We start from the raw sequence: 72,089 nt of genomic DNA on the forward strand, positions 1-72,089 counted from the left end.
ATGGAAGTTCAACAGATGTATTCGAGGATGAAAAAAGGAAAATATCACGCATCTTCCATCTGATCGTTTACCATTTTCAATTTTTAATTACTTTCTTCCCTTTTATACACCGTTGCATGAAAAGTTAGTCTAGTATGCAGTTGCATGCGCATTTTATTCTCACTTATATGTCTCTTTGTAAGAGTATCCTTTTCTACATAAACTGAATCCATAAAAAGATTCAGATTAGGCGCCTACATGGTGTGACGAAACGTCTCGTGGACAGGTGATGGCCCAGAATGTAATATCTTTGATCTCCTCACCTTTTTGCCTTAACCAAAATGTAACTAACTTTTATTACCAACCTCCTTAGCTAGTTTACGTCCTCCTTCCATTCATCTTCCTTGTTAGTGTTACTTTCTTCTTCTCCAACTGAATTTATGCATGCAATCAATAACCGAATCGCCTACCTTTTCTTAGTTTCCATTTCTACCAAAAATTCAGCAGATAATTCTGACGCCGAAAGATCTTACATCTCTCTCTATCTCTCTCTTCCTGTCTCTCTCTCTATCTATGTCTCTCTCAGCTCAAGCTCTCACCATTTGCTATAAAAACCCCTAAACCCCACACCATTCAACATATCAGTTCTTGCTTCTTTTAACATAAACAAGGAAAAGATGCCTAAGTTTTCTAGTTTTTCAGAAGGAACCGTATTCTTTTTCTTCTTCTTCATTCTTGTAATTTGCCAAGTTTCTGAAGCTGCTAGAATAGTCCCTAGTCATCGTGGTCATCACATTTCTGGTTTTGTTACAACAAAAGATACTCAGTTTTTGCTCAATGGGTCTCCGTTTCTGTTTAATGGTTTCAATTCATATTGGATGATGCACGTAGCTGCTGAACCAACTGAACGATACGAAATTTCAAACGTGTTTCGTGATGCTTCTGCCGCTGGCTTAACCGTATGTTGAACATGGGCTTTTAGTGACGGTAGCAATCAAGCTCTTAATCTCCAAATATCACCTGGTGTGTACGATGAACGTGTCTTTCAGGCACTTGATTTCGTCATTGCGGAAGCACGCAAATATGGAATTCGTTTAATTATGAGTCTCGTTAACAATTACAATGACTATGGAGGAAGACCTCACACTACAAGAAAAGGGGTATATTGCAACACCTCACTTCTGTGGCAAGAACCCATGTTTCATGTAGCAAAAACCTATTGCCACATAAAATTTTTTTGCCAAGCCTGTGGCAACAGCCTGGGTGGCAAGAAATTATTGCCACGCCTTAAATACATTGTAGCAATAGCTGGTTTTTTTGCCACGCCAAATAGTGAGGCAATAATATGCGGCAAAAAAGTAATTTTTATTTAATTATTATTGTTTTTACTATTTATTTATTTGAAAAATCTGTTGCCACATCAAACTGGTGCGGCAATAACGTGAGGTAAAAAGAAAATTATTTTTAAATTTTTTAATTATATTTCTTTTAAAACATTTTCGCCACACCGCATGAGTGCATCAAAAAAACACTTGCCTGCCGCAAAAACGTGTTTAGGGATTACTGTAATCATGTACAATTTGTACACAGTAAACAAATTTCTACGGAAGTATTTTTAACTAAAAATTGAAACAAAGAAATCAAAATATATAATTAAGAAAAAATGTATGTTACAAAGTAGGGTGGTAAATCAAACTTTACCATAAGAAAAAATAAACAGATTAATTTACACAATTTTTGACCTTTAACATTAATTAGAAGTAAAGAAACTTTATACTTCAAACTAGACATAATCCATGCTAAATCCATCCCAGCTGTCTATTCCACTGCCCCGTTTCTGCTAAGCAAAAAAACAAACACCACCAAGGAAAAAGAAATCAAGAGATGGCAGAATATCATCAAGTCTAATGGAAGCTTGAGTTGTATGAGAAATATCATACAAACATGCAGATAAACATCATACTAACATACCGATAATTTTAACGTGTTAGTTAAGAGATTGTTCGGATACTATGAATTCAAGATCAAGAAAGAGATACGATCAGTTTGCGATCTCTACAGCTGCTCCTCAGGTCTAACGAGTTATTCCTCCTATCTGTAAGGCTGCTCCAAAGGTCTGTAAGGTTGCTGCTAAGGTGCAATAGTTACTGCCCATGTACGCAAGGTTGTTTCCCATTTCGTTCCCTCATCCGCCTAACATAACCTTCCTCTCGCTCTTTCGTTTGTCTTTTAAAATTTTCGTTTCTATCAGAACTGGAGCATGTAGATACTACGTTTACAAAGATTTCATCACTGATAGGTTGTAGGTTACCATCCTCATCCAACCCAGATGGTTCCCTCATTTGGACCTACATGTATCATAAAACTTTTAGGTTAAAGGATCTGATCTCCTAAGAGTAAAATGTTCATAAACTTTTCTACTGTATTTAATCACATGGGCTTTAACAAACACATCACTGTCAGTTGGATGATCAAGAAGTGATATTTAGCAGGAACGGAGCCAAGACATTTACTTTATGGGGTCAAATGCATTTCCTTTCCAACATTTATTATTTATTTTTCTGATCCATAATTATATTACAACTTAAAGTAATAAGAAAGCTTATTATCTAGTATAAATTCTTACAGTTTTCGTGATCAACAAAGCATCCTTTAAAGGCCATGACAACAATCTTGGCGAATGATTTGTGGTTACTGATGCCAATATCTCAATCATCTATGTCAGAATAGCTTAAGGAATCCGTGTTTCGTACTCAATGACTGAATCTATGAATCACCCTGAAATAACAAATCAAATATATATACAGACTACATACAACCATTTGTTGTTAGTATAGCATTTGTTAGCGGAGATGATGTGTATTCATTTATATTGCCACCGTATTATTTTGAAGGCGACGATAGATAAACCCTAACCCATATTATATACTTACATTGCAAATTTCTAATACAACTACTCCATAAATCTCAATGCATAACCTCCAGCCATGTACCCACTGAAAAATTAAGATTAAACACCTATTAATCTTAAGAGATTAATAGTTTATCAGTTTAGCAATCAAATCTGATAACAATATCAACCCTAAGATCAAATACTAAACCTTGAATAACTTCAAAGTTCCAAACTAAAAAGTGATTGTAAAGACAACTTAAAGTACCGTGAATTGCATTTAAAGCTAGTTCTGAATCATATAGTAATAAAAGGTGCAACCAGTATTCACCGTATAAAACACTATTCTTATAAGAAACAAATATCTCAGGAATGCAAACAAGGCACTAGATTTGTGTTACCACTAGCTAATGACAAGATTCATACATGGATGACAAAGCTATCATACAACGTAAACAATTTACTCTCAATCTTTTCATAAATCGGAGAAATCTCCCGACAGAATCAAAATATGATTTTAGTGCTACACTAACATGCATACACCATAAAATATCAAACTTAGCACAACCAAAAGAAATTTAAATTGATTCATCTAAACACAACCAAGTCAAACGAAGTTTCTGAAACTTTCTAACCATTGCTTAAAACATAACCAGAGTACAACATATTCTCAATGGGATGTGGAACAAGATACAAAACCATAATAGAAAAAACAATTCTCAAGAACGCTACAGAAAAAAAGTGATACCGAATTATCTTGCAATAATTTCTGGAGCTCATCATGATAATTATGAAAATTGAAATCCCCTTTCGAACTAAACATGATCATGATGATTACGGAAACAGAAATCTACTCAGTGGATGATCAGTAAACCACACCAAAACAGAATAAAGAAAACCCTATAAGAATAAAATAGGGATTTGAAACCTACTCTTCTTCAAATTGCATCATCGGAAAGAAGCCCTAAAAAAATCAACATAAAACCCAAATTAAAATTAAGAACCATCTTGAAATTGAAATTTCAGAGAGAGGTGAGAAATTAACCTGCTGTAAGTCTCTACAGAGTGTCGAAAACAAAAACCCCCATATCAACCGGAGGTGTTATGTAGATCTCCATGGAGAGATAGCAATGCTAAGTGAGAAATAGTAAATTAAGGCTTTCAGAGTGACGAGATTTTGTTTAACTGAGAACAAGCCAAGAAGGTGATGAAGATTTCAGAGAGATGTTGAGAAAATGGAGTAGTTTATAGGGTTTCGAGAGATTTTGTTTTTGAGAGATGGAAAACTGAAAAAAAATTAATCGAGAAGATGCGAAAAGTTTGGGGGTGTGGGCGAATAATATGGAAATTAGTTTTTCACAAAACTCCATTATAGAGGGAAATCAAGCGAATATTACAAAGGTAAATTTGGTTTTCTCGAAAATAAAAAGAAAAAGAATTTAATAAATAATTTTAGCTTCACGTATATGACGGAAAAGGGGAGTTTATAATAATTATATTTTTCCGTATTTTTATAGTTGTTGCAACACCTATGTGGAAAAAACTTGAACTATTGCGACATCGTCAAACAATACGAGGCAACAACTTATCATTTGCCTCGTCTATTCTTAAAGGTGGCAAAACATATGACTTTATAATGCAGTGAGGCTAAAACCTCTCTATTTCCACATTATTTATTGATGTGTAGCAAAATAGTGTGGCAATAGACCCCTTTTCTTGTAGTGTCAGTATGCGCAGTGGGCTAAAAGTGCTGGTGTACAGATTTCTAGCGATGATGATTTCTATACAAATCCTGTTTTGAAGGACTACTATAAGAACCATGTCAAGGTAAAGCATGCCCATGCATATATGTTTTCAAACGTGGGAGTTCACAAATAATTAATATACACATAATATTTGTAGACGTATTATTAACGTATGAAATTTCTTTGTCTACAGAAAGTTTTAACACGGTTTAACACCATAACTAAAGTCGCTTATAAGGATGACCCAACTATTATGGCATGGGAGCTCATGAACGAACCTCGTTGCCAATCTGATACATCCGGCAAAACAGTACCGGGATGGGTTCAAGAGATGGCTACATATACAAAATCTATCGACAACAAACACTTGCTCGAGATCGGAATGGAAGGATTCTATGGAGATACAATGCCAGAGAAGAAGCAAAATAATCCTGGTTACCAAGTTGGAACAGATTTCATTTCGAACAATCTTATCAAAGAGATCGACTTTGCTACCATACATGCATATCCTGATATTTGGTGAGTTTCATATGTAAGCTCTAATAGTTGCGGGCTAAAAACCCCTACAACTGGTAAAACTAGGAACCATTGTTACTATATGGTAAAACAAATATTAACCTTTTCTTTGCTGCAATCCAAATCCGCAGGTTATCCGGCCAAAACGACTATGCACAATTAGGCTTTGTGCAGAAGTGGATGTCGAGTCATTGGACAGATTCAAGGACGATACTAAGAAAGCCATTGGTTTTTTCCGAATTTGGCAAATCGAGTAAAAATCCAGGATACACGCTAAGCGCAAGAAACGTGTACATGAACGCAGTTTACAATAGCATTTATAACTTTGCGCGAAGTGGAGGAACCATAGGAGGTGGTTTAGTATGGCAAATAGTAGCTGAAGGAATGGAATCATTTTATGATGGCTATGAGATCGTTTTATCACAAAATCCTTCCACGGCTGGACTGATTTCAGGGCAATCTCATAAAATGAGAGCACTTAGTCATACGTTAAGCGGAAAACATTAAACAGGATATGGGCGACATGGATGATGGAACGTCGACTCCGCAAAGCCAACCAAGGCATTTTAAACTTGGAAATTCTTGTAGCGATAGATTTACAATAAATTAAGCAATAGGCTTTTATTAATAAAAGAGAGTTTTGAGTAGGAATTTGAAACTCAACTAGTTAAATGTAATTCATTCACCTTACTTTCAGTTTCAGTAATAATGGAAAAATTATGAATTTATTGATTGATATACCTTCTTCATTTTTTTTTGAACAAGACTTAATTAAACCAGACACAGTTGTGGCGCCAGATCCAGAAAACACCATTCCAGTCTAAGCTATGTATGAGCATCAGTTAATGGCCAAACTTAAGCGACAGTTAATATTTTTGACTCATCAGAGCATCATTCCTTTTACCAAGTGGCAGTTCTGTGCTAAAATATTAGAATATATTATTAACAGACCGCCTAAAAACCGTTAAATAAACCGCCCTCTTACATGACCTCTCTCCAGAATCTGCACCCTATAAATCTCTAGGGATGGGGCCACCCTTGTGTGCGGAAGCGGTTTGTTGAGGCGGTCCGTCCATAACTACTTTGAATCAATACATAAAAGAGACGCTGCGGACCTACCCCGGTCAAGAAAACTCAAATACTTACCTAAATAGTAACGAACTGTTTCAATCCTTGCAAAAAAATCTAACTGTTTCAGTTATCAACTGTCAACAGATTTTGTGATTTTGTCTTTTCAGCTTTATTTGAAATTAAAATTTGAAGCAAATAAAAAGAGAACTTAAGGTAGGTGATAAGCATATGGTCTACGTCATTTAGTATATACTCACATGAAATGAAATGTTGATAAACAAAGACGTTGGCACGTTGCTTTCATCATTGATTTTGGATATCTCTGTCCAGGACTCACTAGAAGGCCTCTTGTTATAAGAAATTTAATGTGGGAATGTTATAAACACACCTATTATTCATGGATCCTTCGTAAATACCCTTATCCATTCCCCTTCCCTTCTAGAAGGAAACAATTTTTTTTAATAATTTCATTAATATCCGTTAAATTTCAAAGAACAAAATTATTTCATTTTTCATTTGAGATCAGAAATTCTCCTTCTCTACTTTTCTCTCATCCACTTTCACCCATCCCCACTACCACCATCAGCATCATTTTTCCGCCGTCGCAACCACTACCAACATCACAACATCTCCGACACCACCATCACCATCTCCACCGCCACCACTGTCGATAACATTTCACATCTTTAGGAATGAAAGAGTGAAACAGATCTTCATCAGAAATCGTTTTCAGATTCAAAAACCATCAACAGTGTAGCATCATAATCATCATCTTCTTGGTTTGTCGCTGATTTTAGATATCGAATTCAGTTTCAGTAGATCGAGAGATCTGATTTTAAGTTACATTTTCTGGTAATTTCGTATTCGAGATTGGTTGTGTTAAGTATAGTCCCACATCGCCTAAATCCCGAGATTTATAAAGTATATAAGCCTTGGGCAACCTTGTAAGCCGGTTTTTGAGGTTAGTTAGGCCATGGAATTTAACATGCTTAGCAGAAGAATTCGAAGGATTCAAAAGCAAAGACTGGTGATAACTATCTAAAGTCACTGCTGGTGCTGTTGTAGAAGGAGAAAGGTGTTGCTGTAGCTAGACCTGGTGTCGAAACAGGTGGTGGTCACATGGAAAGGAAACTAGTATATTTTTTAGAGATGATGGGGATCAAAATATAGTTACGGGACTGTTTATAGATTATTTCAGACGGGGTCGAGGAGCAAACAGAACAGGTATATATGTCCACCAACTCAACCTTGATATATTTATAATACGTTTCAGTAGATAATTAACTAGTTAAACTTGTAAAATAAAGAAGTGTACATGATGCTAATCAACAATTCATTTAGTTGCTTGCATACTCAGAATAGAAATAACCATTAGTGGAGGTTTTGATTAAATCATAAAATAAAGAAGTGTACATGGTGCTAATCAACAATGCATTTGGTTGCTTGCATAGTCAGAATAGAAAGAACCGTTAGTGGAGGTTTTGATTAAATCATTGATTTCTTAAACATTGTTAACTAGTAGTTAAATTACACTATTACTTACTTTTCGTCAAGTACTGTGTATATTTATCTGAACACACTGGTTGTTTCCATAAGATGTTTTTTTTTTAATTTACTTGACATCATCGAATTATCATTGATTTTGATTTGTTGTATACTGCTGATTCATATAGATCTAAATTGGTATTTTGGAAACTGGTACTTGACTTACCTTAAAATTCTTGTACGTTGGTCTTACTTAAACTAATCAGAATGTGAACAAGCGATAATGAAGAGTTAAATTTGCTGAATATTCGTTCTGGGTTTGTTCTTTTGTTTGGTTCATCAGCGTTTGCTACATGGAAAGATAATTTCAGTAGTTAAGTAACAACATTTCAGTATCTTCTTTGTTTAAAATCTGTTAGTTCATAGGTTTTGAAGTTGTTCTCATTCCTTTTCCATACTTCCACTATCTAGAAGCCGAAATTAAAATGCCATTCAGTTAGTGTATCTTGCTGGATTTTTAGTTGTTCTCGTTCCTTTTCCTTTTCGCTACTTTCACTATCTAAGCTTCAGATTTTTGGAAACCACCTCATCAAGTTGCCTCCAACTTTGGAAACAACTTGACCAAGTTGTTTCCACTGGTGGGGACAATTTGTGCTAGTTGCTTCCTTTTTCTGGAAATAACTTGTATATGTTGGATTTGAATTGAATTTAGGTTTTGGATTCTCTTTCGTATGCTTGTAGGTAGTTAATGTGTATGCCATTCTTATCATCTTTGATAAGGATTGTGTTGGTTTTTACTACTATTGTTATGCTGGGATGCTTTAGTATGTAACAATGGAAAATTCCATCTGCCATGATTTTTATAAAATTCAAATTATATGTGATGTTGTTCTGTTGGCACTTGGATCTATGTGTGGATTAATCAGTTTTGTACTGGCGATTGCAGATCATGAAAGCTCCGAGTTACCTCATTGTAGAAATGATCTCTTGCATCTAAAGTGCAGGTAAGTTGAACAAATTTTGTTTTACCTTTCAGGCTGTAAAGTTTGAACAAGAAGTATTTGCATATGTCCGAACTATCACCTCCTGAATCAGTTGTGCTAAAAAAAGCCAGATGTATATCATGTTTCTGTGCTTGTGAATAACCTTGGTAGTATACACCATGTTGATGGTTTTAAAGACCTTTTGAATGATTCGACTGATATGTCCCAGAATTAAGATCAGTGTGGTGGTATTTGAATTATATTGATTCTCCCTTTATGTTAATTTATGGATTTCTGGTTAGGTTGTTGATCCTTAAAATATGAAATTTATATTGCTATTATAGACTGAACCTGATTTTTTTTTCTTTTCTTGTTACAAATGTTTTTGTCTTGTTTATATTGCTAAAAGACCACGAGTCTTTTCTTGTTAAGCATATTTTTGTCTTGTTTATGTTCTTAAAAGATCTCAAGACGAATCTTTGGTGTAATGGTAACATGACTGACTCCCCCATCAGAAGATGTGTGTTCGAATCACACTAGATTCACTCATTTTGTTTATACTTTTTGTTGGAGACAACTTGTGCTAGTTATTTCCATATTTGGAGACAACTTGAAGAAGTTGGTTCTAAATTTGGAGACAACTTGGGCTAGTTGGCTTCAGTTTTTTAGCAACTTGTCCCTATATAGATTTTTGTTGTAGACAACTTGTGCTATTTGCCGCTATATTTGGAGACAACTTGAGCTAGTTGCTTCTAGATTTGGAGACAACTTGGGATAGTTGTTTTCACTCTTGAAGACAACTTGTGCTAGTTGACTCGGATTCGGAGACAACTTTGTGCTAGTTGCCTTCACTTTTGAAGACAACTTGATCTAGTTTCCTTAGATTCGGAGACAACCATCAGTGAGAAAGATTTCTATCAAAACTAGGAAGGTGAGGGATGGCTAGTTATGTTGAATTGATACATTTGCGGTTCTTGATATGTCTGCTATGTAGTTACTAGTTAGTAATCTTGTTGTTTTCTTAAGTTCAGATTCTTCAAAAAATGGGGGTGATGGACATTTTGTTACTGGTGTTATAAATTTGTCTCTCCACCGAAGCATGTTGCTGGTGTCTGTAAGTTAGTAGTTAATGATCCACTCATATAAATGTGCGGATATATTTCTACACAAAAATATGTTACAAATTTGATCTTTCAAACAAGATTATTGTCTGTAATGGTATGAAAATCAAATGACGCAAAGGTTTCAGATACAATTGCTAGCATAGACAAGTGAAATTTTAGGAAAATTTTGTGCTATCTTGAGGGGTACTTCTGGTTGTTTTTGCCCAGCTTTGTATCTGCTTAAATGTGCACTTGTCTCAACAAGATGCATTTTGGAGGCGATGGATGTCTAACACTAGTGACATCCTTTTTTTTTTCTTCAAATTATATGTACATATTTATCTCTAGCTAATGATTAATTTACGGTGCAATGGTTTTTTTTCTTTTTGAAGACAACTTGTGCTAGTTTCCTTCATATTTGGATACAACTACTGCTAGTTGCCTCCATATTTGGAAACAACTTTCGCTAGTTGCTTTAACTATACTTCCCACGAGGGGGCGTATACCCCGAGTTAATTGTGTTCCTGCCGAAGTTTAACTAGAATCAACTTGATTAATAGTGTTTTTGATTCAGATTCATTATGTTTTTGATCTCGAGTTGTGTAGCTGACTAATTGCCACCAGTTTTGTAGCTTTTGCTTTGCCTACTTCATTCGTCGATTGAGAGTTTATGTTTTCGTTTTTAATTGTTGAGGTTTTTTGCAGGCTAAAATGGTTGTTCAAGAGAAACGTTTACTGTTGAATGCTTTTTCAAAGGAAAATGATGTAATTGGAAGTTCGCAAAAAGAGGAGGTGTTGTAGACTTACACTTCTCAATCGTTTAATGCCTGAATGCCCCATTGGCTCATCATGCACCAATATTTCGAAGGAAGCCAAGGGCTTCAAACTTCTACAGGCTTATATTCCTATGAAGTTTTCCATTTTCCAGTTTATGCGAATTTGTTTTACTTTTCTGAACTTGTTTTATGTTTTGTGAACTTGTTTTGCAAGTGTTTATTTTGTGAACTTCTTTTTTGTTCAACTTGCAAATGTTCTAAAAATTTTGTTGTTTTTGTAAAAGTAAAACTGTTTTCATATTTCTGCTCCAGACTCTACTTGTGTTTTTTGCAGGTATGCTTGTCAACAAGTTCTTAAGAACTTGTTCTAGTTGGATTTGGATGTGCTAGTTGATCCATATTTTGGAAAAAAACTTATGCTAGTTGATCCCAGATTGGAGCCACCTTGTAAAAGTTGATTCTGAAATGAGATACTACAGGGTTCCTGGGTTCCAAAGTTCAAAGTTGGGAACGTATCCAAGTAGCTTCCACTACCTGGGTTTGAAATTTCGGAACAACTTATCCTAGTTGCTTTCACTGATATAGGAACAACTTATACTCGTCGCTTCCACTAATATAGTTAGTATTATAATTTGATTATTGAAACAAAATGCTCTAATCTTTTTTTATTAATATTAGAATCGAAGATTCGTCTATAATGCATACTACATCAATGAAATCCCTTTGGTGATATCCACATAAATATTCACAATTATTCGATTTGCCTTAAAAAGTTGGTTCTTTTCTAGGAAAACCAATAATAAAAGTTATAAGCTAAGAAAAGTTCAGAGACGAGAATCTGTTGCACTGAAATATTATCGGAAATGTTAAATTTGTAGCTTTCGACCACTGAATCTGTTGCACTCACGTCAGCATCAGGCATGTGCTCAGGTCTAACATCTCATCTCAGTATGAAAAGCACTTTGAGGTATGTATGATCCACTATCTTTCAAGACTAGCCATCAAAGGTTCCAGCACTTCCACCTAAAACATCACAGATTATACATCAGTTTTTACTTTGTCACTACTGCTACAATCCAACCAGATTCACATCTGTTTTTTTTCTGAAGCTTTCCGCATTTATCAGTTGCATCAAGAGATTTTGGATAACCTTTTTCTCAATGTGCAATAGATCATCCGGTCCGGAATACGCTAGTTCTCTGCACTTTTTAACAAATTACAGATGAAAAGAATTCATTAAAAACCTAGCAAACATTTTTCAAGCAAGTAATGGAAGCAACTTATGTTAGTTATTCCCAGATTTTTGAAACAACTTATGCTAGTTGATCCTTAATTTGGAGCCAAGTTGTACAAGTTGCTTCCAAAATTTCGGAACAACTTGTCCAAGTTGCCTCCACTACTGGAGACAACTTATGCCAGTTGCAACAGTATCTGAAGACAACTTGAACAAGTTGCTTCCAGAAATAGAATTGGCAGCTACTAGCTCCAGTTGTCTCCATGTATATGAGCAACTAGCTCAAGTTATCTCCATATATGGGATCAACTGTATACAAGTTTTCTGCATTTATACGAGTCAACCTGGACGAAAAGGGTCTCAATTAAGACTTTATGTAGCTTGTCTTATTTTTCCGGATGGTCACTTTTGGTTAATATTTCTAGTTCATATAAATGTCCACATATAAAGGCAACTTAATAGTGCTTTTCAGAACATGGTTGTAATTACTCTATGAAGATTTATAAGAAGATCAATAAAGAGAATATAAAAAACAAGCAACACTTCATAGCATGATTGCATTTTTCTAAAACAGAGGCATGTTGTAATTCTCAACCCACATCAATGTACTCGGTAATAAACAAGTCTAACACCAATCTAGAGAATGATTAAAACAAAGTATTTGTAAGACAACTTTATAACGTACTCAGTAATAAACTTTATAATGTACTCAGTAAAAAAAAACAAGTAACACTTCATAGCATGATTGCATTTTTCTAAAACAGAGGCATGTTGTAATTCTCAACCCACATCAATGTACTCAGTAACAAGTCTAACACCAATCTATATGAATCTTCTCTATTATAATCATCAACTTCTTTCATTGTAACTACTACTGCTAAAACCCTAGCAAAACCCCAATGAGAAATGATATGGAAGATGAATTTATAAGTTAAACCAGTGACATTTTAACTTTTGAAGAGATCAAGTCAATACAAATTTTTATTCAAATCATACCTCACCACAAAATCTTATTCAATTTGAAACAAGACTTTAGATTTGAAACAAGGTCTGATCCCAGATCGCCAAATCACCGAATCTTGATTCAGTTTCCTCTTCAATTTCAGATCCAATCAATCCTCTACCTACACCAACAAAACTGAACAAATCAATTCGAATCGTTGAATTTCTTAGTTTAAAATTCAGCTATAACTTAATTTCAAAAAGCTAAATCGATGAATTAAGCACTACCAGTTAAGGAAGACTTGAAACAAAAACAAATCAAACAAAATTTTAATACAAATCTAGCAGCAAACCCTAACAAAATCAAAATGAACTGAAATACAAACTAATTGAAACAAGTTAATCGATGTTTACCTGTTAAACACGAAAATTACAGTTAAACAACAAACTGATTTCGACCACAAACCCTAATTTCTGGTTTCTTTACAGAGTTCGATATTCTGAGTCTTGTGGTGGTAAAATGAAGCTGTAATAGTAGAGAATAAGTTCGTTTTAGGTTTCATATTTGATGATTTTGATCGATTTTCTTCAGTTTTTAATGATCTGGTTTTGGTTTTTTTGACAGTTCGTCTCGAGAGAGGTGGAGAGAGACAAGAAGAGAAAAGAAAATGTCGGATATTAATGGTTTGGGAACGGTTGCTCCATTAAAGTAGGGATAATTTGGTAAAGTATTAATTCGGGTATGGGATTTTAGAAGCCTGGGGGTATATATTAAGTTGAAAAGGGCATTTTGCAAAGGGTAGAGTTCTAGGGGCATATAGATAATGTTCCCAAATTTCATTGTTTATTACATCAGATGCACCGACTTTGCTGCTGTCTTGATCAACCTCTCGGCCGTTTCTCGCTTTCTTTCAACTTTCATGTTCGAGAGTTTAATTTAAAAACCTATTATAGGGGCTCCAAGATTTTGGTTTTGAGGACTCACAAAATGATAAAAAATGGGGTCACCAAATAACAGTACCAAAACCCCTTATCCCAATGATTAATTAATGTTAATGATTAGGTAAATTAAGTTAAGTAAGATTAGTGATAAGATTAGTAATAAGATTAGACTAATTAGTTAACTAATATTTGAAAACCAAAAGCAAAGATTGCGGTTTTTTTTTTTTTTTTTGAAAATTGATGTTACGGTTAGATTTCCTTCCCGTATACGGTTGGGGGTTCATGTTTTCCCAACCGTATACAAACTCAGAGTAACTTACGGTTGGGAGTTCATATTTTCCTAACCGTATAAATATTATATGGTGAGGAAATCAAACCGTAAATCAATTACACGGTTCGAAAAATCAATGTTTCCCAACCGTATTCAGTTCTGAAACTAAATTTTCAATCTCTAATTTAATCAAATCTAACCTATTCATGGGACCAAAATCAATAAAAAAAGATTGGGTTTCCAATTCTTCCCCAATTAAAGTTATTGTTGGCTTAGAGTCCATGATTATTCGTTGTTAAAATTACAAAAAAAAGAAAAAAAGAATAAGAGGATAAGAAAGACGAGTTTTTTTTTTTTGTTTTTTTTTTATTTCTGTTGATCGGTTTTAGGGTTTAGTATTTTAGGTTTAATAATTATTTAGATTTTTAGAGGGTATTTTTATGTTTTTGATAACAAAATAGATCTCCCCTCATCCATATTTAGGATAGTTGAATTTATAAGAACCCTCAAAACCAAATCCTTCCAATCCTATAATAGGTTTCATAATTTATCATCACAAATGATGCATAGACGGAGATTTCTGGACCAACCCAACATCGACGTACACATTAAAGTGGCCCCAAACAAAATGTGAGGATCTGTTTTGTATTTGTCCAACACTTTCGATTTGGTTAGACTCGTTCATTTAGCATTAGCTTGACTGGAGCTGACTTGTTGGCTGCTGCAAAGCCTTGAGAATTACGTCCGCTCTTCCATAACCATCAAATGATTGATTTGCAAGAAAGGAAAGGATTACGATCCAGAAAATACAGAAACGTGACATAAAATTGCCATAAGCCATACTGCTCGGTTCTCCATGGATTTCAATCCATAAGGAATCTAGTTTTATGGACACACTATACAATTTCCTAAAATCTCCTATATTCTTTTAGCATATTCCATTTCCCCATTCATAAATCTAGGATTTAAATAGTTTGCCCAAATGGATTAGGAGTTTGGGAGAATGCTTTGTCCTGCCAGTAGATGAGTCGGTATAGTTTCAGCAAATACTTTGTCTTGCTAGTAGATGAGTCGGAATAATTTCAGCAATATTCCTCTGGAAGGACAAAAATGCTTGACGGAAATTTGATATTATAGATCCATTTCCGTCACAAGGTGGACATCCTGATGGCTGAGGTTGTAGACCACATTAAACCATCTGCTTAGGTCATGTTGTTACGTGCCACCTACTGACTAATTTGTTTTTCGATTTTTGGATGCATTGGGTGATTCACCGTATAGATATTCAAGTCGGCCTATATGGCCCTTACGTAGTTGACCCGGTCAGAGTATCTTGGGGGATTATGTCGATCCACCGTTTGTAATAATATTTCAAGAATAAGAGCGGGCTAGACTCACTGACAGTTTTCTCGAGTGTGTAGTAAAACTTCTTTAATATATATTTTCAATAATAAAATTTTATCCAACTCTAAATACTAAAATATACTCCTTCTTTTTTTCTTTTTGTAATTTAAAGTCCATTTCAAAACAATTAATTTAGAGAGTTAGTAACCCTTACATCTTGTATACTAGAGTTTTCTAATATAGAGTTAAGGTTTTTATCTCGTACATTAAGATTTATCTACTTCCAAGTTTGGTAAAGTACAAGCAAGTGGACTATTGTCCCAATTGATAAGCTTAACAAAAGATTTTGCTTCCTTGGCCAAAGTATCTGCCACATGGTTTGCAAGTCCAGGTACATAAAAGAAACCCAATTTTTTTTGTATTTGTTGAAGTTACATTTTGCTCATCTATCAAAGTCTGATTCTGCCATTCAATTTGAGAGGGTTCCCATTTAAGTAATCAATGAGATTTTTGCAATCTCCTTCCACACTGAAATTGGTTCATCATTTCTCTAATGCTCATTTAGCACCTTGGCAAATTCCTAGGGCTTCCGCTTCTTCAGGGGTAGCTGCTGAGAGAGGGCCTGCTCAGTGTAAATTATAACACACTCCAAAAATTCTCCTTAAACATTAATAGGTCCCAAATATTATATAAAAAATAATTACATTAGAAAAATAAAAAATAGTTTTTGTATGTATCAAATGTTTTCGGAATATAATTCAATATTGTTTTTTTTTTTTTTTTTTGAAGTTCAAATCAAATTGTATTTCATTCTTTCTTATATGTAATATAATATCAATGTTTTTACAATTTCCAAAAATTTATTATCTAAAAAGTTTCATCAAACTAGTAAATGCTTGTAGAAACCACAATTGTTTAAAATAAAAAAATTAAGAATTATTCTTTAAATAACATATTACTAATGTATCTTTAAATGCAACATTATTAAATTATCGATTATGTAATATCTATTTAAAATAATAGGATTAGGATGGTCCCAAGTTTATTATTTTATAAAAAAACTTATGGTAATATCACGAGAGGGGATTCAATAGGACCCAGGCCGCCTATAGCGTCGGGGATGGGCGCAATAAAAATGAGCTTTTTTCATCTCTTTCATCAATGGGTGTAGGGATGGCAACAAGGTGGGTATGGGCCGGGGACCTTGAATCCCATCCCCTACCCCGTTCCTAAAACCAAAACCCATCCACTACCCGTTAACATAAGAATTGAGGCAAGGATAGGGGACGGGTTTCCTATGAGTTACCCATAGTTTACGAAAAAATATTTATAATTCCGTCATAATCCATAAAAGTGCTATCGTGCATATCCACAGTAAAGCCAAAAATGCAAAAAGAAATCATATCGACAATAAAACTATCAAGTACAAAGCTTTTTTTTTCTTCTCAGTCTTGGTTATAATCCAATATGATTGATTATATAGGTGGACTAAAAGAAAATATAGTTAACATTTTAAGATCGATCATCTATAGTATAATTTGTACGAGTGAGTCACATAAATACTTTGTGTGCATCGAATCGTTCGTAAATTTCTATGAACATGGAACAAAATAATAGATAGAATCTATGATAATACTTTTTAATAAAATTCAGAACTCTATATATGAAAGGTACGGGGCAGGTATGGGGTGGGGACAGTCCCCACCCCATCCCCGCATAACTAATTTCGGGGATTACTCGTACCCGACCTCATCCCCGTTTGTACGTAGAGAACCCTACCCAATAAGAACGGATACCCATAGAGATGGGTTTGGGTGGGGAGAATTGACATCCCTAAGGCTTAGTCTTATTGGGTGCTAGTCTAGCAGCTAGATTAGAAGTCACGACCCTAAGTCTTATGGGAGTGCTAATCTAGCAGCTAGATTAGAAGTCCACGTCAGCCCAGCGATGAACCATTCAGCGCCCAACGATAAATGGTTTAGCGCTTTAAATCTCAACCGTCAGATCAAAAAATAAATCTCTCAGCGCTGAACCATTCCGCTAAAAGGTAGTTTTCCCAGCGCTGAATCATTCAGCGAAAATATCTAGCATGCTAGTTCACATGCTAGCAACTGGCAGGAGATAAAAGTTGTGTTAACTTTTTTGCCACACTTTTTTTTTGAATTGCAACACTTAAGTGCTAATCTAGCCCCTCCAATCTAGCCCATAAAACTAAGGCTGAATGGGTGAGAAAAACTATCAGCAAGTTTAGCATTTTCCTTTAAGAATATCATAGTTTAATTTTCGGTCGAGCCTTACTAGACTTACTGTCAGAAAAGAATCGGTTTTTTTTTTTCTTTTACCATCCATGAAGGCATAAGGATATAACATCTATATTATAAGTTTGCAACTCGTTAAAATTACACTGTAGCGTATATATATCTTACTAATCTTACTAATACAAAGAAAAGAGGTAATTGTTTGGTGAAGTTTTTCGTATGGCAAAAATGCCCCTCCGAAGTTTTGAGTTTTCTTCTTAAACTTATGTCAAAATGAAATATACAGAGGTTAGATCTGTAAAATAGAGACATAATGAATCCGAGTTCGAATCCCGCTGTCTCCGTTTCGCTTCGGTTTTTTTTTACCTTTCCTCTCTTTCTTTTCGTATCTTTAGAATCTCTCTCTTTGTTATCTTCAGAGGAGAGCAACTGATATCGTATCCTCAGAAATATTATTCATCTTCTCCGTTCTTCTCAATTAACCTAACGCCTCACTGAAACAAAAACAAATCAACCCGAAGAATCTCTCGCCAATCATCCATGAAAAAGGTGGGATCAGATGAACAAGAAACAACGACGAAACTTTGAAGAAATTTCTCAAGTAAGTGTCAGACATGATCTAGGGCCAATTTGTGGCTGAAAATTTCTTTTGAATGTTTAATTTCAAATTATATGGTTAGTTTAGGGCCAATTTGTCGCCAAAAGTTTCTTTTAATTGTGTAATTTCAAATTCTAGGGTTTGTTTAGGGCCAATTTTTAGCACAAGATTGCTTTTTATAGTATAATTTCAATTCAACTTCTAGGGTTACACTATCAAAAGAAACTTTCAGAAGAAAATTTTTATATGTGCAGAAGAAAACTTTTATCTCAACATTGCTTTTGATAATATGTAAGATGTGCAGCTCGGGCCATTTTTAATGGATTTATTTCCTTCAGTACTTGGAATTAATAGATATAATTTTTTCAACTCATAGAGCCTGATGTATTTATGTACTTAAAAGAAGAAAAGTAGAAGCTCCAACTTGGAACTGCGAAGTTTGAGGTTAGGTCATCTTTAATTTCTTTCCCCTGGCAATATTGCATAGTAACTGAAAATGTGCTAAACCTTTGGATCCCCATTTAGTTTGAAACAACTAAAGAATGAATGACACTTTAGTTTCATCTGAATGGTATAGTTTACAGTAAATTCATATGAGTGTTATAGTTTCATAGTGAAAATTTGGTTGTGGTAATGACAATTTTGCTACTGATGATGTTGAGCATCGCAAGTAGCTTAATATTGAGCTGTGAAGTCTCCATTAACACTGGGTTTGTTGTTAGCACACACTTGCCGGTATTGTTTGTTACATACCCCCATTGCATGCATATATAAGATGACATTTGAGCAAATATGACTATTTAAATGTCAGATGTCATGGTTACTTTTCTGCCTGACATCATTTATCATATCCTACCGGGGGTGTTTTGCTGTAGAATGATTAATAATATTGGTTGCTTATGTTCTATGTTATAAAATTATTTATATTTACTCCCTGAACAGTTTCAGATCATGTTCAAGTTAACTCTAATTCGACTCTGATACTCTGACTCTCGGTGCACTCTCAATGCGACTTTGTAAATTGCGTAAATGCCTAGAAAAATATTTCTTCTTTAATTTTAGTTTGTGAATTCATTTTTGATTCGGCCTAACTAATTTAGTTTACTTTTTGTTTTGATTTATAGATGGATTCATTACAGGGTAAAGCTTCAGTTCTCATCCACGTCAAAGTCCAAAAAATTTCGGCCCTTTAACTTAGGTTTTTTGTTCATGCCCGACACCAGAACCTTTGGGAGCACAAAAGCGAATAGGTAAGCATTCAATTTCTCCTTTGTGTGATTGCATATATCCATGCTTCAATTAGTAGAAATGTCAACCGGTGTTTCGGTTTTCTTTTAACTTTGTTCGGATTTCAAATCGTCCGCTGATCCTTTGGCATGGCTAAATTATGAACGCAACGTTAACTGGAGATGTGCGTTACGAACATAAACTGTCTAACTGCATAATTACGATTTCGTTAATTTATTAATGGACCATGACTCGAACTGCCATCGAGGGTTAATTGTTAAATCTTAGCAAAAAAAAATTTAAAAACACTTGACACCTGTTTTGGGACCGTAGGAATGTACAACCGATCGATATAACAACTGTGGTGATGATTTGTTTGTTTTCCCATTTGTTTTGATCATGTGAGTTATTTACTAATTCTATGTTTGCTGGCAAATTATTTGGCCTTCTTATTCAGTGCAATTTAAGTCATTATAGATTCTAATTCCGAATAAATGTTCAGTTTTAATCTTAATCTTAATGCTCACATTATCTTCTTTTCTTATAAATTTGAGCTGGTAGTACAACAGCATCATAGCTCAGTTTTGAGTACCTTGGAAAGTTGTGAGCAGTGAACTCGATAAGCTTTCTAGGCTGAATGAGAAGAGTAGCAGTGAGTTGATATCAATGCAAAAGGCAAATGGGTTTGTTGCTACTGCATTGCACAACTGAAACATGACTAAAAGATGAAAGAAGGTGGTACAAGACCTGCAGATTGTTATGGAAGCTGTGTGACACAATCTCGGAAGTAAAAGGTGATATTACGATGAAAACAGTTGATACCAGAACTAACCATGTCCAGTGGAAAGATGTCTCTGCTTCTATATTAAGTATTGCCAATTTGTATATACATATACTACGTCCTTTTGAGTAGGTACATTTTTTACCCAATTTTATAAAGTCCACTCTGAATACATTCCCGCCCTTTGTAAACCTTGGCTATAATAAATGAATGGAACTATGTAATCAGCACAATAAAAATTTTGGTATGAGGTTCACCTATACTTTATGTGATCGACAATAAAGGTTTTGCTAAAATGTTTGTTATATGGCTCGTGGATCGACTTTTATTTAGGAAGAGCAGGGAGAGCGGCAGGCGCATCGCGCATGCGTGTCATACTAGTATACTATAAGGAAAAGCTGAATTTGGCATTCTCAAACGACAATTGGCATATTTAATCATACTTCATTTGACAAGGAGATTCTTTTGTATTTCTTCTTATAAATAATCTGATACGCGGATCACACATGAGAATTAGCTTTGCACCATGCTAGTTCTTCTGGTAGCTTAGCATAGAGATCACCTCGGAAGACCCCAAGCATTGTAGTTGGATGGTAGTATCAGGATACTATAAACACCATTTGGTTGCAAAGGCACAAGTTATTTGGTACGATTAAACAATTCAAGTAGTGATCAGCACGTGTAAGCATGTCTGACAACGTTACTTTTCCTGCTAAAGGCGTTGTTGCATTTAAACGAGTCCATTTATGTGCACCCTAGCTTAACCCAGGTGCACATTCCTCCCATCATGATTGGCTCCTCTTTAAATGGAGATACTAACAGATTATAATTTAGTGAATATGAATCAAGAACTTCATCTACTAAACAACCGAACAGTTTGTGGATAGTTTCTCAAGGGTTAAAGAGGAGCCAATCATGATGGAAGGAATGTACACCCTTGGTTATGCAGGGGCGCACATAGATGGACTCCATTTAAACTTATACTTTGTTATATCGGAAACTTAAATTCATCGTGTAAGGTGTTTAACCACCATCTAAGCAACATTTTAAAAATATATAGGTTTTCTTCAATTTACCTTCAAATTATAACTATTATTTTTGGAAAAACATAAATATATTGAAAATTTAAAATTTAATATATTGTTTATGCTCATTGTGAGGATTCCATCACACTTTTAAATTCACAATATATTACACGGTGGATGATATTTTTCTTGATAAAATTCAAATGCTAGCGTATTTGAAGCTGATATTTTGGGATATGCCTTCTTACAAAGCTTTACATACTCATAAAAAATGAGCGCGTTCCGAAATACTAAACCTCACTATCTATCAGTCTTAATTTTAACGGTTGAAAGTTCGCTAATTTTCGACGATTGCTTTTCAAAGTAGCAGATGATGGAGTTAGACTTTTCAGAATGTGTTCATTTTTTATGTGTATGTAGAGATTTGTAACACAACATATTCCCAAATTATTAACTTCAATTACCATACCATTTGTATTTTGTTAAAAAAATTAGGGTCCAAAATGTGAGATAGTGTGAAAATAAAAGTGTGAGGGGATTCTTCTTCCTCTAATTTGAAAGATACAAAGTTTTAAAATATTTATCTTTATTTTTATGAGAAGAATGTTATTTTCATAAATAAATGATTTCAAATGTATTATTATTTCAGTTCGTAAAAAATTCGTTTTTTAGTTCGGAATCCCTAATTTAAACACTTCGGTCTTTATTAAGCTTTATTAGTCAAATGATTCCAAATCCGTCAAGCATTTCAATCCCACTGCTGTTTGATGAACAAATTCCAATGGATTAACCGAAAAAATGGATAAGGGTTTTGATTTTGAGCTTAAAATTGCGTTGGGGGATGTTATGCAAGAATTCGGTTCGTTTCGGACATTTTTAAAAACTAGAAAGCCAAATAGGAGGGAATGTGTCTATCTAAATACCGTGGCACTGTTATTTTTATTGTTTTTATGGGATATGGTGGCACTGTGTTGGACAATGAAGATTCTTTTTTGTTTTTTTTGATCAGTCAAGATTTAACGTTGGTTCATTTCTAATTTCATTTAAATTCCGTGAACAATTAGAAGTCCCTAAATTACGTTCATACCGGGTAGACACTTTATTTATTTATTGTCAAATACAGAGTATGATGCATACGTGTAGTGTGCATGTACATGCAACACAAATCATTGAGTCAACAACAGAGCAAAACAAAAGCTTCGTCTCACATAATAGAGATGTCGGCCGGCAGAATCAATAACCTTAAGGGGGAAAAGGTCGGTAAAAGATTAGGGACTGGAAACCAAGCATTAAAGACAAAACTTCAACTATGCAATGACCTTTTAGTATGACAATGCTGGAATAATAAATTAGTTAAATGGTTAGATTCACCATCACAAGGAAGTTCCGGAGGCATTCTATGCTTATGGAATTCTTCAAAAATTCAGGTTTTGGATTTTTTGATTGGGGCATATCCAATTACTCTCCCGTGTAAAAATATCTCTGACTCTTTTGAATGGATGTTTACTGGTGTGTATGCACCTTGTGCTTCTAACACTGAAGATGTTAAGTTATTTTGGAGAGAAATTGAGGAAGTTAGATGCTTTTGGAGTTATCCATGGGTTATAGGAGGAGATTTTAATGAAATAAGATTCACTCGTGAAAGATCTTATGGAGGAGAAGTTACTTCTGGCATGAAAAAATTCAATAGATTTATTTCTAGACTGTGAGTACCAATATTCCGCGGAGCACGTGTCACGATCTTAGTGGTCGCATACAAGATAACTGTGTAACCCTCGCTATACAGAGAAACCTGAGTAGCATAGGATACCTTTGCAGATCTACTTTATCTCATCCCAATAAGGGATACCTCGACGGTCAAGATGGGAAAAGTAAAGTCTAGTCTAGGGAGGGGCAGATGGCGAAGGGACAGAGTTAGATGGCGCATCTAATCAGCATTAAATTCACAAATCTCGTATTTACACGCATAACCAAAGCACGTAAAGAGAAATGACGTGGCGGAATATAACTGGCAAAGGTTAGCGGTGAACGAAGGTACAATCTGTACTAAGGCTGGGAAGTTCCCGAGGGAACGTAGGTCAGCTGAGGTGGCAGAGTCCGACTGGAGAAAGCATGCGGTGAACAAAGGTACCATTTGTACTGAAGGTATATCAGGGAATGATGGATCCAAGGATAGAAAAGATATAACTGGAGCAGAAGGGGCTATAAATACCAAACCTCACCAACAAATCAAGGGCATTCAATACCTAGGAGAAAAAGATCGAGTCTTAAGCTTATTCCTCTTTAATGTTTAGAACTTAAGTATTTACTTCAACATGAGTTCTCTCTATTACTTTGAGAAGCATTTAAGATCTTTGTAACCACCACAACTTAATACAAACAAATCACTCATTACCCCGTGGACGTAGACAAAAGTTGAACCACGTTATATCTTGTGTCTCATGATAACTTAAAAATATTTACGCTACATTATTATTCTTTGTTATTATCGTGATCTTAAATATCATTTATTACTTAGTATCATAAGTTCAACAGATGTATCATTACTACATAGTATCTGATCCTCTGAGCTGTTTACATTACGTAGACTATGGAAAAATTAGTAGTCACAGTTTGACGCTAGAAGGTTTTGCTCACAAGCTTGAGTTTTTATATTCCGTCATTTATTTCAACTTACGCATCTTCTTTAACAAAGAGATCTGAGTTCAACAGCGACGAATCTCACTCTCTAGTGATTTGTTCATCCATTGTTTTCGCAAGTTCTTGGAGTTCATAGCCTCTAAAGACTCGCAATCTTACATATATACAAAAATTTCTCCAACAAAACGTCAAAACTTTTGTTTTGTACGAAAAAACCTTTTCCGACAAAGTATCCTTCAGATCTGAGTACCTCTGAGCACTGAGGAATCTCGGCGAGGATTTAAGGAAGCAAAAATATTTTCAAGCATTTAATACCCCATCTTTCAAAAAGATATGGCACCTTTTTCAATTATTTTCAACGTTTAAGGTTGTTGTTTTTCCAAGGGTATCATAAGAAATTTAATACCTGTCTTTCCAGACGTCATTTCAGTCATTTTTCTGAAAAAGCTGCTCAGTCGTCTTCCGTGTCAGAGCATTAAGTGCTACTTTTGACGAAGGCACCCAAGTAGCAAATTTTGTCGTTTTTTCTGTATCCGCATGATAACAAAAGCCGAAGGCATGCAGAAACCAAATGATGTACCAACAAGCTCACGACCAACAGTCACGAGAGGAATATCTCAAAAGCCATCTCAAGCGAACCAAAGAACAGAAGCATAGTACGGGCAAAGTGAAATAGCAAGAAGAACAGTCGCTAACAAGCCACCTATTTCTGTTGAAGGGATGGGGCAAACATCCGGCGCACATCCACTTTACGGTATGCCGTTGCCGGAGCATCTTAATGCAACAAAGATACTTGCGGCTAACGTAGGGTTACCCAAAACCTCAGATCCTACGGGACGGGGGTTGGGAAACCTAACTTCGATCAAGATAAATCCTGACGCTCTGATCATAGAAGAGGGAGTGGATAACTCTGAGGATCCGTCCGACATCACTCCTCAGGGTGGTGGAATCCATAATGAAGACCAAATAGTAGCACAAGTAGCATCTTTGCTACCCCGTAACAAGGAGCATGAGGATGCAATCCACGTGATGTCCCAAGAGAACCAGAACCTGAAATATATGTTGGATGTACCGATCGAGGGTTCCCAAACTCACCCTCCGTTAAAGAGGCGTGAGAACGGAGCTATCTCAGGAAGACGAAGGGTGGATCTTACCCACCAAAGTCTAACCCACCAGGGGGATCCAGGAGAACGCAACATGATTCAAACGAAATGGATCCAACTTACAAGCCCTCTCAGTCTTACTATGATGATACATTCTTAAGAAATGGCCACAATGTGAACATGGTCATAGAGCAAATGGAGAAAATGCGAAAGGAGATACAAGGATTGAAAACCTGTCATGCAGGAGCAAAGCTAGAAGAGGTGCTTCAGGAAGCGACAACATCTCCGTTGTCTTTCCGCATTTTGAGGGAGCCTATCCCCGCGAAATGTCCAATACCTACGTTTCAGGCATACAATGGAACTCTGATCCTGCAGCTCACCTACAGTATTACACTCGTGTCCTTGACCATTGGGAAAGAGATGAGGTAGTACTGTGTAGGTACTTTCCTGTAAGCTTAACAGGATCAGTATTATCTTGGCATGACAACTTACCAGCAAACTCAATTGACTCTTTCGAGCAATTGTCTACGGTATTCTTGGAGACTTACATGTACAACAAGTCAACAAAGGAAGGGTTATATAGGCTATTTTCTTTAGCTATCGAACCCCGGGAGACATTAGTGCAATACACAGATAGGTGGCAAAAGACATGCCAAGAAATCGGGAAAGTCAATCCAGAAATTAGCATTAATTGTTAGAAGTATGGACTTGACAGAACCTCAGCCATCTTCGTGGAGCTTCACAACCGAGCCCTTGATTCCGAAGGAGAGCTTAGGGTTGTCCAAGATCGCTACATCATACTTGAAAAATCCAGAAGGGCAACCTCAGGGCACAAGCAAAGACGACAACAGCTCCGCAACAAACCAACTCTCTGGGACCAATTCCGGAGATACCTAAGAGGAAAAATGAAGCCGGGGGCAGAACTAGCTCTCGAGACAAAAGATCCAAATACGGAGATGGCAAAGGAAGAGGAAGAGGAAGGGAAGAGTTTGTAGATAAAGTCTACACAAAGCTAAACACCACATTCTAAGCAAGGAAGGAGCGAAGCCGGGTTTTCCGTACCCTAACACTAGGGAAATCAACCAGATAAAAAAAAGGAGGCTAAGGAATATTGTGAGTACCACCAGTACTACGGGCATACAACTGATACATGCTATCACCTAAGGAACACGATCCAGAGATTCATAGAAGAAGGCAAGTTCATGGAGTACATGCAGATACAACCAGCGGATACTGAGGTAGCCCCCAAGAAAAGGGTAGAACTACCTCTGGACGGAAAATACATGAACATGATTACCTTCTCCAACGGAGGTCAGGAGGAGCTACTCGAAGACATCCTCGAGTTAGCTCGAAACAAAAGAAAGCTAGAAGCCCACGATGTATTCAAGCTAAGCGGACCACCTACTAGCACTTGGGAAGAATGGATGGCTACGCCATTAACATTCTCAACAAAGATGTCAACCAAGAAGTTGAGATGCACAACGATCCACTTGTGATCACTCTTCCTATACACGGATGGAACATCACGAAGGTCCTCATTGATGGGGGCAACTCATTGAATGTATTATTCTATGAACCTTACCTACTGTTGATGGTGGTTTTTAGCTTAGGGTTAAAATCGTAAAACCTTACATCTGACATGACGTCACTATGATCACTAGCGCATTTATTGAATCATTCAACATGCCTACATAAGAATTACCAGGATACCTTTTTTTTATACATGTGTCATGTTCCACGGCAGAACCCTTAGTATTGAACGACATCATCTTTGTACATACCAAACCTTAATTCTCACACCACCTTGCCAATGGAAAACCATGCTAGCCACGTCTCCGCGCCAAGGCATGCCAACCATTCCAGACGCACCACATGTTCCAATGGTATGCCGTGTCAGCCACATCTCCATGCCAAGGCATGCCAACCATGCCAGCTGCACCACCGTGCCAATGGCGAACCATGCCAGCCTCACCACCGTGCCAATGGAAAACCATGCCAGCCACGTCTCCGCACCAAGGCATGCCAACCATGCCAGCCGCACCATATATGCCAATGGCATGCCGTGCCAGCCACATCTCCGCGGCAAGGCATGCCAACCATGCCAGCCCCACCACATATGCCAATGGCATGCCGTGCCAGACACATCTCTGCGCCAAGGAATGCCAACCATGCCAGCCACATCTCCGTGCCAAGGCATGCCAACTATGTCAGCCGCACCACATTTGCCAATGGCATGTCGTGCAACCTTTCCACGCCAAGGCATGCCAACCATACCACATGTGCTAATGGCATGCCGTGCAACCTTTCCACGCCAAGGCATGCCAACCATGCCACATGTGCCAATGGCATGCTGTGCCAGCCGTATCTCCGTGCCGAGGCATGTCGACCATGCCAACCGTCCCAACATGCCATGCACGACACTGGATGCCAAACCGAAGGGTTGCAATAATCAACGGCCGCCCTTCCTTCTGAGATACAAATCTCAGCCACACAAGTTCGCCACCTAACGCATGGCAACTTGCGGCACAAAGCCAAACATCACGGTTTATGTAAACCTTAATTTTGGAAGCGCCTAATACATGCCAAATCCATGCACGACGCTGGCTGCCAAAACGAAGGGTTGCAATAATCGACGGTTGCCCTTCCTTCTGAGATGCAAATCTCAGCCACACAAGTTCGCCACCTAACGCATGGCGACTTTCGGCCCAAAGCCAAACATCACGGTTTATGTAAACCTTAATTTTGGCCGCACCTAACACATGCCAAAGCCATGCACGACGCTGGCTGCCAAAACGAAGGGTTGCAATAATTAACGGCTGCCCTTCCTTCTGAGATGCAAATCTCAGCCGCACAAGTTCGCCACCTAACGTATGGAAACTTGCGGCCCAAATCCAAACATCACGGTTTATGTAAACCCTAATTTTGGCCGCGCCTAACACATGCCAAAGCCATGCACGACGCTGGCTGCCAAAACGGAGGGTTGCAACAATCAACGATTTCCCTTCCTTCTGAGATGCAAATATCAGCCACACAAGTTCGTCACCTAACGCATGGCAACTTAAGGCCCAAAGCCAAACATCACGGTTCATGCAAACCCTAATTTTGGCAGCGCCTAACACATGCCAAAGCCATGCACGACGCTGGCTGCCAAAACGGAGGGTTGCAACAATCAACGGCCACCCTTACATCTGAGATGCAGATCTCAACCGTCCAAGTTCGCCACCCAAGGTATGCTAGCCATGCCGCACCACATGTGCCAATGACATGCCGTGCAACTTCTACGCGCCAAGACATGCCAATCATGCCACATATGCCAATGGCATGCCGTGCCAGCCACATCTCCACGCCAAGGCATGCCAACCATGCCACATGTGCCAATGGCATGTTGTGCCATCCACATCTCCGCGACAAGGCATGCGCACCATGCCAACCGCACCACTGTGCCGAAACCATGCCAGCCTTTCCTTCACGACGTTGGCTGCCAAAACGAAGGGTTGTAACAATGAACGACCACCTTTCCATCTAAGATGCAGATCTTATCCGTCCAAGGTTACCATCTAACTCATGGCCACCTTTGTTCCGACGCCAAGCCCAAATTTTGGTCGCGCCCAAACAATGCCAAAACCCTAGTTTTTTGGCAGCGCCTAAACTATGCCAAAATCCTAGCTTGTCCATGCCTAACCATGTTAAAGACATGCCGGCCACGCTTTCATGTCGCTGTCTACCAAACGAAGGGTTGCAATAATCAATGGCTATCCTTCCTCTGAAGATGCAAAATCTCGACCGTCGAAGGTCACCACCGAGCCGGCATTTCTCCCAAGCTCAACTTGGAAAACAACAGCAACATGCTACATGTTTTCCACAAAAACACTCGAGACATCAACACATGTCACAAATTAGGGGATGCTCATTGGGGTATTGGTTTATCGGTTTACAGCGTGCGGCGTACACTACGCCCTTTACAAGACAGTGTCATAAGGATGAGGCGGTTAGTAAATATAGGGAGTAATGGTGAAACACTTTCCTTCATCATGGGACATCAATTCCAGGCGTTACCGGTTACCACCTCCTCCCATTTACTCATCCGTTTCCATTTCTTACGAGACCAGAGTACGTTTCACTTCGACTTGTATACATAGGTCTTACCTATTTCCACCGAACGAAAAGTTTTGGTAAGGAACATACAACACTCAGAAATCACTTGTTAGCTTTCACATCTGTTAGCTTTCCACTTTCTGATACAAGTCATCAAACAACTACTCTTCCAGAATCAACTATTCTGGTCTCAACACTCTCTTCGCTTCCCTCCCAAAATCAACCATTCTCCTTCACTTTGTGACCGAAGCAAGTCTGGAACGACCATTTCTTGGTTTAGGCTGGATTTTTACATATTGATATCTCGAATCTAAAGTACTCCCGTGCAGTACATTGTTTAGGGTTTAGACTTGTTTCTCACCCACTCACGCGAAATTACCGAAATCAGCAGAAAACGTTTTCACCCTCAAACACCTACGTATGGGTTTGACAGCTGAGCAAATGGATTCATCCACTTGCACAATATATGGTTTCAACGGAGCAGTCTCTAGACCAAAAGGAGAAATTGTCTTACAGGTGCGCGCCGGACCCTTAGTAACCAATACAAGGTTCTGCGTTATGGAAGCACCTTCGCTATATAACGTAATCATGGGTAGGCTATGGGTCCATCGACTACGAGGAACAACTTCAACATATCACCAGTACCTTCGATTCCCTACACCTATAGGTGAAATGGAAATAAAAGGTGACCATCAAGACGCAAGGCTATGCAATCTGGCAGATGTCAGGCTCAACGAAGAAAGAGATGCTGCCCAACAACACGAAAGAAAAATACGAAAGGCGAACACCAAGGAAGTGAAGGACGGAGCCTTCTTAGTACCCGAAGCCACCTCAGTTCCGGAGGCAAGCACCTCCGCCACTCCCGGGGCAAACGTCTCTGCCATATGACAATTACAGAAATGCACTCCTCTACGACGTCAGAAGCAAACCTTCTCCCCAGTGGAACCAACAAAAAAAATCAACATCGGCAACCAAAGATGATCAACATCGGAAATTTTCTATAAGAAGATGAGGAGATGCAACTACAAAGGCTACTACGGGACTACGCAAATGTCTTTGCATGGTCGATGGAAGACATGCCAGGAATTGATCCGAATTTGGTCTCCCACCATCTTCGGCTCAAACCAGAAATGTCACCATTCAAGCAACATATCCTCAAGGTGGCAGATATCTACCAAGACGCGGTAGAAAAGGAGTTGCAAAAGCTACTAGCAGCAGGATTCATACGAGAAGTCAAGTATCCCACATGGATATCCAATATGGTAATCGTACCTAAGAAGAATGGAGGTGTACGAATCTGCATCGATTTTAGCAATCTTAATAAAGCCTTCCCCAAGGACGGCTACCCGCTTCCAAACATTGACCAACCGGTCAATGCAACCGAAGATCACCAGAGGCTATCCTTCATGGATGGATACTCCGGTTACAACCTGATGTGATTTCAAGTTGTTTTGTAGTAAGATGGTTCGTTGAGACTTGTGAAATCAATAGACTTTAGACTTAATTTTAAAGCAAAGAAAATAAGAAAATAAATGTGGATATGTTGTGAAAATTATGGAGAGGCTGGAGCTAGGATTTCACCATTCATCAATACTTATGTGGTTCCAAATTAATTTATATCATACAATTTAAACAATTGATTCGATTCTAAAGTATTGCCAAAAACAGGTTCCCAAAATATCAAATTTTAGTCGCAAGTATAACGCATCAAGAGTCTAAAAACTAAGCATGCATCATCAAGAGAAAATACATTTGATTAATAAGAATCATTGATTTATTTTTTATCAATGCAATTAATCATATAAAAATATTGCATAAATTTATTAAATTAATATTACCACATAATTCTTGAGAGAATGGCTTCCTCCGTCGCCCCAAGGATTGGGTTTAGCTCATCATTAGGAAAACACGCTCAAAATTCATTTTTTATTGCTCAAAGGTGGTGTACAAATGGTGAAATGGGAGAAACAATGATAACCGGGTTTGCAACAGTTATAAGTGTTACAAACTGAAAAGAACGATACAGAGGATGTGTCACTGTTACTGTAGCTCTAAGACTGTCGCTGAGCAGTCGCAAATACTGTAGCAAAAACGACTGCTTCTGGGGTCTATGTTCTTCATGTTCTTCAATGGCAGCAGCAGGAGGTTTCTCTGGTGATCGTGTTTCACCTCTGTGATGTTCCAAATCCTTCCCAAACTCTCTGTAACCCCTCTAAGATGCCAGAACACGCTTTATATACACAACAACTTCAAAATATCTCGTAATAATGTCTCCAAATTCTCTTACAACAAAGCCATTACTCGGGAATATATTATTTCTAAAGTTATGGTTTTCAATCCTTCTTTACGTCCTTCACGCGTCTATTGCAACTCAGAGTTCTCCATACATGTGCAGTACACGAATTAGAGTCCCAGCAGCACACGAAATTCATAGCAAATCCCGTGAAAACTCTCCCACGAACGTGTTGCTCTGTTTGCTTCAAACCCACGATACAGCCAACTCTAATCGAAACCATCGATCATACCATCCATGTTTGGTCCAAACATGCCCAAAGCAACTAAACCCAGTGATTGATTCTCGCTCAAACTCTTCGGAATTCAAAACAGAGCTTTCTGTTTGAAGATAAACCCGAGATTCTGTTTTTCTTCAACTCCACCAGTATAGCCAATTCTGGTCGAAACCATTGATCATACCATTCCTGTTAAGCTTAAACAGGCCTTCCCAAGAAGTTTCAGTCATTGAGTCTCCATGAATCCACTCCAAAAGTCGAACCCTAATTCTGCAAGTTACTGCCGCAAATTTCCCGCCAAATTTATTTTTGAAATGTTGAAGATGAAGTGCCCCTATCCTTTTCTGGGGTGCGAATAACAGATGGGTGCTGAGGAAAAATTTGGGTGCTGAGAATGAATTTGGGCTACGCATAACCTTGGGTTCCCCTTAGCCAAATCTGGGGTCCGTATAGCAAATTTCCTCCGGGGGTCCAAATAGCACTTTTTGAGCAACTTTTTCCACACAAGTGTATTTCTCCCAAAACACCTACACAAACATAAAAACACCATAATAAGTACAAAATCAAGCACTAGCAATAGAGATACTGAGGACAATTCAGACACAAAAATGTGTCTATCAAATACCCACAAACTTATTATTTGCTATTCCTCGAGAAAATCTAATATAAAATGACTACAGTTAGCACGTGCAGCAAGCCGTTAAACCGCTAGGTGGCCCTAGCAGAGGAGTGTTGTCTCCGTAGGGTTTACCAGAGGTGTACCCACAATACCTTTACCCATACCTTAGCTATCTACGGAGAACCTTGGAAGGAACTAAAGAATCTCCTTGGTTGGCATACAATCATTGACTATAGGAGGAAGTACCCTGATGCGAAATTCCAATTGTTGTACACGAGTTTGCACTCAGCATACTATGATTCATATATAAGTGACATAGCTCTACTCAGATAGTTTCTAAACATCATAACCGGAGTCAACCAATCATATGGAAAGATTAAGAAGATGGATAAAGAGAAAAATAGATGGTTAAAGTGAACGGTGTTTCCCATATCTGTCTGAAGGCCTCTGCCAAGATGATCCTATCCTAATGGACTGAGATCCGGTCTGACTAATATCAACACAGCTGGAAAATACAAGGGAACCAGTGGTTGATAAACCTAACTCTAGGTCAACATAACTGGCATATACAAGGGCACCAGTGGTCGACTTTATTGAATTTATTTCAGTTGGTCTAATGGTCTGGTCTCAATTTTTTTTTTTTTTTTTTTTTTTAGGTATCTCAATCACCCTATTTCACCCTAGCAATGGTAACAACTTGAGTCGTGTACCCCACCAAATCACTTAAAAAATAAAAACAGAAGGGATTAGCTAGTCTGTGGATGATATGGGGTAGCTACCTTATGTGTAATACCATATTTCTTCATCAAAAACCTAAAAGGTCCATTACAAAAGTGCGTCCCTCCATCACTAATTATAGCTCGCGGTGTACCAAAACGTGTAAGTATATTATTTTTCAAGAACTCAATCACAACCCTATGGTCATTTGTTTTACACGCAACCTCCTCAATCCACTTAGAGACATAATCTACAGCGACAAGGATGTAAAGGTTACCAAAATAATTAGGAAACAGACCCATAAAGTCAATACCCCACACATCAAAGACCTCAACAACTAAAATAGGGTTCAAGGGCATCATGTTCCTACGGTAAATGGTTCATAATTTCTGGAAACGCTCACAAGTAACACAGTGACTATGGGAGTCTTTAAACAACGAAGGCCATTAGAATCCACACTGCAATATCTTAGCAACAGTCTTCTTAGCACTAAAGTGACCCCACAAGCATGATCATGACAAAAGGAAATAATACTGGACTGGTCACTCTCAGGTATACATCTCCTAAAATCTGGTCTGGACAATACTTAAACAAATAAGGATCATCCCAAAAGAAGTGCTTCACCTCGGCTAAAAACCTAGAACGATCTTGTTTACCCCAATGTTGGGGAATTCGACCAATAACAAGATAATTCACTATATTCGCATACCAAGGTGCTTGGGTAACAAAGAACAGTTGTTCATCAGGAAAACTATCCCTAACAGGAAGAGAATCATTAAGGGTATCCACAACAAGCCTATACAAGTGATCTGCTACTACATTTTCTGCACCTTTTTTATCTCTAATGTCTAAGGAAAATTTCTGCAACAATAGGATCCATCTAATTAATCTAGGTTTAGTATCCTTCTTGGAAAGAAGATACTTCAAAGCAGCATGATCAGTAAAGATTATGACCTTAGAACCTAAGAGGTGGGATCTAAACTTGTTTAAGGCAAACACAATAGCTAATAGTTTCTTCTCCATAGTGGTATAGTTCAACTGTGCATCATTCAGAGTTTTGCTAGCATAGTAAATCACATGAAGTAACTTATTTTCTCGCTGACCTAGCACAACACCAATAGCATAATCTGAAGCATCACACATGATCTCAAAGGGTAGGTTCCAGTTGGGTGCCTGGACTATGCGGACGGTAGTGAGTAAATTCTTAAGCTTCTCAAATGCCTCTAACCAAGCATCATCAAAGACAAACTTAACGTCTTTTGCAAGAAAATTGCAAAGAGGTCTAGAAATTAAGCTAAAATCCTTAATGAATCGACGATAAAAACCTGCATGTCCTAAGAATGACCTAATATCTCTTACGGTTTTTGGGACCTGTAAAGTTTTAATAAGGTCAACTTTGGCTCTGTCTACCTCTGTACCCTTCGAAGATACGATATTCCCTAGAACAATTCCTGATCGAACCATGAAGTGACATTTCTCCCAATTAAGCACTAAATTCTTTTTCTTACACCTAGTCAAAACTAATGACAAATGATGCAAGCACTCATCGAAAGACGAACCAAACACTGAAAAATCATCCATAAAGACCTCTAAGAACCGTTCTACCATGTCAGAAAATATGCTCAACAAACAACGGTGAAAGGTCGCAGGGGCATTACATAGCCCAAAAGGCATGCGTCTATACGCAAAGGTACTAAAGGGACAGGTGAAAGTGGTTTTCTCTTAGTCGTCTGGGGAAATAACAACCTGATTATAACCGCAGTATCCATCTAAAAAGAAATAATGGCTACGTCCAGCTAATCTCTCTATCATTTGGTCGATGAAGGGAAGGGGAAAGTGGTCCTTCCTAGTGACCTTGTTCAATTTCCTATAGTCAATATAGACACGCCAACCCGTGGTCACCCTGGTTGGGATTAACTCATTGTTATCATTCTGGACTACAATAATACCGGATTTCTTGGGAACAACCTGAACGGAGCTGACCCACTTACTGTCTGAAATGGGGTAGATAATGCCTACATCTAACAGCTTAAGAACCTCGGTTCGAACTACTTCTTTCATATTAGGGTTCAGTCGACGTTGCATCTCCCTAGAAGGTTTGGTGTCACTCTCTAAATAGATATGATGCATACAATCAGTAGGACTTATACCCTTAATGTCTGCTATGGTCCACCCTAAAGCTTCCTTGTTATTCTGAAGGACGGTCACTAGCCTACTTTCCTGATCACTATCCAAGTCGGATGCTATAACCACAGGTAAAGTTTCAGATGGGCCTAAAAACATATACTTCAGGGAATCTGGTAATGGTTTAAGGTCCAACTTAGGAGGATTTTCTAACGAAGGAACTAGGGTAGACTCAGAAACGGGTAGAGGTTCGAACTTAGGTTTCCAGCCATTACTGGTGTCTATCAAAAGGGTTGAATCTAACAAAGCATTCACATCGTCATCATCAAAATCAATCCCAAAGTGGGCTAGGAATTTCTCTAATGGATCTTCTAACAAAGTATTTGGTAATGACTCCTCGACTAGTGTTCCTATCATGTTCACCTCTTCTATGCTCGAGTCATCTAGTTCAGAGGGTAGCTTACTAATATGAAAAATGTTCAACTCAATAGTCATATTACCAAAAGACAAATTCATAATACCATTTCGACAGTTAATGATCATATTGGATGTAGCTAAAAACGGGAGACTTAAAATCACTGGTATTTGGTTCTCTGGGTCAGGGACAGGTTGGGTATCTAGGATAACAAAATCCACTGGATAAATAAACTTTTCGACCTCAATAAGAACATCCTCGATCACACCACGAGGAATTTTAACGGACCTATCAGCTAACTGAAGTGTCATCTGGGTAGGTTTCATCTCACCAAGTCCTAGCTTAAGGTACACATGGTATGGCAGTAAATTCACACTGGCTCCTAAGTCAAGCAAAGCTTTCTCGACACAGTATTTACCTATTGTGCAAGAAATAGTAGGGGACCCCGGGTCTTTATACTTAGGAGTAGTGGTATTCTGAATAATAGAAATCACATGACTAGCTAGGAAGGCTTTCTTCTGGACATTAAGTTTTCGCTTTCGCATACACATATCCTTAAGAAACTTGGCATAAGAGGGAATTTGCTTAATCACATCTAACAATGGGAGGTTGATAGTGACCTGCTTAAAAACCTCCAATATATCATTAAAGTTAGACTCCCTCTTAGTTGGAACTAGCAGCTGGGGGAACGGGGCTCTGGGAACAAACCCGGGCTCAGCAGGACCCTCATTGATCTCTTTGGAGACTCTATCAGTCTCCTCATTTTCTGGCTCAGAAGGGTTAACTACAGCATGTTCACTATCAGGCATGGCAACCTTATTGTCAACTTTCTTTCCACTCCTAAGGGTTGTTATAGAATTCACATGATTGTAAAATTTCTCTCCTTTAAGGTTAGGATCAGTTTGACTAGGGAATCTTCCATCTTCTCTTTCACTAAGAAACTTAGCCATTTGGCCGACTTTAAGTTCTAAGTTAGCAAGAGACTGGGAATTATTCTTAAAATTCTGCCTGGTTTCTTCTTGAAAACCATAGTGGTTCTTTGATAACATCTCATGGTTCTTTGCTAACATAGTAAGGGTTTCTTCTAAGGTGGAGATCTTTTTCTCATTCTGAAACTGGGGTTGACCTGAAGAGTTCTTAGCATAACCAAAACGTGGGGGAGGCTGAGAATTACTAGACTGTCCTTGATTCTGACCCTTAGACCAAGAAAAATTAGGATGGTTTCTCCAACCAGGGTTGTAAGTCTTTGAGTGTGGGTCAAACTTTTGTCGGTTCTCAAACCTAGCATTGTAATAGACAGCATGGGCTTGCTCTTCACTAACCTGACCTTCCCAAAACGAGTTATTGGGTTCTACTTCACAACTAGACACTTGAGAGGCTCTAAACCTATCATCAGGTTCAACAAGAGACCTATGTTTAAGATGATTCAATTCCAAAGCTTCTAACCTTCTAGACAAAGCAGCAAACTTAGCATCAGACCCGAAGCTTGTATCTACCACATTGGTGCTACTTCTATTGACCAAGAGTCTTTTGGGGGGTTCACCACAAGACTCCCACTGTTGGTATTTTTCAACGACATCTCCTAAGAAGGTAAAAGCATCAGCAACACTTTTACTAGTGAACTCACCAGCGCACATAGACTCAACCATGGCTTTGGTTGAATAGTCTAAACCATCATAAATAATCTCTACGAGTTTCATCTTATCAAATCCATGGTGAGGACACTGGGATAGGAGATCATTGAATCTCTCCAAAAACCTATAAAGATACTCTCCCTCTTGTTGCACACTATCACTAATTTTCTGCCTAACAGATGCAGTTTTATGCTTAGGGTAGAATTTCATATAGAAAGCAGCAATAAGTTCCTGCCATGTTTCAATGGATTCAGATGGTAGGTTGTTCAGCCAGGTCTTGGCTTTATCTCTCAAGGAAAGGGGAAACATCTTAAGTTTCAAGACTTCATCAGTAAGGTATTTTATTCTAATTGTCCCACAAATTTCCTCAAAGTCCCTAATATGAAAATAAGGTTTCTCATCATCTTTCCCTAAGAATATAGGGATCATCTGAAGAATACTAGGTTTTATCTCGAAATTGGCCGTAATGGCTGGAAATTTAATGTACGAAGCTCGGGTGGACCTAGTTGGGAACATGTAATCTTTCAAAGTTGTCATCGCTGGCACAACTGAAGTACTAGGGGTATTTTCCTCATGAAGAGACAGATTCTCAAAACTGAAGTTTCCAAAAACAGGGCTCTCAAAAGAAGAGTCTTCGAGCTCCCCGCCTTCACAAGAAGAACTACTAGGTTTATCACTAATCAAACGACCTAGAGTGTTTCTTTTCCAAGCCCGCTCTTTAATAACCTTGGGCATACACTAGAAAAACAAAAGAAAAAGAAACAAATCCTAAAAGGAAGGGAAGTTCTATGCAAACACAAAGAAGGCTGACTCCACCACAACAAACCTACTGATTTCTAGCAAACAAAAAGCATGATGGATCCACTTAGATTGTTTCTAGACCAACTTCTAATCCTTCGAAAGGGAATTCGTTACAATTTAAGCAAACCCCTCTGGAATCAATCCGAGATTCTGTTTTTCTTCAACTCCACCATTATAGCCAATTCTGGTCGAAACCATTGATCATACCATGCCTGTTAAGCTTAAACAGGTCTTCCCAAGAAGTTTCAGTCATTGAGTCTCCATGAATCCACTCCAAAAGCCAAACCCTAATTCTGCAAGTTACTGCCGCAAATTTCCCGCCAAATTTATTTTTGAAATGTTGAAGATGAAGTGCCCCTATCATTTTCTGGGGTGCGAATAGCAGATGGGTGCTGAGGAAAAATTTGGGTGCTGAGGATGAATTTGGGCTACGCATAACCTTGGGTTCCCCTTAGCCAAATCTGGGGTACGTATAGCAAATGTCCTCCAGGGGTCCAAATAACACTTTTTGAGCAACTTTTTCCACACAAGTGTATTTCTCCAAAAACACCTACACAAACATAAAAACACCATAATAAGTACAAAATCAAGTACTAGCAATAGAGACACTGAGGACAATTCAGACACAAAAATGTGTTTATCAAATATACTGCAAGTGCACAACGTCTTGGTAGGATCGGAAACCTACAATAATATACTGCAAGTGCACGACGTCTAACTAGTAGACAATGACAAGTACAGGTCGTTCCCACGAGGAGTGTGAAATACTCTACCAACTAATACCAAAAAAAACTAAGTAATCAAATATGATGCTTTTGGGAGTTTTCAGAAATTCGGAAAAAATGATAGCAAAATAATAAAAATGTAACCAAAGATGTGAAAGTGTTAAGGTTTCGGGAATCCGTTGTAGGAAAGTTATTTGTATTCAATCACAAAATATCTAATTTACTCATGTAAAATAACAAACCTAGCTACTAGTACACGGAAGATATTTTTTTAAGAATCATTGACAAGAATTATCATTTTCAAAATAGTAGTTTGTTGTCACCTTAATGTAGAATTATTAAGCACTAGATATACATGGCATAAATAGTCACATGAAATTCATAAGTCAATTATTCCAAAGGTTCAATGAAATCTTCTACTAATATAATTATGGACTATACATGGCATAGAACATGAAAAATATAGCTAGAAGGTGAAACATTGAAAGAGAATCACAAACATTATAATTAAGTTCAATTGGTAGAAACTTTATTCAAAAACATAAAATAAATCACCTACAACTTCAAAACCCTTCTCTAGTTGCGGCACTATGGCCGAACCTACTTTTTCATTTTGAAACAACACATAAATATAGCCCACATATGAATTCACGTCGTCGCCACATCACCTCACAATAGCAGTCTGCCACATGTCATGAAATATAATCCGCCCAATAATATTGTGTCGCGTGTCGTAATATGACGAAATATTGTAAAGTATCAGCGAATCTCCACTTCCATAGTATATGAAACTACCAAGGAAATGAATTAATTTCATTTAAAAAGCATGATATTTTCTTGCATGTGTTGGGCCCACCTTAACTGTATTTGCACAAATGACGTCATTTGGTCTCAAACATTCCTTCAGATTCTTTATATATATAGCAAGAGAACTTATGTAAGGACAAGATATGTTAATCTTTCCTTTTTCTTCATTTGCACTTCATTTGCACGTGGTCATGGAGGTGATATTCTTCCATTTTTATGCTAACAATAATAAAGTCACTCTTGACCAATCTTAGGTGGCATTAGTATGCTGACATCGACTCGCTTCACCATGCATTAATTGAAGAGCAAATTAAAACTTGTCTACCCATTATGACCTCGGCTGTGAAATAATTCTATGCTGCTGATATATATGGAGATACCAGGCCAACATAATAAGTGTTGCTGATATATAGAAATACCAAGCCAGCATAATAAGTGCTGCTGATATATGGAAATACCAGGCCAACATAATAAGTGTTGCTGATATATAGAAATACAAGGCCAACATATTTGATCATTGTGGTTGCTGATACATGGAAATACCAGGCCAACCACGTTTCATCATTTTGATTGCTGATATATGAAAATACCAGGCCAACCATATTTCATCATTGTGGTTGTTGATATATGGAAGTACCAGGCCAACCACATTTTGCAATTTTCGTCGCAAACACCATTAAGTCTCACATTTTGTTGTTTATTCCCTGGATGATCGAATTCACTTGTACTTTCTACAAAAGCACTAAAATAGTTTTAGAAACTAAAATATTGTATTCTAGCTAATATAAATATGGGTATAAAATGTAGCATTTACATGCTTATCACAACCAAATCGCCCTTGCGGAAGAAGACTAGGGTCATAGCAATAATGGAAATTCCATCTCCACAAATACTAAAAGGAGTGCAAAAGCTAAATGGAATATTAGCCTCCATGGGAAGATCAAAAAATAATTGGACCACGGAGTGCGAGCAAGATTTCCTGAAGATCAACGAATAATTGGATTCAGTGCCCATCCTACAGAAACTGGATCCAGGTGAAATTCTCACCCTGTACTTAGCATCAACAAGCTACGCTGTGAGCGCAGTTTTGGTACGAGACCAAGGACAAGGAGAAAAGCCCATATACTACATCAGCAAGACACTCAGTTCAGTGGAGCGTAACTACACCAAGGTGGAGCAACTTATATTTCCTTAGTAGTGGCAACACAAAAACTAAGGATATAATTTGACGCACATACCATCCGAGTGTTCACGAAGGCTCAGATAGGTCAAATCCTCGACAGCACGGAAAAGATTGGAAGGGCAGCAAAATGGAATGCCATGATCAAACAATTCCACATCATCTCTGAAACCAGGAAGGCTGAGAAATAACAAATCTTAGCAGACTTTATGGCGGACCTACCTCTCAGCGAAGAAGCAGAGAGACAATATCCCAGGAATGGAGGAAGACAAGCAAGATCCAGATGACCTGTTAGAACCTCAGAACTCATGAAGATGGGAAATATTCGTAGATGGCTCCTCCAATGGAGAAGGCGCAGGCATTGGGATTGTAATAACAACCCCTACCGGAGACCGACTCATCTACGCGTTCAGGTTAGAATTCTAACAATACACCAATAACATCACAAAATACGAGGAGGTCATACATGGTCTACGCTTGGCACGGGAACTAGGCCTGTTATATGTCAATTTGACTAGTGACTCGCAGTTGGTCATTAGACAAATCGATCTCAAATACCGAAATTTGGATCCAGTGCTATCTTCGTATCTAAAGCTAGCTCAGGAGCATGTGTCAAAGATCAGCAACGTAACATTCATGCACGTCTGTCGAAAGGATAACAGACACGCATATGTCTTAGCATTCATATCATCAATGCTAAGGGACAAAAGCACCACCGACGTACAAATTGGAAGAATATATAAACCTTCAATAGAAGGACCCATCTCGGGAACAGAGGAGGCTTTGGCCGTTCAAACTCGAGCCATGAGAGAAGTTGAGAAAGAAAAAGAAGACAAAAAAGTAAGAGAACCATATAACGAAGCCGAAGAGTCTGACAAAGACCAATACATGTTATACAAAGACAACGAAGATGAAGTGGAGGATGATTGGAGGATTCCAATTCACCAATACCTCGACAAAGGTACCTTACCATCAGATGTCAAAGAGGCTCGGAAACTTGAATCAAAAGCAGTAATGTACAGCCTTCGTGATGGGATAATGTATATGAGTTCATTTCTTGGACCTCTGATGCGGTGCCTCTCACGAACCGAAGGAAGGAAAATACTCCACGACATATACAGCGGAGACTCCGACAAACATAGTGGAAGAAAGTCTTTGGCGGTCAAAGAAAAAATGCAAGGATACTACTGGCTAAGCATGGACGAAGACTCAATGAACGTGGCTAAGCGGTGTGAAAGATGCCAACACTTTGCCAGGAAGATCAAAGCACCAGGAATGGAGCTAAACTCGGTCATCAGCCCTTGGCCATTTGTCAAATGGGGGGTGGATATTATCGGACCCTTGATAGAGGGAACCTCGAAGATAAAATATCTTATTGTGGCTACGAATTATTTCACCAATTGGGTAGAAGCGAAGGCTTTGGAAAGAATTAGGGACACAAATGTCTTTAAGTTCTTGTTTGAGCAAATCATATGCAGGTTCGGAATACCAGCCTCCATAGTCTCTGACAATGGAAAACAGCTGCAAGGAAAGAACATCGACATGTTGTTAAATACTTTCAACATCCAGAAAAACAAGTCCACTCCTATATGCCTAAGAGAAACGGACAAGCGGAGGCAACCAACAAACAATAGCGATGAACTTGAAGAAAAAACTAGGATCATACAAAAAAAGATGGTGCGAACAACTGCACAATATCCTATGGGCCTACCGAACTACAAGAAGGGAGGCTACGGGAGAAACTCCATTCTTGCTGACCTACGGAGCCGAAGCGGTCATCCCAACGGAGATAATACTTCCAACAATGAGAACAGAGGCATGGGAGAAGAATCTAACAACATACCTAAAGTTAGAAAAGATAGATGATCTCGAAGAAAGAAGAGAAGTAGCTTTACAAAATATGGTGAAATACCAGCGAAGGCTAGCCACCGAATACAACAAACAGGTTATCCCTAGAAACTTTGTGGTCGAAGAATACGTGCTACGTCAGATACCACCATATCAAAGAAAGAAGGAGTGGGGAAAGCTAGCTCTGACATGGAACGGGCCCTAAATCATACATGACATCGCTGGAAAAGGGATTACCTAAGGACCCTCAAAGGTGAAGTATTGTAACACCCTTGGAATGCAATGTACCTAAAAAAGTACTACCCGTAAGAGAATGGTGATTACTCAAGAGAAGAAAGGAATGGGCCTTAACCCACCATGTTCTATCCCTGATCAAAGGTATTATAAACCTTATTAACTAATGAAAGAAACTTTTTGCTAAAGAATTAGTTTCGGTTAATACAATTGGGTTAGAATAGACACCCTCCGTCAGGATTGACGATGATACAAGGCAATACATAACTGCGCATATGTCACTACTCGTATCCTCGGGACGATAGTTCCCTTCATGAGGCAAAGTAACATATCCCCTATAGAGATACCTTGTAGAAGTAAAGCAGTCTTCGTGCTGAATGCGTAGGGTTACAGGAAAACTATTACCCACGTAGGAGCCTTCTCCACCACGGTACCTTCTGGCCAAAGGATACTTAGGTAGGACGATGAATGTTCCACCCAAGTTTAAGCATACCTTAGCACATTATGACGACTTGAATGTCCAGTAAATTAGACACAATACGTCTACAAAAAAAATATTTATGCAATAACATAGGTAAAGTAATAATGTTACCAAAATACAACTGACATGTCTTAAAAAGTTGCAGATAAAGAAGGTTGAAACCATCACGAAGCAATGTTTCAAGAAAATGAGACAATACAAGGGCACCTCAGCTGAGGGCATAATACAACAAATAGTTCAGTTAAGATAAGCTGAATGCGACTGGATCAAGGGTAAGGAAGACGAGGAAAAACAACTCCTTCAGCTTGGAGCTCGGATTCACAAAGGAAGCATTGATATAATCAATGTCCGAATGCTCTAATTTCACCTTCATCTGAGAGGACTGAGCCTCCGATCCGAAGCCGATTTCTGACGAAGTTCCATCACCTGAGCACTAAGTTGATCGTTATCTTGCTGGAGAGCTTCAGCCTTGAACATAGCAGCAGCATAAAACTGACGAGATGTCTCCAGTGAAGATATTTGGCCTTCAAGACGGCTAATCTTGGCGTTTGCACCCACCAGCTGCTCCTGGAGACCTGCGGATACAAAAGAGTAAGTAATAAGCAAAGGAAACAAAGAATGCTGCCATAATATAAAGGACCCTAAGCTACCTCCTGCATGGCTAAGGGATTCTTCTAAACTATTCTGAGACTCAATAAGGTCCACTTCAGCGGCTTCGATATCTTTTAAAAGGGTACCTCGTTCAGTCTGAAGATCATCAACATCAATATGGAGCGAAGCATTCTCAGGGGATAAAGCTTGGTAAATATTCTTTAATTCTTCCAATCTCTTAACCAAGGATGCATGGGACATGGAAGACGATGCAGAGCCAGCCTCAACAAGTCTACTCTTAAGAGAGCAGACCTCAGAAGAGAAAACGTTACAGTAACCTTAGCCAACGAAGCACAAGCATCTTCAAAATCTGCATGATATTTCTTGCAGATGATTTCTTGGGCTGAGAGGCGTCTCTCAACTAAAGCAATATCCTTCTTTTGCTTTAAAATGAGAACCTCTTTCCACTTAAGAGATTCGTCAATTCCTTACGGATCAAAGCCATCTGCTTCACGAGATCCGCGTTATGAGCAATCTCGAGAGAAAGTTGGGCCTCGTTATGAACAGTCACGTTCATTAACTTATCAGACTTCTTCTAATAGTACCAAAAATCGGAGGTCAACTTGGATACCTGTTCCCGGAGATGTCTAAGCTCACTAGGGATACCAGCTGACATGCGCAGGATGTCTTAGGACTATACAACCAAACAGAAATAAAAACAAAGCTAAGGGAAAGAAGAAACTAACCTATGGCTCTGGAAGACTCAGCAGCCAAATAAGAATCATCATATTTGTGCCCATCCTCGTCAACTTTAGCAGCATTGTTAGCTCTCTCGAGGGCCAGCAAACAAGCCTCCAAGGATCTCTGAGTCTTTCTCAGATATTCCTCCAACAAAGATACCTTAGCAGCAGAATAAGTATCACCAGACGAAGGTTGTGGTGTTCTAACAAGGGAACATTCTTGACGAGCGCGCTTCAGCAGAGCATTCAAATGAGTACACTTATCCCTATAAAACTTGAACAAGGTACATCCAATATCTATTTGTTTGCAAAGCTGCGAACAACGAAGCATAAGAACAGATGAAGGTTCAAAGTAAAGCATGAAACAGTCAAGTAAGAAATCACTTACTGAGAACAGCGAAAGACGGGGAAGAAAATCAGCGTCGGTGACTAGGTGTCCATAAAAGCCTCCATCTCTTGGATATTACCCCTGAGGATTCCACCGAAGCTCTGACTAGAGCGAAGGCAGTTCGGGTCAAAGAAAAGATCCTTAGCCACACGATACTGAGCAGACAAGACGTCCAACTACGAAACTATCTCTAAAGAACCAGCCAGATGGTGACGATCAACCTCAGCAGAAAAGGGACCCTTCGAATCCCACAGGATGGCTTCAAGAATAGCATCGTAGAACTCCCAAGGCTCAAATTATCAGGTAACTTAATCTTCTCAGAGCGTGGGGCACGAGTACTCTGCCCTAAGCACGGCGGAGAGACGGCATGGTGGATGAGCTAGGGACCGAAGAAAGAGCTTGAGAACCACCTAAGTCCATATCACCAGCAGAAGGAAGATTACCAAGTACATCCCAATCTGGTGACGAAGACGGAGGTCCAACAACCTTACTAACAGGAGAAGTAGAAACAGACTGAGCACTCCCCAAGGAGGTGGGCGTAGCATTGAAGGAGAAACTGGGCAGTGAAAGCACAACCCTTTTCTTCGACTGAGAGTACGAGCTACTAACCTTCACCACGGGGGCAACACCCTTGGCAAACGATACAATGATTGAAGCGAAGTAGCAGGAGACGAAGGAATACTCTTAGAAGCTACAACAGCAGCCCCAGTAGTAGCCGAGACAACAGGCAATGCACCGCTAGGAGCAGAAAACGATGGTACCTTTGGAAGCAAAGTAGGAGTTGGAGCTTGAACACTAACAGGGCTCACCAGTGAGACATCACCACTAACCAGGAGGTTCTCAGCCTCCACAGAGCCAACACGAATGGGACTGGGGTTATCCTTGGAAAAATCTTCCTCAATATCGTCCAAATGAGGGTTGAGGCCAGTATCCTCAATGTCCTCCATATCTTCGTCATCCGGCACCTCCTCACCAACCTTGGGATCCTCATCAGATTCATCAAGATCAATAACAACCTTCAACTTGCCTTTTCTCTTGGAGGACTGTGAAAAAAAAAACATGCGCCAGCTAAGGATCAGGGGTAAAGTACTAAGGAACCTACGGAAACGAAGGTATGGTTATGATCCTTACCTCTGCAGGTGTTGGCGTAGCTTTTTCAGCCGAAGCCTTTCTTTTCCTAGTCCTAGTGGCTACAGAATTACTGACAGAACCCGGAGCAGCAGAACCTGGAGCAGTCCCAGCAGAAGAAGCAGGGGCAGGCTATAGAAAAAAGTCACCAGCATACTAGACAAAGGCTGCAAAAAAGGCAAAAAATGAAAAACCTATAAGGAAAACTAAGGTCACCTCATGAGAAGCATCATGGTTGAAAACCCAAGGCTGATATCCATCATACTTTTCAGGCAAAGAAAGAGTTGTACGAGGGACGTTGGGATCACCGGTAGTAAATCCGTAGGCCCAAGGACCCACCACACGAAGGGGAGTACGAGCCCAGCGATCATCATGATCAAGACGGATGCGGTCAGACTTCGGCAAAGGTAGCCTAGCAGAATAAGGGATAACAGTCAAACCAGTATTATCAATCTCCTCCAGCAGACAAAGGTTGTTACCTTCCCTAATTTTCTTAGTAGTAACATGGATACGACGAGGGCCAACATTCCAAGGAAGAAGATTACTCTTCTGAATAGCATCAACATACATAACATTGAAGTTGGCAGGGGTATAATCCTCTTGCTTAGACCTTCCATCAGCAAAGGGGTCATAAGACTTCAAAGTAGTCTTTCTCTTGCTATGATGCCATCTCTCACGAAGGGCACGCCAGTAATTACCAGTATAATGCATAACTCCTCGGACCTGAGTCTTGTTCACCGGGTCATCCCTAATAGACAAAATGTCATAGTAGAAGGGATCCTTTCTACTAAACAAAGGGAAGGGCATACCTGCGGCCAGCTGTCCAACACTAATTAGAAGGTTTTCTCATCATAAGGAAAACTTCGGATCAGGGACTCGGTGAGAACATCAGGGCCATCGACAAAGGAAATCTCAAACTTATGGAGGCAAAAAGACTTGGTGATCTCAGCTAAAGATAAGTGAGTGTAGCTATACTTGTCACGCAGCTGAAGCCTGTGAAGCTCATAGTGAGGAGGAGGAGGTGGAAGATCCTCAACATCAACCTCTTGTACCTCGGGTTCCGCAGCAGCCTCAGGGACCACATCCATATCAGTACCAGCAGGTATCTCAGTATTATCCTCAGGAGGAGGAGACGGCGTAGCATCAGGATGGTCCATCCACAGAGGTGGATCAGTAGACGAAGAGGTTCTCTGTCCCTTCCGCGTAGGCTTCTTCAGAAGTCTCATGATTCTTAACACCAGCAGGAAAAACATCCCATCAATAATGGCGGACTGAAAATCAAAGTCAACTCAAAAGAAAATTGGGGGAAAAAAAAGCATACTTTTGGTATGGGTTTAACTAAACCAACCAAGGGAAGCGGTTTAAACCCATCATAAGACGAAATTAAAGGTTATTCATCACTATGAATAAAATTGCAGACAAAAAAAAATCATGGCAGAATCAACATCAAAATACGAAATGGAAACAAACCTAAACTCTCATACAACATGGAGAACACATCAAAAGCTTCAAATAATGCATGCATACACCCAAGAACATCAATGGCTATCAATGACAATTAACCAAAGCCAAAGCAAGGAGAATCCAAGACAAAAATCCAAACAGGCAGGGAAGAAGTAAAGTATCACTTACTTGAATATGATGATCGAGTGTTGAACCGGAGCCTTGGCGAATGAAAAGGAAGATCAACAGTTAACAGCGGAAGAAAAATCTTTGTGAAAGAGACAGAGAGCGACAGTTCTAAGGGAAGAAAAGAAGTTAATGAAAATTCCTCCTCTTTATTCTCTTCTTATAGGCGGCTGAAGAACCCAAAAATTTGGACGTCCCGAAATTCAAGGGGAAGTTATTGCATGAAAGGGCATGTGGGGACCACCCAACCGGTACGTGCAAAAATGTCGGCGTTACGGAAGTTTTTCTTCCAATCCTACCAAATGGTAGAATATGAAAGAAAAGGGGCAAACTGTGAATACCAATATTCCGCGGAGCACGTGTCACGATCTTAGTGGTCGCATACAAGATAAATGTGCAACCCTCTCTATACAGAGAAACCTGAGTATCAGAGGATACCTTTGCAGATATACTTTATCTCATCCCAAGAAGGGATACCTCGACAGTCAAGATGGAAAAAGTAAATCCTAGTCTAGGGAGGGGCAGCCGGCGAAGGGACAGAGTTAGATGATGCATCTAATCAGCATTAAATGCACAAATCTCTTATCTACACGCATAACCAAAGCACATGAAAAGAAATAACGTCGCGGAATATGACTGGCAAAGGTTAGCGGTGAACGAAGGTACCATCTGTACTGAGGCTGGGAAGTTCCCGAAGGAACGTGGGTCAGCTGAGGTGGCAGAGTCCAACTGGATAAAGCACGCGGTGAACGATGGTACCATTTGTACGGAAGTTATATCAGGAAACGATGGATCCAAAGATAGCAAAGATATACCTGGAGCAGAAGGGGCTACAAATACCAAGCCTCACCAACAAATCAAGGGCATTCAATACCTAGGAGAAGAAGATCGAGTCTTAAACTTATTCTCTTTAATGTTTAGAACTTAAGTATTTACTTCAACTTGAGTTCTCTCTATTACTTTGGGAAGCATTTAAGATCTTTGTAACCACCACAACTCAATACAAATAAATCACTCATTACCCCATAGACGTAGACAAAATTCGAACCACGTTATATCTTGTGTCTCATGATAACTTAGAAATATTTACACTACATTATTATTCTTCGTTATTATCGTGATCTTATATATCATTTATTACTTAGTATCATCAGATCAACAGAGGTATCATTACTACATAATATCCGATCCTCTGAGCTGTTTACATTACGTAGACTATGTGAAAATTAGTAGTCACATAGATATTACTTGATTGATTTACCATTGGTTGGAGCTACTTACACTTGGACCAACAATCAAACTCAAATTATTAGAAGCAGAATTGATAAAATTCTTATCTCTCCAGATTGGGAAGTTGTTCATCCTCAAGTTCTGCAACAGGCTCTTGCACGTCCTTGTTCTGATCACAACCTAATTGCACTTAATTGCCAGTGTTTGAAGCATGGTCCACCTCCATTCCGCTGTGAGTATTTTTGGTTCTCTCATCCAAATTTTCTTAACTTTGTCAAAGATATGTAGCTCTCTTTTTCTTTTACAGGAAGTGTTGGTTACATCTTTTGTAAAAAGCTTCAGTTATTAAAGATTAAGCTTAAGGAGTGGAGTAAAGCGGAATATGGTGAGGTTGACAGAGTGTCTTGCAGCAATCAAAATGTTGGATCAACTCAAAGCTCCCAGATGGTTTTCCTATCAAATTTTATTTGCTCTGTTGGGATTTTATTAAAGAGGATTTCTTGAACATCATGTCCGAATTGCAAATTAAAGGATTCTTAGATTGGAGACTGGAGAACACCTTCATTGTTATGATTCCCAAAAAGTACACCATTGAAGAAATTAAAGACTTGAGACCTATTAGTCTCAATCATGGTGTTTACAAGATCATGTCTAAGGTTCTTGCTGAGAGATTCAAGTTAACTCTTCCTCACATTATATATCAACATCAAACTGCTTTTGTTAAAAAGAGATAAATCTTGGATGGTGTTTTAACTGCAAATGAGCTAATAGATTCAAGACTAAGAAGTGGCAAACCATGTATTCTCTGTAAAATTGATTTTGAAAAAGCCTTTGATCATGTGAATTGGGATTTTCTTGATGAAATTTTTATGCTCATGGGTTTTGGTGAAAAAGGAGGAGATGGGTAAGATGTTGTGTGGAGTATGTCAAGTTTTTTGTTCTTGTTAATGGCAGTGCTACAAGTTTTTTCATAAGCAAAAAAGGTATTAGGCAAGGTGATCCCATATCAGCTTTCTTATTCTTGTTAGTTGGTGAAGCTCTCAACTTCATGATAAAAAGAGCACAAAAACAAGGCATGATCTCTGGTTTTCAAGTCAAGCCCAATGGATTGGTTATTAGTCATTTGAAATTTGCAGATGACACTCTCATTTTTATAGATGAAGAAGTTGAGCATGTAAAAATTTTAATAATTCTTCTTATTTCATTTGAAATGCTCACTGGTTTGAAAATCAACTTTGCAAAAAGTCAGATTTATGGTGTTGGCTTTGCTGGTGATCTGGCTGTCTTTTCTTCTATTCTGGGATGCTATAGTGGTTGTTTACCAACCACTTATCTTGGTTTACCACTAGGTGACAGATGTGGTGGTGTTGCTAAATGGGACAAGATTATAGAAAAATTCATTCTTAAGTTGCCTGGTTGGGAAAAAACCCATTCTTTCAAGAGCTGGAAAGATAACTCTCATTGACAGTGTTTTAGCAAGCCTTCCAGTGTATTACATGTCTCTCTTTGAGATGCCAAGTTCAGTGGTTAAGAAGATTGAAAATATAATGAAAGACTTCTTATGGCATGACAACAAAGGCAGAAAGAAGCTTCATCTAGTTAAATGGACAGCTTTATCTAGAAAGAAAAAGTTTGGTGGACTGGGAATCAAAAATATTAATAAAGTTAATCATGCTCTTCTCACAAAATGGTCCTGGAGGTATGCTACAGAAGACAAAGCATTATGGAGGTCAATCATAGAAGAAAAATATGATTCTGGTGAAGTTTCTTGGGTTTCTAAAATTCCAACCTGTATTTGTGGAAAGTCAGTATGGAGAGCCATTATGAAATATCATGCTACTTTTTTGAAGTCCATCATATTCAAAGTTAACAATGGGCTTCTTTGCAGATTCTGGGATGATAATTGGATATACCCAATCCAATTAAATCTTGTTATCCTAATTTATATGTTGTTTCAAGAGCAAAGAATTCTCTAGTTGCTGGTATGGGAAGTTCGATTGGTAGTGCTGTCATTTGGGACCTGCAAACTCCAAGAGGACTTAATGCTGCAGCTAGAACTGAACTGAATCTTTTAACTGCAGATTTGAACAACTTCAATTTCAATATGATGTTGATGATGAACTGCAGTGGTCCCTCAAAAAAAACAATCAATTTTCTGTCAGCTCTGTGTATGAAGATTTGAATGCAGAAGACACTTCTCTTGTGTCAGGTCCAGTTTTTAATCTCATTTGGAGACTTAAATGCCCTCCCAAAATTGGCTTCTTCCTTTGGCTCATTGCTTACAAAAAATTGTCTATTAGAGATCTGCTTATTAGAAGAAATATTGATGTCCCAGCAAATTGTCTTTTCTGCAATGAGATTGAAACAACTTCTCATCTCCTGCTCCACTGCAATTTTGCTACTCAGGTTTGGAGTGATTTCATGAAGAAGCTTAACTGGTTTTTCTCAATGCCAGCTACAGTTGAAACTGTTCTTCATGCTTGGGGTTTAATTCAAAATGACAATGCTACAACTGCTGTTTGGAATCTCATTCCTGCAGCCATTATGTGGTGCATTTGGAAGGAAGGGAAATCCAAAGCTTTCTCTGGCAAAAGTTGCAATGCTAGAGCTGTTGTCAACAAAGCAGTTTACTGCTTATTCTCTTGGTCTTTGGCTATTAAGAATTTGAAGGTGTGAACTCTGCTAAAGTAATGAAACAGTGGGTTAATGTCTATTTTTCTTAATAAGATTGGTAGCATGTTACCATCTTTTCTCTTTGATTTCTTTTCCTCTTTTCTTTCTTGTAACTAGGGTGGTATAATCCTTTTATACCCTCTATTTTTTGATCAATTTATCTTCTTCTTTACCGAAAAAAGGTCGTTAAAAGAAAATAACAACAAATAGTAATGTTTCAAACAAGAAAAAAAAAGAGTTTCATATGAAACGATTAATTAAGGTATATCGGAAGTAATTGGGGGATATTTTATTGTTCATGTCGGTATGGTTTTTCAGTGTCGGAAATCAAAACCGGCATGATTTTTCGTGCTGGCATGAACAGTAAAATATCCCATAATTATTACCGGTATATCCAATTAACCCTTCTTCATATGCTTAAAATAAACAACAACTAAAAATAAAACAAATAACTATTCTTAGTAGAAATGGGAATCGTGTTCCTTTCCCTCTCTCTCTTGAACGTTCAATTTCTCACGTGAAAGAAATATTTTACTAGCGAGATAGAAAAAAAGTTAGGATCCACATAGATGCCTAGTCGTCTTTGGTTTTATTTCAAACGTTTAGTTTGAAAGCGCAATTGGAGATATAGAAAGTAATCGGGGATATGAATTTATATCCCCATATAATAGCTTCTGTTAAAGGGTGATTTTTGGGTATGAAAAATACTAAAATACTCTTTAGTATTTCTCCTTCTCTTCTTCTTCTTTTCTCCTTCTCTTCTCCTCTCCTCTCTTTGATTTTTATTTTCTTCATCATCGATTTCAATACAGTCTCATTGTTGTTTCAAAAAAAAAAAAAATCGGGGATTAATGTATCATATACATATGTCACATTAAAAGAAACCTAATCATCGTTTTTTTTTAAAAGAATTCGTTTAGGTTAGAATTTAAAATTATATCTGAAAATTTCAGTTAATACTGGCATAGTTTTAGTAAGAACACCATGCCGTTTTACTATGCCGACGCTGTTTGCCGAAATTATTAACTGCCGACATGCTCGATAGAAATCTATCAATGCCGATAGCCAAGTGAAGAAAACTCAAGTTTATGGGAAATTTGCATCATGTTCCGGCATAGCAAGTTAAGCAATGTACCATGCGGAGACTACTACCGGCATGCTCGATAATGAACTTTCTGTGCTGGCAGCATACTTAAAATTTCAAAATTGGGGGATATTGTGTATTGGCATGGTGAAAGTATGAATACCATGCTGGCATGATATTCATACTTTTACTATGCCGACACTGAGTTTTTCAGGCATAACAATGGCGAACTCAATGGAAAAAAAATCGAATTTCAATACATTAATACCTATGCATGAATAAATTGGAGCACTTGTATGTTCAGCTTGTTTACTTTCCTGAGTTGGTTCTTCACCTAAACTTTCATGATCATAAATATCTTGATTTAATGTTGTTACATCAACAAATTCAATAATAATGATTTATTCTAATCATTATCAAACTAATATATTAACTTTACTAATTATAGTTAACCTCTAAACATGATTAGTAAGGGGTAGATTAGGAATTATATAAATTACCCGGATAGGGGATAACCTTGATTTACTATTTAAATCCCGTTTACGTCTTTTTCATATACCCCCAATTACTTTATGTATCCCCCAATAGCATGTTCTTTAGTTTCTTAGAGGTCTTTAAGAGTTTTTTTTCATGACATTCTGACATGTAATTTGTGCCTTAACGTTATTTATATCTGGATCAATATGATTTTTTTTATTTTTTTCTGTTTCTTGAAGGATTATTTTTCTCTAGGTTATAAGGGATTTATCATCTTTGGATGAAGCTTATCTTTCTCTTAAAGACAAATTCTATATCAAAATAGGGAAAATCATTTTCTTGTTCTTTTGATTTATCTTTTGTTTGCACGTTTGTATTTGGTCATGTTTACAGTGCACTGAGTCTCCTCTTGCCAGAATCCTAGGTCTTGTACTAGTTCATTGTTTATTTCCGCTTTGTAATGCATTTATCCTCCTTGTAATTTGATTGTTACTTTTAATGAATTATAGATTTCGAAAAACTAATAAAACAAAAAAGTTGGTGGCCCAAAATAGTATTAAATATCTTTAATTATTTTGTTACAACCATTGTTATGGAAGCAAATACCTATGATCGAAAGGGATTAGGATTTTATTTTTTTGATGGATTAATACAGTGGTTAGTGGTGGCCCCTAAATATTACTAGCAATTACAAGGTCCAGGGTTCGAACCCTTACCTCCTCCAAGGGAGGGAGCATGAGAACTATCAGGCTACTTGATGATTCTCGGGATTAAGATTTTCATCAGTGACATATTAATGGGATTAAAGTTGATACTTTTTGTGAAAGTTTAAATGGAACTCAACGTTTATAGAAGGTTATGCCTTTTCATGTACGCTTAATGGGAGGCTTTCATGGTATTTCTGAATAACCTCTACTTTTTGTCTATACCCGTCAAGATGCTCAACATTATCTCCCAGTGTTTAGTATAAAAATCGAAATTAATTTTGTGTGCATTCAAACTATACAAGACCCTTGTAAGCACCACAAAATAAAATTTCATATATATTTGGGATTGAAAACTACGGAATGATATAATTATTAGTGTTGTTCAAGTTCTTTGTTCCATGGCAAAGCAAGGTTGCGCATAACCCCCACAGTTAAGGTGACATTGTGATGGGCACCAGAAGTTGAAGAATTCTAAGTTCAGAGTGATAAAAATATGAATATTCAAGCTTCAAGTTGCTCGACGAGAGCAAAACCTATAATACAAGATCTAAAGATCAAAGTTTTTTGTTTCAAACAGTTTCATGTATTTGTTAGAGAATCGCTCGGTCAAACTCACAAATATTTGGATATCAAGCTTGTTGTCATATTTAATTGAGAAAAAATGTATCTTGATTAAAGTCTACTAGAGTCAGTCTGAGACTTAGAATAGAGCATGGTAATTGAGTATCAGAATTCACCAATCGACCTTGAAGATTGAAGACTGAAGAACAATGGCGTAAACTGAAGCTTTATCAATAAATGTATATGAAGACTGAATATCGATCCTACTTACTCATATTATCTATCATTCTATTTACATAGACATGCATATGATTCTAGTATTATAACGAACATTGCAAAGAAGAAATTCAAGCAATAGAGATCTTGTTCTTGTTGGAATTTGGTTATGTAACATATCAGGTACATACTGGGTTATTACATGGATATTAATTTTTGAGACCGTCCAAATTAAACTTGTCTTCATATCAGTTATAAAATCCTTGGTTGATTGTGCTATTGATTATAACAAGTTTGTCCATACAGGTTTCCGAATTAAAATTTGGTGTACTTGGTACCCCATCTTTTTCAAGCTTGTTTTGCGTGACGCTAAGAAGACAAATACTAAACCAAAATGAGGGGAGTATACTTGAAAGCTTCTGAAAATAATTCTCGGAGTAAACGTTATACATGAGATTGTTGATGTAATTTTTTATTTTACTAATTCTTTTATTTTCATTTTTCTTTTCTATTTCTTTCTTCGGGAGTTCTAGCTTTATTTCCCCTCCTGTTTCTGTTTTTTTTCCTTTACACCTAAATTGGATGAGGAAAAAAAATGCGAACTCATGTTTATTGTCTCTCTCTAAATTTATCTAATTTGTTTCACTCTTTTCATAAATTGAATGAAATGTTACCTTTAATAAATTGATTATAGATAGAGACAATGAGCAATATCGGGATTGTCAGAAGTTCAAGCCAATAGTTTCGTACATGATTAGACTGAATTGTCCAAAATTTGAAATTTTATACCTTCGGGTATGGCACCTTAAAGAAGAAGACCCTCAAGGAAACTGGGATCGGACGTCAATTCTTAAATTTATTTATCCTTTTTGAATCGCGGTCTGGAAAACTCGTTGGTCTAAGAGCGAGATAGTGAGGTGGACAAATGTGCACATTTTCTTATTTCCAACCTACAATGGAAGGATAAAATGTTCAAATACGATGGCCAAATTTACAAATATGAGTATATACAAATCTCGTCTCAAGATAAACTGGTCGGTTCACCTTGAGTCGGTCGAATCTATTTTGGCTTATCGGCCATGTTTGAGACGATACATAACTTTTTTAATTCAAACATATTCTTTTAGTTAGTTGAATACTCCTTCTGTTCCACTTTAAATGAGGATCTAGTTAAGATTGTTTTTTCTTGTTTCACATTACTTGATACTTTTCATGTTTTCTAAAAAAAAACAATTACACCCTACTATTTTTTTAACTATAAGTTTATTTTAAAGGCATAGATCGAAAATTTTCATATCTCTTTTGGGTTCATAATTTATGTGAAAACTCACAAATTATCATTTAAAAGTGGAACGAAGGGAGTATTTATTTTCTTATATTTTATAGAATACCGTCTTATCAGATACAAGATATACTGTTAAACTAGGGCCACCAGTTAAATTTGTTCTTTCTTCACTTTGGAAAAACTGATTTGGATGGTAAATGTAAAAATTTGAGCACCCCACTTGCTTTGTAACCCGAGACGCTGCCTGGCGAACTCGCTAGTCCAAGACTGAGCAAACGTGTAAGTAATCTGAGACAAACAAAGTCCTAGTTTTCTGCATAAGAGCAAGTCCAGTGGCCAGCCTCAAATGTGCACATTTTTTATACCATGTGGATGGACAAACTGATTTTCGTGCAGTTCCCAATCTGCTACGACAACTACTAATTGTTTAATCCCCCATCCCCACCCCCAACAACAACTATATTCCTTCTACCTACATATATAAATATACTCAATTTATCCACCAATTTTAAATACATTTGTTCTCCATTTTCACAAAAATATATTCAAAATTCTTGTTTCACTATTTTCATTCATTATGGATCTTAATTTGGAATTCGAGGAAGCGCAATTATTCACGTACGTATTTTTGAAACAACAATAAAGGTTTACACAGCAGCTGGATCAAACGGGTATGGATTCAGAGAATGATCACCAACACCATGCTACAATTGTACACGAGGCAAGTTCCACGAGATCCAGAACCAGGAGTAAATTAAGAACAAGATATATGTGGAGATTTCGAGAGGAAGGTCACGAGCAAATGATACGTGATAATAGAAGTGTGTACTCTGATCAAGATTTTCAATGTCGCTACCGCATGCAACAACACTTGGTTATGCGGGTTATCAGAGATCTTTGTCGGGCAAACCTGCAATTGAAGTATCAATTGCACAAAGGATTCTATGTTATGATGTGCATGTGGATACTTGTGATGAGTACATTCGTATGGCCAAAACAACGTCATACCAAAATCTCAAAATGTTTCGTGAAACTGTAGTCAACCATTTTTGTCCATGTTTTTTCACGAAAACCAACACAAGATGATGTAGACTGACTACTAGCTCAAAATAAGAAGAGAGGCTTTCCAAGAATGCTAGGTAGCCTTGATTGTATACATTGGGTATGGCATGGATGTTCGTATGCTGTCAATTTAGTATAGGAGCCACTACACAAAACCAATTGTGGTTCTGGAAGTGGCAGCTTCTTATGATTGTTAGATATGGCATGTTTTTCTTGGCCTCCCGGGTTACAATAACAACATCAATATCTTGCAAAAGTCACTATTATTCGAAGAATTGAAGTATGAAAATATTTTTAGCTGCTAATATTTCACCATCAACGACAATAACTATAACATGGGGTATTTTCTGGCGGTCGTAATTTATCCAGCGTGGTCAACTTTAGTTCAAGCTTATGCTGAGGTACCCGAACAAGGGGAATATCTCCATGCTCAACAGTTATTTAACATAAAAATAGACATCGAACGAGCATTTGGAATTTTGAAGAGGAAGTTTTACATAATTTGTGGACCATATTATTTGTTCAAATTAATAGAAATGAATAGGTTTATACTCATATACACCATTTTGCATAATATGGTAATCGACGAAACTTGACGGGATAAGAGTTTGACAAGTTATGGATTCGAGGAAAGAAGTTCAATCCGCCCGGGGTGTGCCTGCAAGAGAGTATAAAATGGTGGAAGAGAGAATTCAAAATAGAGATTTATATTTAAGACTAAGGGAGGATATCACTGCAGACTTGTGGGCTGAGTCTGGAAGAGGGTTTAGTTTATTTCTTTTAATAAGGGTTTAGTTTTATTTATTTTAATGAGGGTGTAATTTTTTTTCTTTCAATGTAATGTGATTTTTATAATTTGATTGAACACAAATTTTGTGAAATTAAGAATTAAATTCGAAAAAACCAACACTAAAATTGAAACTCAAACTAAGGATTAAATTGAATTTAAAACAAAGGATTACATCAAAATTAAACTAAAAACTACATCCACAATCTAAAACTAATTAAGCAAGTCTAATGGAAGTATTGGTATCCTAACCTAAGGTTTTCTCCTCATCAGAATCAACATCAACTACTGTTGGGCATTATATAGTACCTCACATGCTTGAATTTCAATAAATTGTTCTTGTTATAATTTCAGTTGTGCCCGATTCATCTTTGTCGTGTCCATTCTCATTATTCCTCTCATGCATGCATTAAAAATATTTTTTTCAACCGCCTTACGACCTTTATTCATCTCTGAAACCCTTTTCTTACGTTGTATCATTTTTTTTCTTGTCTTTCAAAATAATCTTGAAGATGAAATTCTGAAGTTGAAGATTGTGCAGCATCTTGAGTTTCCTTTCTGAGTTGTTTTTTGCTTTTTTCACACCCACTCCATCCCATCTAGGGCTGTCAATGGATGCTAACGTAACGGAAATAGGCTCTGCCGCTGCCATTAAAAGTTAGCGGATATCCGTTATCCGTTCACTTCCGGCGGAAATAGGAAATTCAAAAACGTTACCGTTACATTGGACTTACCGGATAACGGATATTTTTCCGCTGCCATCTGGTATGTCACAGAACAACCACAAAACAGGCTAAAAACACATAACAAGTACACATAATAGCTTTAAAATCCAACAAAACAGGTTCTAAATCCATGCCACACCAAAAAAAGACATACAGATGTTCATGCCACACAAGAAAACAAGTTCATAATCTTCATGTTTTTTTTTGCAAAAAAAAGACATCTCCATCTCCATTTGAGTCAACAACTGCAAATGCATTCCTCCTCCATCTCCAGATTCTCCTCTGCCAAGTCCCAAGTGCCAACTGCATCTGCAAATGCATTTACCTTACTCCTTAGTCCCGAACTTCTGTATTTTGAAAGAAAAATCAAAAGTGTTAGACATTTTAAGCTGGCAATGTCATTGTCAGTACAATAAGCCAATAAATTGCAAAAAGAAAAAAAGATTAAGATGTACCTGTAACACAACTATCACTGTCACTGAGAGTGAGATCTGGCAGCCAATCACCCAAACAAAGCAATGCTTCAACAAGGTATGGAGCTAATGAACTCCTGTGAGATGTGAGAACCCTGCCACCAATACTAAACATAGATTCTGAAGCTACACTTGTCACTGGAACTGCCAATACATCTCTTGCAATCATTGAGAGAGTTGGGTACTTAGGAGCATGATTCTTCCACCAACTTAAGATATCAAACCTCATTTCTTCATTGGTTGTGCCTTTAGGAAGAACTGGTTCTGCTAAGTAAGTCTCCAACTCTGACTTCTGAACCTCAAAGACATTGTTTTCCATAATAAAATCATCATAACCAAATTCATATGATGATGTTGTAGCTGCAGAGATCTCCATTCCAACTGAACTCATTCCACTATCATAATAATCTGGAACTGTGGTGTTTTTTTCATAAGCACAATAAAGAGCATTGAGTGCAAGCTCAAATTTGTTATAGTGACTTTGATAGTGATTGACACCATATAATCTCTTCATAACAAACTCCACCCATCTATCTTTGTACCTAGGATCCAAAACAACTCCAATTCCCATCAAAGTGTTACTTTCTTTCCAATAGCTATCAAATTTCATCCTCATATTCTTGGCCATGTCTCTGATATACTCATGCTCACTTGATTCCCAGAGCTTAATGCATCTATTAACTTCTTGAACCCCATTATAATACAAATTTGCTGTGGCATACTTAATCCCAGCAAATTTGGTTGAAAGGACATCAAACAATTCCAAACATTCACATATGTGTACTCCTTGTTGCCACTCCTTAGAGGTTGGTAGTATCTTGAAGTCATCATCCAAATCATCTAGCCTAGCAAAATCTTGTCTCAAAAAAATTGCATCCTTTAGCATCTTAAAGGTGGAGTTCCACCTGGTATCCACATCTAAACCGACAGACCTTGAAGCAGGAAGCTTAACTTGGGCAATTGCACATTCAAATCTCTCTTTTCTAGCCTGACTTGACTTGACATATTTTACACACTCTCTAACTGCATTTATAAATGGAGCAGCTACTCTCATTCCCCACCCAACAATTAAGTGCAATATATGATTACAACACCTCATTTGGAACATATCCCCATTAAAAACTAAACAGTCTTTGCTATCAAGATATTTCTTCAGCTGTTCCATCATAACATTGTTGGAGCTAACATTGTCAGCAGCTACAGCAAAAAGCTTATTGTCTATGTTCCATTCTAGACACACTGATTTCACTACAGATGCTAGAACCTCTCCAGAGTGTGGTGATGGCACTAAAGTATATGCTAGTGTTTTCTTAACCAGTTTCCACTCCTCATCTATGTAATGCAGTGTCACACAACAATAACCATCCTTTGTATGCTTACATGACCATATATCTATTGTTAAACTACATTTAGATGTAATATTCTCAAATTGTTCTTGTAATTGCAGTTTGAACTCAGTTGTTAGTCTCATGATGGCTTCCCTAACTGTATTCCTAGTGTAAAGCTTAGCAGTAGGATTCAAAGACTTAACAAACTCTCTAAAATAAGGATGCTCAACTATAGTGATTGGATAACCATGTTTAGCAATCATTGTGGCAACTAGTGTCCTAGTAACAACAGGATCAAACTTCCAATTTGCTAACTTGGTTTGAGCATTACCTGTTTTGACAGAAGTAATCTTGCTTTGTCCTTTCTTACTGTCAAGCTTTTCTTTGCAGATTTTGGCATGGTAATGCAAGCGGCTGGTTCCTTGGTTACTGGGAGCAGGTATTCTCTTGTGACAGTGTTTGCATTCAGCTATCAGTACCCCAACCTCCTTCCCACCTTTTACTTTCTTCTTTCCAACCTTCCTTTCAAAATCAACCCATACATCAGACCTTACTGAGCGCATTTTTTTCTTCTCTTCAACTATAAATGGGTCTTCATCTACTTCTACATCTTCTTCGTCTTCTTCTCTAGGACGAATTGCAGGTGTAATAGAAGCAGGTGTTGAATTCACTCCAGAAGCTTGAACTTGGTTGGATGCAGCAGCAGCAGGTAAATGTGATGCAACTGAAAAAGAGAGATTTTGTGAAGACCCAACATGGTTTGATGCTCCTCTTTCGCTTTGGGACATGATTAATTTCACAAATCTGAAATTGTGAACCCTAATTTCAGAAACCCTAAATTGAAAATTGAGTTTTGAAGATTGAAATTAAACTCAAAGGAAATTGAAGAAGAGAACCCTAGTTTCTAATCAGTAATCACACAGAGAAGATGATGATTTCTAAGGAAGAGAAGACGATGCTTGATTCAGCATCCCTAGTTTTCTCTCTTTTTCTCTCTGAGTTCTCTGTTGTGTCGATAAAACTGAAGTGAAGAATGAGATAAACCAAACATAATAACCCTAGGTATAAGAATTTACACGTGCAGTACGCATGTTTCCGGATAACGGAACTAAACCTAACGGAAATACACGGTTCCACTACCGTTACGTTAATAATGGATTATCCGTTAGCTTATCGGTATCGGATATCCGTTTACCACTATGTCGGATGGTAGCAGTAACGGCTAACGGATTATCGGTATCCATTGACAGGCCTAATCCCATCTGTCGACATTTCATTAACATCCAGATCAGAATTACCATGTACTTATCCAGCAGTGTTGGAGTGAGTGTTTGAGTTTGGTTCTGGTGAAGAATAAGGAGAACCTTGAGAACCATGTTGAGAGCCACCATGCTGGGATCCACCGGGTTGGGATTGGGTACCATGTTAGGATCCACTGGTCACGTAAGGGGATTCCTTTAGGTACTTGATATCCATCCAACAAATCAAGGTTATATCGGTTCATCTTTTTGAGGTGTGGAAGCATACTTCGTGCTTGAAACTCGAACTTCTTATTCTTTGTCATTCCTCTCGAGTTTTCGGTTGCTACAGTTTTGACAATATATAAATTATCTATTACAACAAATTGATAAAAGATTTTAAAATCAATTAAACAATTTGAAATGCAACTTACCACATCAAATTCAGTATCACTGCTTCCTCTTTGTCGGTTCATTTGCATCATCAAAACTACCCAACTATTCAGGTCTTTGCTAATTGTACCAAAATGACTTGACAACCTGGAAGCATCACAATTTTTTGGATTCCCAGTTTTCTGACAAAATTATGTAAAAATATTGCCCCAAAGCGTATGATGTGGTTGTTCAAAACCGCTGATTGGATCAAGCGTAAATGTTGTGTAACCTCTGCAATGGTTTTATCTTCATCCAGATTGTACTTTGGACCGCGAACCTTTTGTGACTAAGTATTTTGTGTTTCTGATTGGGTTACCACTTTGTTGAGAGTTTTTTCAATAGATACCGAGATTTAGGAGTTTGAGATTGAAAGATTAAGATTGAGGTGAAAATATTAGAAGTTGTGGGCGTAGAAGGTGAAGAATGTGTGATTTTGAAGTTGAAATTGGTTCACTTTACAAAGAGTGGAATTGGAGTCGTTGGATGAGACTAGCCGCTGACTGCTCAGTCAAGGACGATCATCTCAATGTGAGACGAGGCTCGTCTCTAATTGAGCCACACCTCGGCTCAACTAAGGCCAAACGACCTAAGTAGATGCGCTCGTCTCGGGTTGAGACACTCGGCTCAAGTTGAAACGCCATGGGCAATACTCTTTTGTTTGAGAGTTTGTCCATCCATTATACTCGTAAATGGGTGAATCTGTTGATTTGAGAGTCTCAATGTTGTTGCTCTAACATAAAACTTAATACTAGTATTAACTGGGCAGTAGATTCTACTCATCTCCGTTCTAGCACTATGATTTTTGATTCATTTTTGTGGCTCAGAATTCTTATCTTCATTTTTCTCGTTCATTCTTGCAAATCAGTTACTTTAGTAGTTGCAAATGTAGTTTCCTCCATTTCTCTCTTATGTAGAGTACTGGCAAGTTGGCATGCAAATTTGTTAGTAGCTGACAGTTTAACAATGCAATGATTTTTCATCAATTTAAGTTTTTTTCGTATTAAGAAAAAAAAAATCGGCTTATTAGAACATCGCTATCATTCTAGTAGAAAGCAAAAACAAGATGCATGTTGGATTCTCTAAAGAAACTTGAGACAATAACTTAAAGTCTTCAAGTACATATCGCTGTTCAATTTTTGAAATTTGAATAAAGTAACGGGTACTTATGTTTTGGCTTTAGTTGCTGTCTGGGCGGGCTCCCCCGTAGTTTTGATTTTGAACTCTCCAGCTATTTTGAACTTTCCGGTTTTGTTAAATTACAACGAGTACCCCTTATGTAACTCGAACTGCTAAATTTGACATCACGTCACTGTTAAGTAAAAATTTAGCAGTTCGAGTACCCCTTCTGTAACTCGAACTTTCCGATTTTGTTAAGTAACGCGCACAGGTGCGTGACAGTAAAAAGAACTCGCGGATCCTAACTGTTGGATTGGTATATCATCTTAAAAACTCCCCAATCTTAAAGATACTGTCATTATTACCTAAAACATAATTTGTTAGAGATCCCTAAGCATTAAAACATTTTTAAAAGAACCCTCTCTGTAACTCGAACTGCTAAATTTGACATCACATCACTGTGTTCTTTCTTCCCCTTCTGAATATATTTTTTTCTTTAAATCATCCCCTTCTCTAGCTATGTTGATGCAGAATTAAATTCTTCCATTTGGTTTAGAGTTTGTATGTACACCTTTCATCATCCACCACGTGTACAGAAAGAGACACGTGGAAGACATGCAAAACAAGATATCAAAACATGATAGCAAGCATCTCATCAGAAGATGCCACCGCTCAACAGATCTGACGGTCAGGGACAGAGGATCACAGAGGTATGATGGCTCAGAGGAGCACCAAATAATACCTCTTGGGTGTTATCACACCCAATCCCGAGGAAGATCCCAGATCAACGGCCGAGAGGAAGTTTGGCTGACACAGATGTGACCAGACAAAGAGACACTTGTATGACACGAGCAGACACCCATCTACCCGCATTAAATACCAAAGAGATATACACGTGTCAATCGGCTCGTGGAAGAGGCGAGGATAATCCTTCATATTCAAGCTCAGGCCGCAGCATATGCCGAAGACCTCTGCGTAATAGGCACAAAGCACAAGAAGATAAGATTACAACCGCGCCTCAGAAATGGGACCCACGTTCCAACCCTATAAATACCCCTCTCCACTAAGAGAGAAGGGGTCGACCAATTTAGAGCAATTATAGGAGAATATAGGAGAGAGAAATAGGAAGAGTAAGTAATCCCCCTACTTCCGCAGACCTATGTATACTCTAAAGTCATCCGACTATCTTTGTAACCATTCAATACATAGTGAAACACCAGCCCCGTGGATGTAGGCCTTAGTGCCGAACCACGTAAATCTGTCTTATTTACATTTCAGCACCTCACATTCAGCGTTAAACTTCATATGCTTTACATTTATACTTGATTCTTGGTTTATTCCTTTATACGAACATTATTTATGATAATATTCGACTAGACAATGACAAGCCCGAAGGCTTCGAGTCGATGAATCGATATAAACATCCCCTTTACGCATACGACGTACAATTCTAGAATTAGGATGTATGCGAATATTTTTTGTGAACACGTGGATGGTTTCGTGATTTATGTGTTCACAATCTGGCGCTAGAAACAGGGACTTTGTCCTGGTAAAAGATTTATTTTATCCTGTGATTTCACCTTAAACGGGCATTATGGTTGTGCCCTATTCTGGGTTCAGCGTGCTTTCAAAACCTTTTTTATTCTGGGTTCAGCGTGTTTTCAAAACCTTTTTTATTCTGGGTTCAGCGTGCTTTCAAAACCTTTTTTATTCTGGGTTCATGGTCTTCATTTTCACAAACACCATTTCAAAGAAGACAAATCCACGGCTATCTATCACAGATTTGCACGTAAGGCGTTTTTCTTTTAAAACTAAGACTTAATAATCCAGATTCATGAGTTCTCGCGATGGATCTTCCTTTTCAAGAATTTTCTTTTTCAAAAGTAGTCTGAAAACAAGGTCCATGATTGTTTATGAGAGGATTTGTATTGCAAAAACTAGACCGATGGAGTCTTTACATTTTTCTTTTATTAAGGCCCTTGGGCAGCTCATTTCCTTCTATTCCAATAATCTTGCGGATACGAATGACACTAACCCCGATCCTCATGGATATATTTTGTTCTCTTTATTTATTCCCCTATGCAGAAAAAGATTAAAAATGGAAAAGATACTAGAGGCAGGAAAAACCAAAGCCTCATCAAAGGAGACACCGAGGAGTACCCCGGTCATGACCCGAAGCAAGCAGAAAAGAGACAAAGCTAAAACAGCTACTCAGAGGCAGGATGCTGCGCAAATCACCTCACCTATGAACACTAACTCCATTGCAGCCGCGGCTCTCAAAGCAGCAGCCACAAAGAACAACGCAACTGTTGCGGCCCTCCAGGCTTCAGAAGATAACAAGACTTTGGTTTCAAACCAAATCCATCAACAAAAAGAAGGGGTGGCAGAATCTATGACACATCATCCTGCACATCCACCAGTCTTCGGAATGCCGTCAACCAACGGTCAGAATCAAACCATACCAGTGGTTTTAGTACCGCGGGTGGAAGCTCAACCGAGGGGACCAAACTTGGAGATACCAACAATTGAAGCTGATCCTCGGCCACCCTTAATACACACAGTAGACGAAGGGGGAACTATGGCCGTAGGGGTAAAAGACAGAACTCCCAATCAGGGATCAAACCAGTCCCACCGACTGATGGTAGAGCTCGAAGAATTGAAAAAGAGCCAGCAGGTCTACGCAGATGCCGTAGCTCTTCTGGCCAGGGAGAATCAAGACTTGAAAGATAGGATTGCCCAAAGCACGAAGAGTAGCCAAAAAATGGACGAAGCATATTCTAAAGCACCAGAGCCTAATCGAGACCGAAGAATCATCCTAGCAAACGCCGCCAGGGGAAGCAGTGCATCCGATCCGGAATATGCCGCCGAAGACTTAGACTATTATGAAAGTTCGAAGAAAGAAACGCTCAACTGAGCATGAGAACGTGGGATATTACCGCGCAATGGAGGAGCTGCGTGATGAGATGATGGCTGAGATCAGGCAGTTAAAAGCCAGACAAGGCGGAGGAAGGCTTGAAGAGGTGATGAAAGAAGCTAACTCCACGCCCCTAACTCATCGCCTGGCAAATACCCCCATTCCGTTAAAGTGCCCTGTCCCAACTTTTGAATGCTATGACGGATCCAGTGATCCCGCGGCACATATCCGGTATTATAATCGTATCTTAGCCCGATGGAGTCAAAACGACGCCGTCCTCTGTAGATATTTCCCATCAAGTCTGAAGGGATCGGCTTTGTCTTGGTTTGACAACCTGCCACCTGATTCCATCAACTCCTACGATCAACTCGCAGAGAAATTCTTGAGAACCTACGGGGGGGACATGGCTGTCAACACCGGAATGGATAAACTTTTTTCTCTGGCAATTGGTTACAAGGAGAACACGAGGGAATACACCAACAGATGGCACAAGATCTGCCAAGCCATAGGGAGTGTGGATCCCGTAGTAAGTATCAACTGCTACAAGTGGGGATTAGACCGAATGAGTCCACTATTTGTTGAGATCCACGGAAGCGTACCTAAGACAGAAGGAGATCTTCGAATAATTATTGAGAAGTACGCTCGTCTTGAAGAAATCCAGCGTGAGAACCCGAGGGCACAAACGCAGAGGTCTCACCGTACCAATTCCGCAGAACAAACCAGCGGGGCCAAAAGAAATAGCTCAGTGGAACGCCTCACGAAGATAGGAAGGAACGAAGAGATGAACGACGAAAAGACGATCGAAAATTCGAAGATCAGGTTTACACGAAGCTCAATGCTAGCTACGCTCGGATCTTGCGAGAGATCAAAGGAAGGGAAAATTTGGAGTGGCCGTGGTCTAAGGGAAAACCCCCCAAGACCGAGAAGTCTAAAGATTACTGTGAGTATCATTGCTTCAATGGACACCAGACCGAGAAATGCAAAAACCTCAAAATAATGATCCAAAAATTGATTGATGCTGGCGAACTCAAGCAATACATACGAAAGGAGTCACCGAGGACAGATCCAAACGAACCAAGCAAGTCCAACTTCCAGAGGGAAACCGCACAATCAACACCATCTCGTGTTCCGAAGCCGCAGGGCCCTCACTTACAGCGCAGATAGGAAAGAGGCTACGAAGCAATTCGAAGACCACTGCGAATTATATAAGATTGATGGCGTAGAGGTGGACGAGCACGAAGAGTGGATGGACGCACCTATCATCTTCGATACTGAAGATATCGAAGAAGATATGGAAGACCATAACGATCCCTTGGTCCTCACACTACCAGTGGCCGGATGTAACCTCAAAAAGATCCTCATCGACGGGGGAAGCTCAGTGAACGTTCTATTCTACGACGCCTTCAAACGGATGAAGCTCCATGATGAACAGCTAATGACCTCTTATTACACCATCTACGGGTTCAACGGAGCGCCCACAAAGCCATTGGGAGACATCGTGTTGCAGGTGAACGCCGGGCCCATGAAAGTAGAAACACGATTCAGCGTGGTTGACGCCCCATCCCCCTATAACGCCATTATTGGACGAAAGTGGGTACATAAACTCAAGGGAGTGGCAGCAACTTACTACCAATATCTCAGGTTCCCTACACCCGAGGGAGTGATGGAAATCAAGGGAGATCGGGTCTCTGCAAAAGAGTGCCAACCACTCAGGATCGTATCAACAACGAACAAAGAGCAGCGAAAAACCCGAAGGATCAAAAATAAAGAAGCTGCGAAAGAAAAGGCCATAGACCTGTTCCTCAAGGAAACCACAGGAAGGGCTTGACAAAGATGATAATGTCCTTAACACAGAGGCAAGTACTTCAGCAGCCAACGAAGGACAAAACATACCAAATAGCAATTAAAGAACGTCCCAGTCCTTGGGGACCCGAAGCCGGTGTTCACACCAGTGGAGCCCGTAAAAGAAATCAACATAGGAACGGAAGAAAACCCGAAGATGATCAAAGTAGGGACCATAATGGACGAAAAAGAGAAGATTCCTTAACCAAATTACTTAAAGAATACGCGGATGTATTCGCCTGGAAGTTAGGAGACATGCCGGGGATTGATCCGAAAATAATCCAACACGAGCTGCGCATCAAACCAGGCACGCCACCTTTCAGGCAGAAAATAAGAAAAGTTGCACCAGAGTATCATAAGGCAGTAGAAAAAGAACTTCGGAAACTACTAGAAGCAGGCTTCATCAAGGAAGTCAAATACCCTACATGGATCTCCAACATGGTCGTCGTTCCTAAGAAAAATGGAGGGGTTAGGATATGCATCGACTTTACTAACCTCAACAAGGCATGTCCAAAGACAGCTATCCCCTACCGAGCATAGATCAACTGGTTGAAGCAGTGGAAGGTACGAAGAGCTGTCATTCATGGACGGATATTCTGGTTACAACCAAGTAGCCCTGGCAGAAGAAGATCAACTACACACAACATTCTACACCCCGCATGGCCTTTATTGCTACACTAGAATGCCCTTTGGACTTCGAAACGCAGGGGCAACGTACCAAGAATGGTCGATGCTATCTTCAGGCCATGGATTGGTAGTACCCTAGAAGTCTACGTTGATGACATGCTCGTCAAAAGTAGGCTGCGCAAAGATCACCACCAGGACCTGAGAGATATTTTCGAAGCAATGAGGAAACATCACATGAAAGTAAATCCAGAAAAATGCACTTCGGTGTCACCTCAGGGAAATTCCTCGGATATCTGGTAACAAAAAGGGGTATTGAGGTAGACCCCGCGAAGATTCAGGCCATAGTGGAAATGCCATCTCCGAAGAATTTAAAAGAAGTGCAAAAGCTCAATGGGTCCTTAGCAGCCTTGGGCAGATTTATTGCCCGATCCTCGGACAAATGCAAACATTTTTTCAATATTCTCAAAAAAGGGAGTAAGTTTGAATGGACCGCAGAATGCGAAGAAGCCTTCCAAAGAATCAAGGAACACCTGGCTTCAATTCCAATCCTGCAGAAGCCTGATCCTGATGAGGTTTTGGCATTGTACATAGCAGCGACAGAAGACGCAGTTAGCGCAGTGTTGGTCAAAACCAATACGAAGATAGAACAACCTATCTATTATGTCAGCAAGACCCTCAATTCTGCGGAAAGGAATTACACGAAGATCGAACAACTCATCCTGGCATTGGTATGGGCTACTCAAAAGCTGAGAACCTATTTCCTAACTCACTTCATCCGCGTCCCATGCAAAGCACCACTGGAAGCAGTCCTCAAAAGCGCGGGAAAAGTAGGTAGAATAGCCAAGTGGAACACCCACCTGGACCAATTCAACATCATTCATGACCCCCCCCCCCCCCCCCCCCCCCCCCCCCCCCCCCCCCCCCCCCCCCCCCCCCCCCGGACAACGATGAAGAGATTAGGGGAATGCCAGAAGCCGACGAGGAAAGCAAGGATCCAATTGATGTCCTCGAACCCGCGAGTCAAAGACAATGGGAAGTCTTCGTTGATGGTTCCAAAAATAAGGAAGGGGCAGGAATGCATTGTCATCACCACCCCAACTGGAGAAAGGATCGTACATGCACTCAGGTTAGAATTCAAAGAGCATACTAACAACATCGTCGAATACGAGGCAGTCGTACATGCCCTCCGCTTAATAATAGAGATGGGGGTAACTGATGTAAGACTGACAAGTGATTCAGCTTGTCATACGGCAAATAGGGCTCGAATACAATGTGTACGACGACACCCTCTCAGCTTACATGGCCTTGGTCCAAACATTGGCATCACAAATTCCGAACATCAAGTTCCGGCACTTATGCAGAAGGGATCTCAGGCACGCGGATGCCCTAGCATATATATCATCCATGCTGAAGGACAAGAGTATCGAAGCTATCAAAATAACAAGGGTATACGAGCCTTCGATTGCATCACAATTTTCCTTTGCTACAAATCAAGATACAGTGGAAGAAAATATCGAAGATCAGGTGGGAGAAGACATCCGTGACGATTTTGACGAAGAAGATCCTGTCAAGAGCAAATCAAGACGAAGATTTCAACAACGAAGATGATTGGAGAATGATGATCCATGCGTTTCTCAAGGATGGAACCTTACCCGCGGATCACAAACAAACCAGGAAAATACTCTCCAAAGTAGGAAGATATGATCTTCGGGATGGGATCCTGTACAAGAAATCTTTCTCGGACCGTTACTACGTTGCTTATCCAGGAAAGAGGGGCATCGAATTCTAAACGACATCCATTATGGTGACGCAGGGAATCATAGCGGCATGAGATCACTAGCCGACAAAGCAAAAATGCAAGGATATTACTGGCCCACAATGATACAAGATGCTGCAAGAATGTCCCGACGATGTGAAGAATGTCAGCGTTTCGCCAAAAAGATACACGCACCAGCAACAACGTTGAATTCTGTGGATAGTCCGTGGCCATTTGCAAAATGGGGCATAGATATCGTTGGGCCTTTCATCGAAGGATCAGGGAAAAGACGATTTTTGATAGTAGCCACGGACTACTTCAGTAAATGGGTGGAAGCCAAAGCCTTAGCCAGGATCAGAGACGTGGACGTGTTTACTTTCATATTCCAAAACATTATTTGCAGGTTCGGCATACCAGCGGAAATCGTGTCCGATAATGGTAAACAATTACAGGGGAAAAACATAGACATGCTCTTCGACACTTTCAAAATAAGGAAAAACAAGTCCACCCCCATATACCCTCAAAGCAACGGACAAGCGGAAGCTACTAACAAGACCCTCGCCCTTATCCTCAAAAAGCAATTAGACGAACACAAGGGGCGATGGTGTGAACAGCTACACAATGTATTATGGGCATACAGGACAACACGAAGATCTGCCACTGGGGAGTCCCCATTTCTCCTCACTTATGGAGCTGAAGCAGTCATCCCAACAGAGATCCTCATGCCAACCACAAAGACCGAAGCATGGGAGAAAAATCTCACAACAGACATGATGTTAGAGAGACTGGACGACCTGGAAGAAGGAGGGAAGCAGCATTGCAAAAGATGGAAAATTATCAACGGAGACTAGCGAGAGAGTACAACAAAAAGGTTAAGCTTCGAAATTTTGTAGAAGGGCAGTATGTGCTAAGAACAATCCCGCAGTATCAACGAGAGAAGAAATGGGGAAAGTTAGCACCTACATGGGGAGGACCTTTTATAATACACGACATTGCGGGAAACGGTTCCTACTATCTTCGCAATCTGAAAGGCGAGGTCCTCCGGCACCCTTGGAATGCTAAATGGCTCAAACCGTACTACCCATAGGAGCAGCGCAGCTTTGCATCTGCGTGAAGAATACCAGAAGAAGAAGGCAGCGTAACCGCTTTACATGTTTCTATCTCTGGACGAGGAGTAGCAGGCCTCAACCTATCAATCAAACAAACTTTTTGGGAAATCTTCAAGCAAACGAAATGGTCAAAAGGCCCGCTGGATGAACGCATGTACATTACATAATAAATTAACAATATTGGGGAAAGTAGTTAATCTACAATCTCTCAGGGCTCCCCTATCAGTGTCTATGAGTGTAAGACCAGGGGGAAGGCACCCAGCAGAAAGAGATACCCAACCAATTTTAAGGCAGCGGGTCGACGGAATGGGTGCATGTAAATATTTTCAAATAAGCATTCCATATCCTAGAACGCTGCCTCGGCCCCCACCGTTTGGGAATCCTCTGGCCCAGGATTCGGCGGGTGACAGGTCTCAAGACGATCACGAAGGTATTTACCTTCGGTGTCGCACCCAAACACTCTCAACTTTTTACAAAGCAAGTTATTTCTAGTTTAACACTTCACAATACTTAAAATAAAAGATGAATTGATAACGCAGGTATGCCAAAAGGATGATCCATTTCATAAAGAGTTGATTACAAGATTCAGCAAATAAGATAAAGCAGGAAACACATCAAAAAATGATCCGAAATTATATAATCAACAAGGATCAACTTTCTATGACTAATAAAAAAATCTACTTGGACGATACAGCTCCATCAACAGGGTTGTCTCTGCGAGATGAAGGTACGCTACCACCTGAAGAGGGCCCAGAAGAACCAGGCAAGGGCGCGGGAAGGGGACGACGCGGATAATTCTTGACAAGACCATGTTCGACTTTAAGATCAAGTTCAATCTTATCTAGGACTTTGTTGGTCTCTTCAG

The 72,089-nt window shown here is 38.7% G+C and overlaps 1 protein-coding gene, 3 long non-coding RNA genes and 1 pseudogene across 4 annotated transcripts; 4 read left to right on the plus strand and 1 right to left on the minus strand.

Annotated features, from left to right (window-relative positions):
* The first annotated feature begins 656 nt into the window (after nt 1–656).
* On the plus strand, nt 657–5,637 carry LOC113350849 (annotated as a pseudogene).
* A 976-nt stretch (nt 5,638–6,613) lies between these two features.
* On the plus strand, nt 6,614–10,811 carry LOC113347384. The gene is made up of 3 exons (XR_003358942.1): nt 6,614–7,425; nt 8,633–8,690; nt 10,478–10,811. It is a non-coding gene; the product is annotated as an uncharacterized LOC113347384 (long non-coding RNA).
* A 446-nt stretch (nt 10,812–11,257) lies between these two features.
* Nucleotides 11,258–13,471, minus strand: LOC113347383. The gene is made up of 4 exons (XR_003358941.1): nt 13,139–13,471; nt 12,779–12,906; nt 11,699–11,747; nt 11,258–11,571 (listed from the first exon to the last, which is right to left on the minus strand). It is a non-coding gene; the product is annotated as an uncharacterized LOC113347383 (long non-coding RNA).
* Nucleotides 13,472–17,938: 4,467 nt separating this feature from the next.
* LOC113347385 lies at nt 17,939–20,435 on the plus strand. The gene is made up of 3 exons (XR_003358943.1): nt 17,939–18,140; nt 19,262–19,387; nt 19,926–20,435. It is a non-coding gene; the product is annotated as an uncharacterized LOC113347385 (long non-coding RNA).
* Nucleotides 20,436–48,211: 27,776 nt separating this feature from the next.
* Nucleotides 48,212–50,274, plus strand: LOC113350850. The gene is made up of 5 exons (XM_026594958.1): nt 48,212–48,224; nt 48,925–49,023; nt 49,117–49,194; nt 49,581–49,713; nt 49,764–50,274. Exons 1-5 carry the CDS (start codon nt 48,212–48,214, stop codon nt 50,272–50,274), a joined length of 834 nt encoding a protein of 277 aa, XP_026450743.1.
* The last annotated feature ends 21,815 nt before the right edge of the window (nt 50,275–72,089 follow it).

Source organism: Papaver somniferum, chromosome 2 (assembly GCF_003573695.1).
Source record: "Papaver somniferum cultivar HN1 chromosome 2, ASM357369v1, whole genome shotgun sequence".
NCBI lineage: Eukaryota > Viridiplantae > Streptophyta > Magnoliopsida > Ranunculales > Papaveraceae > Papaver > Papaver somniferum.

Coding starts and splice junctions, on each gene's coding strand:
- LOC113350850 (XM_026594958.1), top strand. Junction 49,024..49,116: donor TTGCCAGTGTTTGAAGCATG/GTCCACCTCCAT, acceptor TTTCTTTTACAG/GAAGTGTTGGTTACATCTTT. Junction 49,195..49,580: donor GTGGAGTAAAGCGGAATATG/GTGAGGTTGACA, acceptor ATGAGCTAATAG/ATTCAAGACTAAGAAGTGGC.